Here is a 72,089-nt window from a genome sequence, read left to right on the forward strand (position 1 = left end):
CAATGCAAAATATAATATTTTTTTATCCTTGACATTGGTATCAGATCAATTAAATTGCTTTACCTTGGGTTGTATATTAATTTTAAACAACAAGTAACTGATTAACTAAGGTTTTAAATCATTTTTTTGTTTTTTTTTTACCGTTTCCTAAAGATCAGCAGCAGGATACAGCGCCAGCCACAGTTATTTTCACCTCTGGCAAATGTGTAAAAACCCTAAAATAAATTTTTATTGCAGTGGTATCATCTAACACTGAAATCGTCAGCCTTTAATTTGAGTGATTTTATTCAGTGTGGAGAACAATCCAATTCTAAGACAAATGCTTTAATCAAAATCACCAGTGTTACAAATAGTGGCACTTCAGCAAATTTGTGTAAGTGAAGCATTTTCGCAAGTTATACTACACTTCTAATTAGTAAAATTATTCAAAGTGTCTGTTCAAATCTAATCTATAACATCTTAATTCCCTCGGCTGTGGATATGTCAGAATACAGACCCACTTGTATTAGCAACTCTTCAGAATTCAAAAGACAACAGAACATTTCACTGAAATAAAGCAGATGGTTGTGTATTTTAATCATTTAGGAAATGGTTACAATAATAAATAAAGCATTAATTAAAATGTTTAAACAGCTAGAAATCTGACAAACAAGGCTGGGTGAGGACCCTTTCCACCTGGAACAGTCCTGACATTAACACTGAAGGAGCTGCTGCAGTTTCCAACAGGTTTTCACACATGAGAAAACAATCTCCTGTATTCTCAATATATCTGCAAACATCTAGGCCTGGTAAAATGACCCATACCCCTGTAGAAGAATGTGTGATGGTTCGATGAAACCGAAGATCACTTAAGGAACTCCAAAATTACAGGTCCTTCTCAAAATATTAGCATATTGTGATAAAGTTCATTATTTTCCATAATGTAATGATGAAAATTTAACATTCATATATTTTAGATTCATTGGACACTAACTGAAATATTTCAGGTCTTTTATTGTCTTAATACGGATGATTTTGGCATACAGCTCATGAAAACCCAAAATTCCTATCTCACAAAATTAGCATATCATTAAAAGGGTCTCTAAACGAGCTATGAACCTAATCATCTGAATCAACGAGTTAACTCTAAACACCTGCAAATGATTCCTGAGGCCTTTAAAACTCCCAGCTTGGTTCATCACTCAAAACCCCAATCATGGGTAAGACTGCCGACTTGACTGCTGTCCAGAAGGCCACTATTGACACCCTCAAGCAAGAGGGTAAGACACAGAAAGAAATTTCTGAACGAATAGGCTGTTCCCAGAGTGCTGTATCAAGGCACCTCAGTGGAAAGTCTGTGGGAAGGAAAAAGTGTGGCAGAAAACGCTGCACAACAAGAAGAAGTGACCGGACCCTGAGGAAGATTGTGGAGAAGGGCCGATTCCAGACCTTGGGGGACCTGCGGAAGCAGTGGACTGAGTCTGGAGTAGAAACATCCAGAGCCACCGTGCACAGGCGTGTGCAGGAAATGGGCTACAGGTGCCGCATTCCCCAGGTCAAGCCACTTTTGAACCAGAAACAGCGGCAGAAGCGCCTGACCTGGGCTACAGAGAAGCAGCACTGGACTGTTGCTCAGTTGTCCAAAGTACTTTTTTCAGATGAAAGCAAATTCTGCATGTCATTCGGAAATCAAGGTGCCAGAGTCTGGAGGAAGACTGGGGAGAAGGAAATGCCAAAATGCCAGACGTCCAGTGTCAAGTACCCACAGTCAGTGATGGTCTGGGGTGCCGTGTCAGCTGCTGGTGTTGGTCCACTGTGTTTTATAAAGGGCAGGGTCAATGCAGCTAGCTATCAGGAGATTTTGGAGCACTTCATGCTTCCATCTGCTGAAAAGCTTTATGGAGATGAAGATTTCATTTTTCAGCACGACCTGGCACCTGCTCACAGTGCCAAAACCACTGGTAAATGGTTTACTGACCATGGTATCACTGTGCTCAATTGGCCTGCCAACTCTCCTGACCTGAACCCCATAGAGAATCTGTGGGATATTGTGAAGAGAACGTTGAGAGACTCAAGACCCAACACTCTGGATGAGCTAAAGGCCGCTATCGAAGCATCCTGGGCCTCCATAAGACTTCAGCATTGCCACAGGCTGATTGCCTCCATGCCACGCCGCATTGAAGCAGTCATTTCTGCCAAAGGATTCCCGACCAAGTATTGAGTGCATAACTGTACATGATTATTTGAAGGTTGACGTTTTTTGTATTAAAAACGCTTTTCTTTTATTGGTCGGATGAAATATGCAAATTTTGTGAGATAGGAATTTTGGGTTTTTATGAGCTATATGCCACAATCATCCGTATTAAGACAATAAAAGACCTGAAATATTTCAGTTAGTGTGCAATGAATCTAAAATATATGAATGTTAAATTTCCATCATGACATTATGGAAAATAATGAACTTTATCACAATATGCTAATATTTTGAGAAGGACCTGTATAGTTAAACATGGTGGTGGTAGCATCATGGTCTGGGACTACTTTTCTGGGTTTTTTGTCAGGGTGGATGAAACTCTAAGCAGTTTTTAATTACCAATCTGCTCTAACCTAAAACCTTTAGCCGTCTCCCCGAAAGAGGAGGATGAAGATGGGTTTTTTTATCAGAATGGCTTCATCAAACTAAAATTAAATTTTCGGATGGCCTAACCAGAGTCCAGAACAAAATCACACACAAGATCTGAGTGAAGACTAATAGAGGACCTGTGGATAAGAAATGTTCTGACAGTCCAATAGAACTTTCTCAGTGTAGAGAAATCAAGATGTGGGCGAGCTGCAGTTTTGTGGAGGTGTGATCTACTGTAACCTGAAGCAGCCACCGGGGAGGCAATGATGTGGTCATTGTTTGGATAAAAATAAAATGGATAAATTAAACAACTGGATGATACAAAGAAGTGATGAGGTTTTACTCAGACCGATGTCTGCTGCAGGAATATAGACTACATAAAGCAGCAAGACACACCTCCACTTAAAAATCTAAAAATCAAACTTTTCCGTGAATTCACCAGCTTACTGCGGCTGCAGCCTTGGGGCTTACAGCATAGCAGGCCCAGGAGAGACAGTTGGTGTAAAAGTAGGAGAAATATAACCCAACTTGGTGGGTTAAACTACTTCCAGCTGTGCTTAGTGTGCGTGTATATATATACATACATATATATATATATATATATATATATATATATATATATAATATATACAACAGCTGTTGTGCAAATGGAAAAGACAACAGGGGGAAACCTTTGGCGATTAGCAAGACACACTCAATAAAGGAGTGGTTCTGCAGATGGGGACCACAGACCACTTCTCAGTACCTATGCTTTCTGGCTGATGTTTTGGTCACTTTTGAATGTTGGTGGTGCTTTCACACTTGTGGTAGCATGAGACAGACTCTACAACCCACACAGGTGGCTCAGGTAGTGCAGCTCATCCAGGATGATACATCAATGTGAGCTGTGGCAAGAAGGTTTGCTGTGTCTGTCAGCGTAGTATCCAGAGCCTGGAGGCGCTACCAGGAGACAGGCCAGTACACCAGGAGACGTGGAGGAGGTCGTAGGAGGGCAACAACCCAGCAGCAGGACCGCTACCTCCACCTTTGTGCAAGGAGGAACAGGAGGAGCACTGTCAGAGCCCTGCAAATGACCTCCAGCAGGCCACAATTGTGCATGTGTCTGCACAAACGGTTAGAAACTGACTCCATGAGGATGGTATGAGGCCCCAACGTCCACAAATGGTGGTTGTGCTCACAGCCTAACACCGTGCAGGACACCTGGCATTTGTCAGAGGACAACAGGATTGGCAAATTCGCCACCAGCACACTGTGCTCTTCACAGATGAAAGCAGGTTCACACTGAGCACATTTGACAGATGTGACAGTCTGGAGACACCGTGCAGACCGATCTGCTGCCTGCAACATCCTTCAGCAAGACCGGTTTGGCAGTGGGTCAGTAATGGTGTGGGGTGGCATTTCTTTGGAGGGCTACATGGCCCTCCATGTGCTCGCCAGAAGTAGCCTGACTGCCATTAGGTACCAAGATGAGATCCTCAGACCCCTTGTGAAACAGTATGCTGGTGAGGTTGGCCCTGGGTTCCTCCTAATGCAGGACAATGACAACCTCATGTAGCTGGAGTGTGTCAGCAGTTCCTGCAAGATAAAGACATTGAAGCTATGGACTGGCCCGCCCGTTCCCCAGACCTGAATCCGATTGAGCACATTTGGGACATCATGTCTTGCTCCATCCACCAACGTCACGTTGCACCACAGACTGTCCAGGAGTTGGCGGGTGCTTTAGTCCAGGTCCGGGAGGAGATCCCTCAGGAGACCATCTGCCGTCTCATCAGGAGCATGTCCACGCGTTGTAGGGAGGTCATATAGGCACGTGGAGGCCTTTAATTTTGTGTGTGACTCCAAATCCGGGCCTCCATTGGTTAATAAATTTGTTCATCCGTTCGTCGTCTTCCGCTTATCCGGGACCGGGTCGCGGGGGCAGCACACTCAGCAGAGACGCCCAGACGTCTCTCTCTCCAGACACCTCCTCCAGTTCCTCCAGGGGGAGCCCAAGGCGTTCCCAGGCCAGCCGAGAGACATAGTCCCTCCAGCGTGTCCTGGGCCGTCCCCTGGGCCTCCTCCCTGTGGGACGTGCCTGGAACACCTCCTGAGGAAGGCGTCCAGGAGGCATCCGGTATAGATGCCCGAGCCACCTCGACTGGCTCCTCTCGATGTGGAGGAGCAGCGGCTCTACTCCGAGCTCCTCCCGGATGGCCGAGCTCCTCACCCTATCTCTAAGGGAGTGCTCGGCCACACTACGGAGGAAGCTCATTTCAGCCGCTTGTATCCGTGATCTCGTTCTTTCGGTCATGACCCAAAGTTCATGGCCATAGGTGAGGATAGGAACGTAGACCGACCAGTAAATTGAGAGCTTTGCTTTTCGGCTCAGCTCTCTCTTCACCACAATGGACCGGCACAGCGCCCCCATTACTGTGGCAGCCGCACCGATCCATCTGTCGATCTCCCGCTCCATTCTTCCCTCACTCGTGAACAAGACCCCAAGATACTTAAACTCCTCCACTTGAGGCAGGAACTCCCCTCCAACCTGAAGAGGACAAGCCACCCTTTTCCGGTCGAGTACCATGGCCTCGGACTTGGAGGAGCTGATCCTCATCCCAGCCGCTTCACACTCGGCTGCGAACCGCCACAGCGCATGCTGTAGGTCTTGGCTAGAGGGGGCCAGCAGGACCACGTCATCCGCAAAAAGAAGAGACGAAATCCACTGGTCCCCAAACCAGACCCCCTCCGGCCCTTGGCTGCGTCTAGAAATCCTGTCCATAAAAGTTATGAACAGGACCGGCGACAAAGGGCAGCCCTGCCTGAGTCCAACATGCACTGGGAACAGGTCCGACTTAGTGCCGGCAATGCGGACCAAACTCCTGCTCCGTTCGTACAGGGACCGGATGGCCCCTAATAAAGGGCCCCTGATTCCATACTCCTGGAGCACCCCCCACAGGGCATCACGAGGGACACAGTCGAATGCCTTCTCCAGGTCCACAAAACACATGTGAACCGGTTGGGCAAACTCCCATGAACCCTCGAGCACCCTGTAGAGGGTATAGAGCTGGTCCAGTGTTCCACGGCTGGGACGAAAACCACACTGTTCCTCCTGAAGCCGAGGTTCGACTATCGGTCGGACTCTCCTCTCCAATACCCTGGCGTAGGCCTTACCACGGAGGCTGAGGAGTGTGATCCCCCTGTAGTTGACCACCACCCCAGTCTGCCAGTCTAGAGGCACTGTCCCCGACCGCCACGCAATGTTGAAGAGGCGTGTCAACCATGACAGCCCTACAACATCCAGACACTTGAGGTACTCAGGGCGGATCTCATCCACCCCCGAAGCCTTGCCACCGCGGAGCTTTTTAACCACCTCGGTGACTTCAGCCTGGGTGATGAAAGAGTCCAATCCCGAGTCCCCAGCCTCTGTTTCCACCACGGAATGCGTGATGGCAGGATTGAGGAGATCCTCGAAGTACTCCTTCCACCGCCCGATAATGTCCTCAGTCGAGGTCAGCAGTCTCCTGCCCCCACTATAAACAGTGTTGGCAAAGCACTGCTTCCCCCTCCTGAGGCGCCGGACGGTTTGCCAGAATTGCTTCGAGGCCAACCGGTAGTCCTTCTCCATGGCCTCACCGAACTCTTCCCAGGCCCGAGTTTTTGCCTCTGCCACAGCCCGGGCCGCAGCACGCTTGGCCTCACGGTACCCGTCAGCCGCCTCAGGAGTCCCACAAGCCAACCACAGCCGATAGGACTCCTTCTTCAGCTTAACAGCATCCCTTACTGCCGGTGTCCACCACCGGGTTCTGGGATTGCCGCCACGACAGGCACCGTAGACCTTACGGCCGCAGCTATGGGCAGCAGCATCGACAATAGATGCAGAGAACATGGTCCACTCGGACTCTATGTCTCCAACATCCCCCGGGATCTGGTCGAAGCTCTCCCGGGGGGGTGGGAGTTGAATACATCCCTGGCCGAGGGCTCCGCCAGGCGTTCCCAGCAGACCCTCACTATGCGCTTGGGCCTGCCAAGTCTGTCTGGCTTTCTCCTCCTCCAGCGGATCCAACTCACCACCAGGTGATGATCAGTGGACAGCTCAGCCCCTCTATTCACCCGAGTGTCCAAAACATGCGGCCGAAGGTCTGATGATACGACAACAAAGTCGATCATCGACCTCCTGCCTAGGGTGTCCTGGTGCCAAGTGCACTGATGGACACCCTTATGTTTGAACATGGTGTTCGTTATGGACAATCCGTGACTAGCACAGAAGTCCAATAACAAAACACCACTCGGATTCAGATTGGGGAGGCCATTCCTCCCGATCACGCCTCTCCAGGTGTCACTGTCGTTCCCCACGTGGGCGTTGAAGTCCCCCAGCAGAATAATGGAGTCCCCGGGAGGGGCACTATCCAGCACCCCCGACAGGGACGCCACGAAGGCAGGGTACTCTGCACTACCACTCGGCCCGTAGGCTGAAATGATAGTCAGAGACCTCTCCCCAACCCGAAGGCGCAGGGATACAACCCTCTCATCCACTGGGGTAAACCCCAACACGAGACGGCTGAGCTGGGGGGCAACAAGCAAACCCACACCAGCCCGCCGCCACTCCAGAGTAGAAGAGAGTCCAACCCCTCTCAAGGAGATGGGTTCCAGAGCCAACGCTGTGCGTGGAGGCGAGCCCGATTATTTCTAGTCGATATCTCTCGACCTCCCGCACAAGCTCAGGCTCCTTCCCCCCCAGCGAGGTGACATTCCACGTCCCTAGAGCCAGCCTAAGCATCCGGGGATCGGGCCGCTGAGGTCTCCACCTTCGTCCGCCACCCAATCCTCTTTGCACCGGTCCCTCACGGTTCCCCCTGCAGGTGGTGGGCCCACTGGGGGATGGCCTCGCGTCTCTCGTTCGGGCTTGGCCCGGCCGGGTCCCGCGAGGAGCAACCCGGCCACCAGGCGCTCTCCGACGAGTCCCGACCCCAGGCCTGGCTCCAGGGTGGGACCCCGGCTCCGCCGTACCGGGGGACGTCACGTGCCTCGATATTTTGTTCTTCATGAGGGGTTCTTGAACCATTCTTTGTCTGACCCATCACCTAGAGCCTGTTTGCCATGGGAGACCCTACCAGGGGCATTTAGGCCCCAGACAACATAGCCTCTAGGATCATTTGAGCACTCAAACCCCTCCACCACGTTAAGGTGACGGTTCAAGGAGGGGGCGTTGTAGGGAGGTCATACAGGCACGTGGAGGCCTTTAATTTTGTGTGTGACTCCAAATCCAGGCCTCCATTGGTTAATAAATTTGATTTCCATTAATTATTTTTGTTGTGATTTTGTTGTCAGCACATGCAACTTTGTACAGAACAAAGTATTCAATGAGAATATTTCATTAATTCAGATCTAGGATGTGTTAATTGTGTGTTCCCTATTCTTTTGAGCAGTGTATATATACTATATAGATAGATAGATAGATAGATAGATAGATAGATAGATAGATAGATAGATAGATAGATAGATAGATAGATAGATAGATAGATAGATAGATAGATAGATAGATAGATAGATAGATAGATAGATAGATAGATAGATAGATAGATAGATAGATAGATAGATAGATAGATAGATAGATAGATAGATAGATAGATAGATAGATAGATAGATAGATAGATAGATAGATAGATAGACAGATAGATAGATAGATAGATAGATAGATAGATAGATAGATAGATAGATAGATAGATAGATAGATAGATAGATAGATAGATAGATAGATAGATAGATAGATAGATAGATAGATAGATAGATAGACAGATAGATAGATAGATAGATAGATAGATAGACAGACAGATAGATAGACAGACAGAGGGACAGAGAGACAGAACAGTTCAGTAGATTTTTTTTTCTTCAACCCACTAAATGACAAGCTGCAGCAACAGTTGTGGGAGGGGGCAGCGCTATTTTTTGATCTCTCTAGCACTGTCTCAGGCATCTCAGTAAAAGTAGTTTAAACTGCATTACAGCGTCTCTTTTGAACCTGCAATGGCTATAAAACACCAACCATGTACTTAACAGGTACGGATGTGGCATTTTGCATCTTGTCAAAAGGCCAAAAGCCTTTGCTTCACATGCAAATGCACCAACACACACCTGCTGCCAATGCTTAGCAAGCTCTGCCGTGGTGGCAACAAGGTGATTCTCTATGAGTCATTGGCTGAAAACTCAGTGTAGGGTAGGTAATCATCTAAGGGGGGTTCATCTCCTATGTCCTTGGTTAGACCTTTGTTGAACTTCACATGTTACACATTCTTTACATTTCTCACCATGGCGTCATGGTCAACCAAAGTCCAAAGACAAAATTGAAAAGTCCTTTAGAAAACATAAAGAACAGTTGATCAAGACAACTTAAAGAAATTACAAGTTAATTCAGCTGCTCGGAGGCAAAGTATGAAGCAATTAGGGCTGGTTTATCACTTTTGCACACTACTGTTTTTGAACTGGGGTTATAAAATAGGTCAGTGATGCGAGGTGTTTTTTCTACCAAAGGTTGCTATTCAGTCAAGTTCTAAGACATGTGTTTAAGACTCAATACGAACATTTTATGAAATAAATTAATTCAAATGTCCCTTTGTGTGTAGAGATAATATTCCAGTCAGTTTCGACGTGTATAACCATGGCAACAGTGTAGCTGCTCCTTCCCCCACCACATAACATATCACAGTTTAACTCTGGCAAATGAGGAATGATTGGCACTTTGGTTCAAGTAAAACAGTGAGAGATTTACCAGGCTGTTGTTGCCATCTGAGTTTGGAAGGAAATCACCAGTATAGCACTTTACTGGATTAGTTCCTTTGTGATATAAGGTAGCTGATTATAAGGGACTCTGATGGGTGTGTGTTGGCACTGATATCAAAACTTGGGTTGCGAAGTGAGCTTGTAAAAGCTTCCTTACAGACATGAAGAACGATGTCGCCACTGAAATATGTGCTTTAAAATTGTGCCTTTCTTGCTTCCCCCGTGTCCCAAGACCTTAATTCCATTAGGTAACCTTAGCCTCCCTTCACTTTTTCTCTTTCTATGAGGGAAAAGTCATGGTCAGCACTACCACATTTACCCTTCTGGAGTTGTTTTGTATTCTGCACATGATAATGAAAATATTGATTTACATTTTAGGCCCCAGCCAAGAAGTCGCGGATGGCGATGACAATATTTCTTCAGGCAGTAAGGTGAGGAGATTAAAAAGTGGATTTCAGAGCATGTGGATGAGGATGGGAGGTGATAAAAAAGGTGTCAGTGAGTCACAGTCCACTGTGTGTGGTTCATAACCCCCTGTGGAAGCAGAATAACCCATTAGAGCAATTAAAGACACCTATATTATGATACAGATGTTTTTGAGGTCACTACATGGGATTTTATGTAAATTCATTTTTTCACTATTAATGCAGCTCCAACTCAGTGCAGTCAGTGAATGTGTTTAAATTATCCAGCTATATTGAATGCCATTTTTAATGTATGATACGAATACATTTGGCAGGCAGCTCATATGAGCTAATCTCGTTGACTGAAAGGGGTAATATCCTAGTCCACCCTCTTTCCATTTTCTCTCTTTTGCCAGAGAGAAAGAGAAAAGTCTATACTGCTTTCAGAATCACCTCGAAGACTTCAACTTATTCGTTGTGAATGTTCATCCCTACCAGAGCCTGAAATTTAAAGACCCCCAGTATCAGCATCAGTATTGTCTCTGCACAACAAGCAAAGACCCGTTTAAGGACCAAGGCTCGGTTCGGTTAGCCAGAAACTGAAGAACATGGTGTGCAAATGTGTCTTTAAGCTCAACTAGTTGTAATTGTTTTTAAAACATACAGGGATGTTGGGACAATTTGACAATAAATCTAATAATAAACACCCACTTTGGTTGGATAATAAGTAGACCCCACAAAGAATGTATTGTTCCTAATTTTATTTTAGATAAAGTCAGACAGCATGGGTCCTCTTTCTTCTTGATTTCATTTGTTCTGCCTTTTTCTGCAATATTTTGGTTCAGCTTTGTTGAAAATATTTGGGCCAAAAGTATAGCGACTACAGAGGAAAAGAGGTTTTTCCTGCCCAGTATAGTAGAAGAAATTTCTTTTGGCAAAATCCCAAAACCTCCATGTTTTTCATAATAATGTATAGTTTGTGAGTCGTACGCACATAAATAACCCCATTATTTGTCTGTACAAAATGCATCGGCAAGAGTAGAACCAAATCATGACCAGTAGGTCTGCTGCTGGATTAGAGAGAGGCTAAAGCTAACAGCCAGCCAGAGTTGGGCCTTGTTAAAAAACGTAAATCGTTCAAATGTCACAGCTGTTACATCTTGATCCTTTTTGTCTGTCACTGTAAAACATAAAAGGCCTGGATGTGTTTCATTTGTTCTCTCCATTTATTACCACCAAACTTGTAACCAAGCATGCAGCACTTTTTAAGTCTCTCAACGACCATATTTTTTTACCCTTGATGCCCTGGGCTACCGTTACTATAGCAGCTACAAACAGTCCTAATACATGACAATAGTGATTCATCCGAAAGCTATTTTATAAACCTTGTAGAAACCAAAAATATAATAACAACCAATACTCAATTGCCTGCCAATAACGTAATTATTTTATTTAATAAAGCCAATTAATCAGTTAACTTCCTAATATTATAAGGTTTCTAAAGCAATAAAATAATGTTTTACCAACACTGTGGTCGGTCCTTATGTTAGTGATGTAACATTTGAAAATGTTGTTTAAAACTGTTAAATGTGTATAACACATGTACAGTACAGACCAAAAGTTTGGACACACCTTCTCATTCAAAGAGTTATCTTTATTTTCATGACTATGAATATTGTAGCTTCACACTGAAGACATCAAAACTATGAATTAACACATGTGGAATTATATACTGAACAAAAGTGTGAAACAACTGAAAATATGTCTTATATTCTAGGTTCTTCAAAGTAGCCACCTTTTGCTTTGATTACTGCTACGCACACTCTTGGCATTCTGTTGATGAGCTTCAAGAGGTAGTCACCTGAAATGGTTTTCACTTCACAGGTGTGCCCTGTCAGGTCTAATAAGTGGGATTTCAAGCCTTATAAATGGGGTTGGGACCATACGTTGTGTTGTGCAGGAGGTGGATACAGTACACAGCTGATAGTCCTACTGAATAGACTGTTAGAATATGTATTATGGCAAGAAAAAAGCAGTTAAGTAAAGAAAAAATGTGACCATCGTTACTTTAAGAAATGAAGGTCAGTCAGTCCGAACAATTGGGAAAACTTTGAAAATGTCCCCAGAGATGCTTAGCAGTTGTTGGCCCTTTTGGCTTCACTCTGCGGTCCAGCTCACCTCACACCATCTTGATTGTGTTCAGGTCCGGTGACTGTGGAGGCCAGGTCATCTGGCGCAGCGCCCCATCACTCTCCTTCTTGGTCAAATAGCCCTTATACAGCCTGGAGGTGTGTTTGGGGTCATTGTCTTGTTGAAAAATAAATGATGGTCCAACTAAACGCAAACCGGATGGAATAGCATGCCGCTGCAAGATGTTGTGGTAGCCATGCTGGTTCAGTATGCCTTCAATTTTGAATAAATCCCCAACAGTGTCACCAGCAAAGCACCCCCACACCATCATACCTCCTCCTCCATGCTTCACGGTGGGAACCAGGCATGTAGAGTCCATCCGTTCACCTCTTCTGCGCCGCACAAAGACACGGTGGTTGGAACCAAAGATCTCAAACTTGGACTCATCAGTCAAAGCACAGATTTCCACTGGTCTAATGTCCATTCCTTGTGTTCTTTAGCCCAAACAAGTCTCTTCTGCTTGTTGCCTGTCCTCAGCAGTGGTTTCCTAGCAGCTATTTTACCATGAAGGCCTGATTCACACGGTCTCCTCTTAACATTTGTTCTAGAGATGTGTCTGATGTGATCTAGAACTCTGTGTGGCATTGACCTGTTCTCTAATCTGAGCTGCTGTTAACCTGCGATTTCTGAGGCTGGTGACTTGGATGAACTTATCGTCCACAGCAGAGGTGACTCTTGGTCTTCCTTTCCTGGGGCGGTCCTCATGTGAACCTGTTTCTTTGTAGCGCTTGATGGTTTTTGCCACTGCACTTGGGGACATTTTCAAAGTTTTCCCAATTGTTCGGACTGACTGACCTTCATTTCTTAAAGTAATGATGGTCACATTTTTTCTTTACTTAGCTGCTTTTTTCTTGCCATAATACAAATTCTAACAGTCTATTCAGTAGGACTATCAGCTGTGTACTGTATCCACCTCCTGCACAACACAACTTATGGTCCCAACCCCATTTATAAGGCTTGAAATCCCACTTATTAGACCTGACAGGGCACACCTGTGAAGTGAAAACCATTTCAGGTGACTACCTCTTGAAGCTCATCAACAGAATGCCAAGAGTGTGCGGAGCAGTAATCAAAGCAAAAGGTGGCTACTTTGAAGAACCTAGAATATAAGACATATTTTCAGTTGTTTCACACTTTTTTGTTCAGTATATAATTCCACATGTGTTAATTCATAGTTTTGATGCCTTCAGTGTGAAGCTACAATATTTATAGTCATGAAAATAAAGACAACTCTTTGAATGAGAAGGTGTGTCCAAACCTTTGGTCTGTACTGTAGGTCACATGGCCGTGAGGCCCTCCCCCCTTCATCGTTTTGTTCTTAGAGACTATTAACCTGTTCAGATTTTATAAATACTAAATTTGTACATTAAATTATAAACTGATTTACAAATCTAAGAAAGTAATATTCTAAACAAATGATTTTGCAACACAAATAATTCTCAGATTGGCTCTTAAAACCATAGTAAAATACCAATTGGTCCTAATTTGCTATGTGTTTTAGGAGAAAGTAAGGCAAAGCTTTTTCATCTGTGCAAGAATCAAGACAAAACATTAGGATCTGCTGGCTCCTAATGAGATTCCTAGAACATGAACCGCTAAACAGATGGCAAAAATCCACTTTGGTCTCGGCTGTGCTCAGAATAACCCCTAGCAGCAGGAGATGTGACCTCTGTATGTCCACACTCAAGTGTTTTGAGTAGTTATCTACTCCTGATAACATCCTTGCATTACCCTAAAAAAAGTCCATCATTATTTCTAAATCACGTTTCCTACTCAGTTCAGGCTCGTATAATGCAAAGTAATGTCTAATTTCAGAATTATTATGGCTATCTGCGCCTTTCTCTACTCATTTGTATGCCCAGCTTCAGCGTCTGATTAGGTTTTCAAAGCGGTTCTGAGCACATGTTACAAAGTCTATATTTAATGTGGAAGGCAAAGCATCATAAATCTCTGAAGCGCTCATCAGTTTTCTCCAATGACAATCTAAATCACTCAGAGGATGAAAAAGCTGACACTTCTCCCCGTCTTTGGGTGCAGAATGGGAGCTATCTGGCTTTAGATTCTTCTGACTCCTTTGGCTCATTTATCAAGTGGCAAGTTCTGCTTCAAGACTGTGGGCAAAGGGAGATATTCAGCTGCTCCCTTCCAGTGCACAATGTGTGCATTTTCTTGTGAAGCTCCCGTGTTTGGGTGCACACATCATCTAGTTTATATATCTTCATGACAAATGCATTTATTCCTATTTCAAGATTACACATTGTTAGAATATTTCAACACATTTGAAATGCAAAAAGTAATAAGATACTCAGAGACGCACAGGAGGATTTTTTTGCATAATGATTACTAATAAAATGGCTTCTTTGGCCTGTTTGTTGATGAAGAGGATGATGTTGAAGTCAAATCTGTATAAAAGGGGTACATTTCTTAATGTATAGCTGTGTTAGAGTTGATGCAGGCCTCAGTGCACACAGATACCCATCCGTAATCCATATTCAGAGCTGCTTTCTATTGATTGAGTGTGTTCCAGATAAGAGAGGATGCTGAATCGCACAGAGATAATACATTCTATGGATCACAGGAATGCAAATCAAATCAGATACCCATGCAAATGTGTGCCAAAGTCATTTGATGGCAGATTTTTATTTATTTATTCAAATACAGAATTTCAATTCTGTGTTAACATTTGGAATTATCTTGGAAAATTATTAATTGGCTAATGTATTTCAGGGGGCCAATTACCGATTCGCCTTCTCCAAGTGCCCAGTCAGAAGGCGTGACGCACATTCCCAAACCCGCTGATCACTACTGTCCTCTGTCAGCAGCCTGCTGCTGAATCACTGGCTGCTTTATTCTGTTTTCTCCTCATTCGGCATTTGATTCACAGGCATATTTTTTTCTAACTGAAGCCAGGTGAAGTTATCCAGTGGCATCCTGGACTTTTGTCAGTAATTAGTTTCTTCAGGCTCAGGCTTTAGGTTCTACAGTACCCACTCAGACCTTTATATACAAACACTGGCATGGATGTCATATTTGGGTTTTTAATAATTAATTTGAACTATCTTTTTTTTCCCATAGTAGACTGATGATACAACATAAAACAATTGGGCTCACAAAATTATAAACACAGACTAGAACATATACATACACACCCAATAATATTTGGGTAAGCATCTCTCAACAAATTGCTCCTTCAATGCACATATCAACAAGACTCTGGCATAATTCTGCCTGGATATTTAAACAATATTCTTGGCAAAATAGTAGTTTGTTTAAATTGGTTGGTTTCCCATCCCTGACCCAACGTTTAAGCATAGTCCATCAATTTTGAAAAGCATTAAGGCTGCAGCTCAATCCTGGTGGAGTATTAATGTTAGGCTGCATAATGAATTTAAAAATAGGTTTTGATGTTTATTCTGGATGGTTTTTAAACAACCAGCTCTGTCCAGGTTATAGCCATCTGACTGTCCATTTGATGGCATGTCCTCCTTCATTATTCCATCCACTTTGTGTAATGTACCAACACCACCACTGACTGGGAAACTGCCCCACAGCATCATAGTGCCACCACCGTGCTTGACAGTTGTAGTGTTCTTTGGTTTGACAGCCTTGCCCTGATTCCTCCAAACATACTTGTTGTAATTGTGGAAAAATAGTTCAATCTTTGTTTTAATAGATCAAAAAGCATTTGGCTTGTGTGTGTTGGCAGCTGCAAATTTGAGTAGTTGAAAGTGTCCATCTTGGAGAGGAGGCATCTTCCTTAGTCAGCAGCCTCTCTGGCAATGGTGGCATCTTCCAGTTTATGATAGGCTTAAGCCTTGGTGGTTCTTGGATTGCTTGCGAGCACCCTAACCAATTTCCTTTTGCCTGAGGGTAACAGTTTGGGTCAGATGCTTGGTTGTTGGACACAACTAAGTGTTCCAGTGGTATAATGATCCCAAGAACACTTGAAACTGGTTTTGGAATGGACAAAGAAAGCTAATAATAATGTTCTGGAATAGCCCCAACCTCCCTTTCAATGAAAATGTATAGACCATACTTGAAAGCTGACCAGAAAAACAACCAATTTAAATGAACCCAACCAATTAAACCCATGATGAATGCTTGTAAATCTCTGACCTGAGCTGCAGAAACAGAAAAACACAAGAGAAGACAGGAAAATAGGAGTCATGATTAAAAATCGTTGGACATAACGTTGGATCATTTTAAATGAATGCATAAACACACACCATGGTAAATGTTTCATACCCGAAACAAATGTCCAAACTCTGTTATATTGCTCCTGGTCTGGGCGTATTAGTTATTCGTCCTTGCTCTTTTATTTCTATAACACAGCTGCAATTTGGAACCACTTTCTATCCAGGAAGATATTAAAGCATAATAATATGCAGAGGTCATACACAAAATATGAGTCAAGACTAGAAAATTTCAACTTCAGAAGACATTTTGAAGAATTCATATAACAACCTTCATTGGTTAGTCCCATGAAGAACTTGCAGGATTGATACTGAGCGACATAAGAATCAGAGTAGGTGGTTGCTATGGTGATTCCCGCTCTTTCTGGGCAACATGTAGTGTTGCCACTTATTTCATCCGCAAGAATGTTAGCATCAAACATACAGTGCAAAAAAAAATTGTGTTCTACCAAACAAATTCTTGAAATGTGAGATGGAGGAACCTCTGAAGACCACTCATGTAATTTTTTAAGTGTCTACAGATTTACATGTAGGAGAAATGTGAAAGAGACGCTTTGCTACCAGTTTTGACAAAATATTTAGAGCAGATAACAGGAGTGAATCAGGGTGTAGGTGTGAACAGTGTGCACTCAGAGTCAAGTCAAGTTTATATATATAGTGCTTTTCACCAACAAGGCACTCAAAGCGCTGTACACGAGGAGAAACACCACAATGATACAGAAATCAAACACAGAAAAACAAATCAAATGACATTAATAATCCTTGGGGGTTTACTGGTAAGAGCTGGTTCTAATCCAATCTTTCAAATAGAGGTAATTAGCTAATTAAGTCCTCTGTGGTAAGGAAGTCATCCTGTGAAAGAAGAAAAATGATAATATTAATCCTTGAGGTCACTGGTGTGAGGCAGTTGTGGTCCCATCATTCAAATAGTAACAGTCATGGGCACTCACTGAAGTCTAAGTAGAGAAGCTGGGTCACTGGTAGGTCCAGACCTTTTAAATACTAATAATGTTTGGCTTTCACTGGTATGAAATTGTTGTTATACAATCCTTCTAAGAAATCTAAAAACCTCTGGTCATTGATGTAAAAACAGCTGCAGTAAAATTTTCAAATACTAATAATATTTGGCTTTTGCTGGTAATCCTTCTGAGAAATCTGAAAATGTATGAAAAGTAATGAAATCACACATTTAGGTAAAGTAAGATAGGAGAAAAGAAAATCATATTTCAGACTCTATTCTTAGCAGAATAGAGTCTGAAATAGTACAAAAAACCTCAGCAGAGGTAAGCAACACACACATAAGTAAAGATTTAGCAAGGGTACGGTGGAATCTTGAGGGTGAGAATATACATAAGTCTGAGTTTGTTTGCAAGAATTAGACTGTCAACACTGATAGAAGCGCCATTGTCCTTGAGAAGAGAGGTGGAAGTTTTATCAATCGGCCGCATAGTCCTCTCAGCACACAGCTGGTAGGGGAGTGCTGGGGAAGAGTGTCGTCTTTATACAACATCCAGGAGATATTTTGTCGATGGCCAGTTAGCAGAAGTTGCCAAGGCCACATTGGGGCCACAGATTTAGAAAAACAATAAATGTTGTGGTTCAGTTGTGAATTTCCAACCACCTTAAGAGTTTTACTGGTATGTCTCAATTGCGAATCCAAATAGCCAAATTTCTGGTAATTTCCACAGATCTCAATTGTACAACTTCTCCAAGATTATATCCTTTAACCTCTGAGTCCAACCACTGCCAGGCTGCGATTCTGCTCTCTTAACATTTCAGTCTGAGTGTCAATTGCTCTACAGACTCCATCCAACATCACAGGCAGTTTTCGAATGCTTTGAACAGCCGCCCACGTTTTGCGAATCACTCGATAAGCCAGGTAACCACCAACTCCAAAAACCAGAAATCCTGTTATCAATAGTCCAAATATGCACACATTTTCTACGTCCGCAACCAACATTGTAGTCAGGTACACAGTCTTGGGCTACAGGTGCCGCATTCCCCAGTCCTGGGCTACAGAGAAGCAGCACTGGACTGTTGCTCAGTGGTCCAAAGTACTTTTTTCGGATGAAAGCAAATTCTGCATGTCATTCGGAAATCAAGGTGCCAGAGTCTGGAGGAAGACTGGGGAGAAGGAAATGCCAAAATGCCAAAATGCCAGAAGTCCAGTGTCAAGTACCCACAGTCAGTGATGGTCTGGGGTGCCGTGTCAGCTGCTGGTGTTGGTCCACTGTGTTTTATCAAGGGCAGGGTCAATGCAGCTAGCTATCAGGAGATTTTGGAGCACTTCATGCTTCCATCTGCTGAAAAGCTTTATGCAGATGAAGATTTCATTTTTCAGCACAACCTGGCACCTGCTCACAGTGCCAAAACCACTGGTAAATGGTTTACTGACCATGGTATCACTGTGCTCAATTGGCCTGCCAACTCTCCTGACCTGAACCCCATAGAGAATCTGTGGGATATTGTGAAGAGAACGTTGAGAGACTCAAGACCCAACACTCTGGATGAGCTAAAGGCCGCTATCGAAGCATCCTGGGCCTCCATAAGACCTCAGCAGTGCCACAGGCTGATTGCCTCCATGCCACGCCGCATTGAAGCAGTCATTTGTGCAAAAGGATTCCCGACCAAGTATTGAGTGCATAACTGTACATGATTATTTGAAGGATGACGTTTTTTGTATTAAAAACACTTTTCTTTTATTGGTCGGATGAAATATGCTAATTTTGTGAGATAGGAATTTTGGGTTTTCATGAGCTGTATGCCAAAATCATCCATATTAAGACAATGAAAGACCTGAAATATTCCAGTTAGTGTGCAATGAATCTAAAATATATGAATGTTAAATTTTCATCATGACATTATGGAAAATAATGAACTTTATCACAATATGCTAATTTGTTGAGAAGGACCTGTAGGGTTCTCTTTTACCCTGTCTTCCCGTCGAAAAAAATTTGATCATTTACGTTGAGAGACCAGCTGACCAAATCCATAATTTACAAGTTTGGAGGATATGCAAAGTGAGGCTCTGAGAAAAATACAGACAAAAAGCAGAAGCAGGGATCAGCAGGGAGGGAGGGAGAGAAAACACGTGTGTCTTCCACCGAGAGCAAGAGCATGAGGCTATTTAACAGAAAACCTTTTGTGCTTTAGCAGTGAGTGAAACACTGGGTGAAAGTAGACAAAAAGGCCTTCAGTTTGATGTATAAAACAGAAAGTAGCATAAGTTTCAAAATATTTCCAACTCCAGAGTGTGTGACATCATCCCACTCTTAAGCTGAACTTTCTTTGGTAAAAACATAAAATGTATCAAAACCCCGATTCAGATAGATCACAACTTTCTGTCAGCTGCCAGTTCATTTTGTTTCATTCTATGAAGATTCCTTCTTTGCACAATCCTCTCTAGGGGCTCCAGAGCAGTCCCCAGAACAGAACCAGTCTTTTTTATCAGTTTGTTCACTTTTTTAACCCTACTCTCCACAACAGACCTATAGAAGATTTGTACCATGTTGTTGCAAACACTGAAGGACTGAGACTTCCTCAAAAGGCACAGTCTGCTCTGGCTTGTCTTGTAAAAGCTTTTGAGATGCCTCTTGTAAACATATCTTTCATTTCATTTGGTCATTAATCAAAATAAGTGACTAATAGTACACAAATTAACAGCAGTAATTATTTAAGCCACACATCATCCAAACCAGGATGAAAAAAGTTCTGCCTTTCCTCTAAATTAGGTAACATTTGCAAATCCAGAATTGTCCTCCTCCACATTTATATACACTTTTTTTTGCCTCCACCCCTATTGTGAATTTCCCCAAAACTCATGAATGGGCATTGCCTCCTCTCAAGGCTCCGTTTTCAACAACACCTTTTCCTTCCACACAACTTTCCATTATTATGATGACCTTTTGTGACTTGTGGTGGTTTTCTGCTGGGCAGCTAGTCTTCCCCATGATTGTGTAGGCCAGGGGTCTGCAACCTGTTATTCTTGACATCCTCCACAGTGGCTCTTAATTGTCATACAAAATGTCATAAAAAAGCAATATGGAACTTTGTAGTGTTTCTAAACATAAAGGTATTTAAAAAGTCTGATTTTCACACATTTTCTTTGTGTTTGTTTTCATGAAATATCTGCATAGAGTTGCCCTGCGGACTGCCACTAATGGTTTGAGCTTTGTTTGTTCAGTTTGCTACATTTTCTTCAGGTTAATATGAAAAAATGATGTCCTAATTCAGTTGAGTGTTTTTATTTAATGTTCTTAAATATAAAAATATAACTAAATGTGGTTCTTCAATTAAACCATAAATCTAAACTAGTTTATACATCTTTTTTCAAGTCATGTTGGTTTTGCAGCTCTAAACATACTTTATTTTGTAGGATAAAGGGCAGGTTTGGTTCTTTGGATTGTAAAGGTGGAAGGCTTGTGGTTTAGGTCATAACACATAAACACATTTCTTTATTAAACATCTAGTTTTTTATTGATTCTTATGTTACATATTCTGATGTTTTGTAGAAACCAGATAAGGGCTGGACTCCATAACCATATAAATAAACCTTTAAAATGTGGCACTTTGTGAGTTATGAATCCAAATAATACATGTGTTTCAGTTTTTATGTTAATTTAGTAAAATGAATGAATGTCTGATGATATTCTAATTTACTGAGATGTGCCTGTCCTGTATATGTTTAGGTCTTTTTTTGATCTAATGGTTTCTACTGTAACAAAGAGCCCACCCCCTGTGCGTCACTTGATTTTTATTAATTTGCCTCCTTTCCTAAAATGCTGTTTGGTATGTTAAATAAAATCAGATGACCAATAAGCAAAGCCACTAAAGCGACATACTCATCACTCAGATCACCCGGCGGGCCTCTGAGCTGTCAATTACTTTGCTCCTGCGAGCATGCCTCGCATACTGACGCCAGCAGTGGACCAGACCAGTTCATTAATTGATCTTCGGTATTCCCTGATGAGGTGGTGGCTTTCTTCTACACCTGCTGTAGAATTCAACACTTGTTCATCTCTCTGAGCAGGAAGAAAAGCTGTGCTCAATGGGCGGTCATAATGAGAGGGAAACTGGTCTCTGGATGTGAAAACAAGCTCAGACAAACCCAGCATACCTCAGGCCATAATCCCAGTTTACCTCTGTGTTTCAGCATCATCTAAAACGGGACTGCTGCTTTTTTATTCCATTGTTTCCTGTTAAGTGCAATGCAGCAGCCACCTCGTAGACTCTTTCAGACTTGCTAATGCATTCTGTTAGTCGGGGAACTGGCGTGCCTAGTTCCACTCCACACATCTGCCCATGAAACTTGCAAACCTGCAGGCCTTGAAGCTCCAACTCAGCGACTGTCCAAATTGTTCTCTTCTATACTGCGAGAACAAGCTCGGTGTAATTATTCTGCCCCTCAGATCTTGAGCGCTGGCTACAGTAAAGGAGATCTGTCTTTGTTGAGCACAGTCCAGCGCACTGATAGGCTTGTCTGCAGCCCAAGCTCTCCCGCGAGAAGCAGCCAACAGCGTGGATGTCAAATACGCTGATGAGCAGATATCAGAATAGAGTCGCATTAGGAACAAAAACAGATGGAGTCCACACTTCTGAATGCATTCTTACTTTAAACTGACGGCTCTGATTTTGGTGCAAAGCCACATTTGAAATAATAACTAATACTGTTTGACATTTTCTAAAGAGTAGTTTTTAAAGCACTTGCATCTGGCAGTTTCCTGTAGACGTCTATTGTTTGAGGTGTACAGTGCCTTGTCACATTATGTCACATTATAAACACTAACATGTTTTATTTAGATTTGGTAGATCAATACAGAGTACTACATAATTGTGAAGTGGATGGAAAATGACACAAGGTTTTTAGTATATTGTTTTACAGATAAAATTCTGAAAAGTGTGGAGTGCATTTGTATTTGGTTTACTGGCACATCACCCTGAACATACCGCCATCATGGTGAAGCATGGCACTGGCAGCATGATGCTGTGGGTATGCTCTCTTCTCAACACGGACAGAGAAACTGGTCAGAGTTGATAGGAAGATGGATGGAGATACAGTTGAAACCAGATATTTACATACAGTGCACTATAAAAATCTCAAGGTCCACATCACGTGGAAGTATTGAAGCAACATCTCAGAGCATCAGCCTGGAAGTTAAAGCTTGGATGGGTCTTCATAGTGAACAATGACCATTTGGATGACATTAGTTGCACAGTAGCTTCAGGGCAACAAAGTCAATGTTTTGGACCAACTTTCTCCCAGCCCTGATCTCTGACCCTAAGGAGATTAGTGGGCAGAGCTGAAACTGTGTGCGAGCCTACAAACCTGACTCAGTTACACCAGTTCTATCAGGAGGAATGGGCCAAAGTTCCAGCAAACTCTTGTGAAAAGCTTGTGGAACGATACCATAATAATTTGACCAAATTGTACAGTTTAAAAAGGAATTATAGTGAGGAAATTAATGACAACTTCTAATTTTGGGGAATGTTATGAGTAATGGATAAGGTAGTTTATATACAGTGTTAATGTCTGGCTTCATCAGCAATTACAGGGCAAGGTCCTGTTAGAGGCTGGAGTGGAGGTCCATCTTCCAGCAGGACAAAGGCCCTAAACGTACAGTCAGAGCTGCAATGGAGCGGTTTAGATCCAAGCAAATCAAAAAACAAATAAATAAAACTGAAAAGAGAAATTAATTTTAATGGAATTGAGAGGTTCAAGCATTAAAAATGTCTTTTTATACAGAAACCATTTTTTGGTAATGTCAAACTATTGGTCGTTTGTACTTATTCTGATAAACTGACAAGTTTTTAACAAATCTTCTGTTTTATTCATTTTATTTTATCTTTGCAAACACAAAAAAACCTACAGATAAGAATTTTAAAAAAATAACTTTATCTCGGCTGTTTAGAGATAAAATAATTATCTGGATACCAGCGCATGAATCCTTCTTACAGCTGTGATCAAAACAAGTACAAGAGTAAACTGATGGATCAGAGAGAACTCGTTACAAATAAAATCCAGTTCAGAACTGGGGTGAGGTGACCGTGGAGCAAAAACAAATCAATACACAGAGCAGATGAGTCCAATCCCTGCTCATCAGGAGAATCCCTCAGGATAGGAGAAGGCTCCCTAACGCTGCCCACCCATTACCAACGAATCCTCCTCAAATCCCAACACAAAGCTGCAGCATCAAATAAAGCAACAAAGCCAAAAACAAAGGGCCAGAACTGCAGCTTCCTTCGCACCATGAATGGCAAACAGGATACTGAAACGATCCTCTGATATCTTGTTTTGATGTGAGAGCTTAGTTTTAGTGATGATGAGGATAATGATAAAAGGGAAACGCTGCATCTCTGTTGCTTTGAAGTAGTTTATTAGTGCTATTAGTGTGTGTCATTGTGCTTTCTGCATCCAGCAAGGAATAATTATTGTAATAAAGTCTGGGAGTTACAATCAACAGCAGTGGGAGGGGTCACCTAAATTCATTAAAGGTGCTATGTATTTCACCGGATGTGCTGTTAGAGCATCAGCTGCCGTTGCTCAAAGCACAAGCTGCTTTCATCAGTCTCCAAATCAAATTCAAGCATTTTTCAATCTTTTTCAGTGTGTTTTTTAGAAACAAATTACACTGAAAACAATATGAATATAAAGGTTAAAACAGATGTTTCCATCACTGTATAAACAGTTGCCTAATCTCTATTCCCTTGCTGTCTAACATTAAGAATAAACCTTTTGCTGTTAAATTCTGGAAAGATTCATTTTAAAAAATCAGTTTAAAGTGTGAAAAATTAGAGGACTTTTTTAGAAAATATAATTTTTGTTTCTTTAAATTCAGAAGTTTACAAAAGTTTCCATATGGTCCATCATTGTTCATATAAAACCAGCATTCATGCCCAGGCTTCCCCTTTCTTGGCTCACATCTCGAGATGGTCCTGAACGCAGCGGCACGTCTTGTCTCCACAGGCTACACTGAGCCCCCTGCATCAAATTCAAGTCACTCATTAGCTAACAAATGGCTCCCATCAACTCAAAGGCTCTCACAAAAGGCTACTGTCATGACTCGGTCACCCCCGTCATCAAGGGATAGTCGGCTAGCAAAGCCTACACCACACTCGAGACAATCCAGACTCTTTACATATGTTCCACGATGGTGGAGCAACCTACCGAGCGATACCAGAACAGGGGCGCCCGTCTATCTTCAAGAAACTCTTGAAGACTCTTCAGAGAGCATCACCTACCCTGTACTTCTCTACCCCCTCTACTCCACTGTTGTCACCTCTGAGACAACCTGACTGAAGGCCTTCCATCTAAGTAGCTTAATAGCCTCAAAGGCAGAAGGGGAAAAAGCTAGTTGTCTGTTGTTTATCTTGTTTTGTGAACAAATAGCGGGATATGGGCTTCTCGGTGCAGGTTTGGCCTTTGGTTTCTAATTTCCGCCTCTTGCTGGACTGGAGATGTAGTGCAGTTTTTCCCCAGACGTCATTAAGCAGATTTAAATAACATTTCCGCTGCCTTTCAGAGCAGTGGAAACAGAAAGCACAAAAATTACGTGGGAATCCTTTTATGCAGGTAAACAAATCAGGGGGAAAAGAGGGTATTTTTAGATTTGACTTTAACTGCATTGTACTGTCCTCATTTGTATGTCCCTTTGGATAAAAGCATCTGCCAAATGCATAAACATGTAGCTTTAGTATTTTCACGTGGTGATTTTTCATCATGATGCTATCTATTTCGTGAAATTTACCTGTCTCACATGATGATGATGCCACCTCGGGATGGCACTTCGGGATGTTGATTACAGGGCTGCAAGCTTCCTCATTTTTTCCTCTAAATGTAGCGATGTTCCTTTTGGCCAAACATCAGAATTTTTGTTTCATCAAACCACAGGACATGTCTCCAAAAAAATTAAGGACTTTGTCCCTTTGCACATATGCAAACTGTAATCTGGGGCTTTCTGTTGCTTTGGGACTAATGGCTTCCTTCTTGCCTCGTTTCACTGTGGATAATAACAGTCCCCTACCAGCTTCAGCCAGCATCTTCACAGGGTCTTTATCTTGTTCTGGGGTTCATTTGCACATTTCACACCAGAACGCGTTGATCTCTGGGACACAGAACGCATCTCGTTTCTATACCTCATGATAGTTGGACATTAAGACATTTTTATGAATGTTTGAACAGAGGAACATTGTGCCTTCAGACATCTGGACATTGTACCTAAGGATGAACCAGACTTGTGGAGGTTCTGTGTTCTCCCCTTGCTAGCTTAGCAGATTTCTATTGTTTTTTTATGATGTCACAAGAAGCAGAGTGTTTGAGGGGTTGCCTTAAAATACATGAATTACCTATAGCTCACAAAGCCATTACTTCATCATCTGGTCTTTTCCAAGCTGAATTTTTTACATCGTTGTGCATGAACGCAGGCTTTTTAAGGCCATGCCACAGAATCACGATTGGATTTAACGCCAGGCTTTGACTACACCACCCCAAAATCTTCATTTAGTTTTGAGACATTCAGAGGTGGACTTGTTGGTATGCTTTAGTTCATGCTGTGGCTAATCTTAAGATCAGGAACTGATGGTAAAACCTTTAGAAAGTTATGTTGTGTTGCATATTTTATTTATAGTAACAGTGCTTTCAAGAAAAAAATCTTAATTGGTTGGGAAGCCTCATTATTTCCCACAAGAAATGTATGGGGAAATGCATTTTGTGTTGAGCAGCACAGTTGAGTCTGTGGTTTGCCTGAAAAACTTGCTAAACCCTCTTTGCTAATTCCAAACTCTTTATTCTGCTACTGACTTGTGTTTGGTGCCATTTATTGGACTGAATGAAGTTTGAAGAAATAAGGCATATTTAATCATTTATTCATTAAACTAAGTATTACATCAGAGAACCCTTAAAAAAACACAACTGCCTGCCACCTCCTCCTCATGCTGGTCACCTGCTTGGTCACACACTGCTGTGGGATGCCAGCCCAATCTTCAAAAAGCATTTCTCAACCAGTATGGTTGTTCTGGTGCAAACTGCATGCCCGCTCAATCCCAGAAGTGTTCAGTGTGGTTGAGATCTGGATTCCTGGCGTCTCTGAGAAAGCCCGCTCTGTGGACGTGGGCATTAACATCTTGGAGGATGGAGTTCAGTCCCAAAGAGTGGAGGTACATCTCTCACTGAGTTTCTCTACAATGATGACCAAACTTGTTTCATACCGACCACCCACAGCGCTTTACATTAGAGAGATCCACCTAATCACACACACTAATGCGCACACATTCATACACTGATACTCAGATCAGAAGGCAACTTCAAGCTAGGTGCCTTGCCCAGGAGCACATCAACATGTGGAAGGTGGAAGCTGGAACTGAACCCACATCTTTCATATTGCAAGATCTGAGCCTCAGTTGCCCTTAATAAAACACGGTGATTATAAGCCTTTCATTAGGAATTCTGGTTACAGCAAAGAAATAATCAAACAAACAGAAACTTTAATAAGTTCTGTGATAATTATATAGAGGTAATAGTAAATAGTTTTGTTCAGCTAAACTTAATTAAGAGTAACTTATCATTTCTTTCCACTGATAAAGTAAAGCCAGTGTCTCTGTTCCGTATTGATGTGTTTATAATGAAGGCATCAACGTTTGTAAGGTCAGGCTCTGATTTGCATTTACAAACTGAATGTTATTCCGGTTCTCCTCATTCATGGATCATTGTTTCATTTTTCAGTCCTTTTCAGTTTTGGCCAAAACAAAATAAACAGTTTGCTGCTCAGTTGGTCATATTCTAGTGAAAATATTGATTTGATAAAACTTGCCAAATTTACGAACCTTTAAATAACTGCTGTTTCATATTCAGAATGGGAAACCTAATACTTGGACAGAACGGGAACAGAGTTTGATCAACACCTTGATCCGAACCTTCAGTGCTTGGGCAGAAATCTTCTGGTGAACTATGAACTTAATGCAAACTTTGATAGAGTAAATCTGATATAACAGAGGAAGCCATCATAAAACAGGTTCATTTGTTCATGTTTTAAGAGGAACCTCTTTGACCTTTCAGGATTCAGCATCTGAATCATAAGTGCTTTATACAATGACAAAGGATAAATACTATCAGTGGCTCCTCTATGGACTTATTGTGCTTCACAATAACTGATAGGGTTTGTATTGGGTTTTTCTTTAGATGTATTAAATCTTATCATATGATGTTTGTCACCTTATTTTGGCCCTTGGTATATTTCTGCTGGTCTTGTCTTCTGGCCCTGAGTTCTGTAAGTCCCAGCTGCATCAAGCTGGTCAATACATTGCTCCGTATATTGATATTTGCCGGTCTGCCCGGTCAAAGGTCAACTTATGAGATGCATCAACCAGACTTTTAAAGGAAATTTCTAATAGTTTGCAGACAGCTGAGGGCATTTAAGAAGGAAATTAAAATTTAGGAACATTTGGCAGCTTTTCCTCCTGTATTTATTACATATATGATTTTTTTTTTAAAAACAAACAAATGTAATTTAAAGGGTGATTCCATATTTCTTTGCTGTACTTCATTTAACAATGTGCCAATAATTACAAAAAATTTATTAATATATTTATTTTAGGCTTTTTTGACTAAGAATGTTTAGCTTGGGAATATTATGTTTATTTTAATTCGTTTTTTTTTCAAGAAAACAAATCTAACACCAGAGATGATGAGATCATGTGCCGATCAGGTTTTCACTAGCTAACACCACAGTTTTCTGGGTTAGCTGAGCTGCTGAGTTCAAGTTTGCCTCATAACGATTTTCCAACTCAACAGAAAATGAGCGGATGACAAGGTTAGAGTCATTTATACGTTACAGTGAAGCAGATGTGCCAATAACATTTATCTCATTTTTACTAAACTCAAAACAAACAGCATGAAGGAACATGATGCATGTTGATGCATTTACAGACCAAAAAGCTGTGTTGATTCATTTTATTTTAAAGGGATCAGTTATTATTATTATTATTATTATTATTATTATTAATATAACTGTCCACCCATCCATTGTCTATACCCGCTTGTCCTTATAGGGTCTGCTGTCTATCTCCAGCAGTAATTGGGCGAGAGGCAGGGTAACCCCTGAAACGCCAGTCCATCACAGGGCAACACAGAGACATAGAGGACCAACAACCATGCTCCTAGGGGCAATTTAGAGAGACCAATTAACCTAACAGTCATGTTTCTGAATGGGAGGAAGTTGGAGTACCTGGAGAGAACACGCGCATGCATGAGGAGAACATGCAAACTCTTTGCAGAAAGACCCCAGGCCGGGAATTGGACCCATTTCTTATTAATATTTGTATTATTAGCTTTTTCTACATGCTGATCATTGGTCAGATACAAAAAAAGAGGCAAAAATCTAATGAATTCTTATCACTGGCAAATTGATTGGTGCATCACTACTTAACATCCCTTCTGTTTACTTCAATTTACCCATAAAGGTTCAAGATTACCTTATGAAATAATGTCTTAGGTATTTATTAGCGTTAAATTCTGAATTGCATTATTTCTTTCTACTTACACGATTCTTACGTTTTTACTATTATTTTAATGCATTTTATGTTTTTATTGTAATTCTCTTAATCTGTTTCTTTATTGTCCTCTAAAGTATTTTGTATTTCATTTTGTTTGAATGGTTTTCTGCAGATCAACTTCCCTTGCCTCCTTATTTTCACAATTGGTTTAAAATGTAACTAGAATACTGTAAAAGAAGGAATAAAAAAGGTTCTGACATAAACCCAAACAGAACAGATTTTATTTGCATTACAGAAAAAGCAGCCACTAAAAACAGATCTTTAAGTTGTGGGGACATTGACTCAGTTGTTCTCAGTGCTGATGAATGGGCTGCCACATGCTGTAATGAAGAATGAAACTTGTTCTCATTGACAATGGATTTATAGAGATGGACAGGCCAATATAGTGGATGCTGCTAAACTCAATCAAAGGCCAAATCCTTCACCCACCCTGAGACTTTAGTCTGCACTGATAAACTAGCACAGACGCTGCCAACCACAGTTATTGCCACTCCTAGTGAAGATGTGTAGAAGCCCTAAAATAAATTCATCTTTTAGAGCAGTATCAGAATCTCACATGAAAAATATAGTCTAATCTTTAATTTAAACATATTTATTTAGTGGGGGATATTTTTTGGCACAATAATTGGTTTCCCTAACAATGCCTATAAAATATTTTTAAGTGAAGCAACTTTTAATTCATACTTTGCTTTTATAAGCTGGCCTGAGTGTAGAAACGTCTAATTAGTTTCACTCATGTACGGGTACAACATGAAGGACCCAACTTTATTTCAGCACCACACTTGCCTCTCTTCCACCAAAATAACTTTCGTTTTTGAACCGATTTGGTTCAGGTGCCTTCTATTGAGAACCAACACACGTTTCCACCAGTTTTAGGAGCCCAGCATCTCTGATCGACAGTGGGCGTAACACAGCGTGGAAGGAAAGCCTAGTACGTACTTTGTCTTCACCGCCATACTTGTAGTTTTTATCGTCTCCAGCTTTGACCCACCCACGGGCGCGCAGATAAATTGGTGCCCGTTGCCCGACTTTAACCATTGTTTGTGCTCTGGAACCTCTTTTTTTTTTTGGTCAAAAGAACAGCCCTGGTATGAAAGGACACAGGTGTGACTCTGGACAATCTTGACAGATAGTGCTAAAAAGCATGTTTAAAAATCCCTTTCAATGTTGTGGGAGGGGACTAAATGCTGTGATATTGGCAAAGGAGTTCTGCAGGAGTGTTCAAGAGAGGCTTAACTCAGGGCATGTGATGGTTTTAGCCCATGTTCTGGTCATGTCAGGATGTTGTGGGGGTTCCTAAACTCTGACTCTAGCTGCCAAATCTTGAATGAACTTTGCTTTACAAGGCTGCATTTGCTGCTTTTTCTACCACACTTTTTCCCTCCACTCAACTTTTCATTTTTATTCTTGATATGACATACTGTGAACACGCAGCTTATTCAGCAGTGACCTTTTGTAGCTTATCATCCTAATGGAGGGTGTCAATATCTGTCTGCAGGACAACTCTCAGGTCGGCAGTCTTTCCCATGATTGTGTAGGCCACAACAAAACATAAAAATCCTTTTTTATTGGTCTGAGAAAGTGATTTTTGGGTTTTCATGAAGAGTAAGCTATGTTCACCAAAAATAAAAGCGGTTAATAAGACTTTGACCTTTTAAATGGAAGACCGAGGTACCTGTACACACATACATGTGACATCTACCCAGGTAAAGCCACACAACAGTGCAGGCAGGGGTCGGTTACTTCCTGAAGGACATCATGACTTTGTAGGCTGGCGTGTTTTTAAAGAGAGAACTCATGACCATCTGGTTGCAGGACAATCTCAGAACACCAAAGACTTACGCACCTGCTGTTAGGTAATGAGTCTGTCCACAAGGATTACACAAATACATCCAAAACTTTACTCCAATTGGACATGAGAAGTGGATCTCTGTTTGGCAAGCACTGTGCCGCAGCCTGATACCAGTTCTGCTGATAAACGGCTTCTATTTATACACCATATATATATATATATATATATATATATGTATATATATATATATATATATATATATATATATATATATGTATATATATATATATATATATATGTATATATATATATATATATATATATATATATATATATATATATATTCTTTATGGGTTTTTTCTCTATTTTTGAACAATCATCAACTTTTTTTGTAGTTAACAGAGGTCCAAATTGCAACCTGGCTTTTGGGAAAAGAGTTTGCAGATGACAACAATAACAAATGCAGTGACTAAGCAGGAAAAATCCACATACCATGACTTAATGTATGACTTCTTCACGAGGCTTTGCTTACCTGTACACATTTTTTAATATGATCAGCACTCCTTCTCTGCACAAATCCCAGGACTCAAAGTGTAGGTGGATGTATGAGAGTGCAAACCCACTTCCTGCCTCCTTTCATTGAGGATGAACGAAAAAAATATATATATATTTTTTTCAGTGGAGCACTAATTTATAATCCCTGGTCATTGTAATAATGGTCTGTAAATGAGTTTTTTTCTAATTCTGACTGAGAACCGTTGTGTATATTTGCCAGTGCTATTGATTTCTTTCTTTTTGTTTAAGATTCAATGCGTCGGCGGCAGGATGATCATTTTGATTTAGGCTGGAAGGAGGCTGATTTTCACCCTCTATGTGTTTGCAATGTTGATAAGACTGTGACAGGTATGGGAGGCATAAATAATCCATGAAGTAAAGATGTATACTATGTCGCTTTAACTTGAAAAGCCATTTTTCAAGTTCAGCATTTTTGGTCACAAACCTGATAAATTTTTTTTCTTTTCCGGAATACATTTTTAAAGTCATAATCTGGAATGCATCACATTTATCTGCACCCTGCCACGTCATTTAGCAGCTTTAGATTAAGTGCAACACCTTTATAGCTTTATTTGATGCAAAGTAAAGACCCGGGAGTCTTAAGCAACTGTGTTTGCATTCATGCACATTTAGAAATCCTTTTCAGAATCAGAATCAGAATCAGCTTTATTGCCAAGTTCGTACATACAAACAAGGATTTTGACTCCGGTACACTTTGCTCTTTTGTTCTGTTTTTGCATTACAGAATATACAAATTTACAATTTACAATGTACAATATACACATATCTAATAAAAAAGGTGCATTTGTAATATCTGTATGCTGTTGTTTTGTACTCTATTGAATGTTCATCAGAGAAACAGCCTGGGGGAAGAAACTGTCTCTGTGGCGGCTGGTTTTAATGAACAGTGCTCTGTAGCGGCGGCATGAAGGTAAAGCTCTGAACAGTTTATGTGCAGGGTGTGTGGAGTCTGCAGAGATTTTAGCAGCTCTTTTACTGACCCTAGACCTGTATACGTCCTGGATGGAGGGAAGGTCAGCTCTGATTATTCTCTCCGCAGTCCTGATTATTTGTTGCAGTCTGGACCTGTCCTGTTTTGTGGATGAGCCAAACCACACTGAGATGGATGAAGACAGGACAGACCGAATGATGGCAGTGTAGAAGATGACCAACAGCTCCTGTGGAAGGTTGAACGTCTTGAGTTGCCTCAGGAAGTACAGTCTCTGCTGGGCCTTCTTTCGAACAGTGTCTATGTGTGAAGACCATCTCAGGTCCTCAGAGATGGTGGTTCCTAAGAACCTGAAGTGGTCCACGGCCGATACAGTGTTGTTGAGGATGGTGAGAGGGGTGTATGGGGTGGTGTTCTCTGAAAGTCCACCACCATTTCCACAGTCTTGAGTGGGTTCAGTTCAAGGTAGTTCTGACCGCACCAGTGTACCAGCCGATCCACCTGCTGTCTGTATGCAGACTCATCACTGTCCTGGATCAGTCCAATGACAGTGGTGTCGTCTGCAAACTTAAGGAGTTTCATGGACGAGTCTGATGAGGTGCAGTCATTTGTGTACAGTAAGAAGAGGAGTGGGGATAGAACACACCCCTGGGGGGCACCAGTACTTATTGATCTGGATTGGGAGAAGATGCTCCCCAGTCTCACCTGCTGCTATCGGTCTGTCAGGAAGCTGTTGATCCACTGACAGGTGGAGGCTGGGACGTTGAGCTGTGTGAGCTTCTGGTGGAGGATGTCTGGTATGATAGTGTTGAAGGCCGAGCTGAAGTCTACAAACAGGATCTTGGCGTACGTCTCTGGACGGTGGAGGTGTTGCAGGATGAAGTGTAGACCTAAGTTAACAGCATCATCTGCCGACCTGTTTGCTCGGTAAGCAAATTGCAGGGGGTCCAGCAGGGGGCCTGTGATGTCTTTCAGGTGCTTCAACACCAGCCGCTCAAAGGATTTCATGACCACAGACGTCAGGGCTACAGGCCTGTAGTCATTTAATCCTACTATGGTGGGTTTCTTGGGCACTGGGTTGATGGTGGATCGTTTGAGGCAGGAGGGGACCTCACATTTCTCCAGTGACTTGTTGAATATCCTTGTGAAGATTGGAGCAAGTTGATTTGCACAGGCTTTCAGGCATGATGGGGAGACGTTATCAGGTCCTCCAGCTTTCTTTGTTGTCATGTGCTGAAAGAGCCTGTTTACCTCTTCCTCGAAGATCTTTAGTGCAGGCAGAGGATCTGATGGTGGGGGGTTGGTTGCTTTATGGGAGGAATTTGTTCCTGAATGGGATGTAGAGGGGATGATTTGAGGTGTAAATGGCTTCTTGTCTGCAGTAGAAGCCATTCAGACGGTTGGCCAGGAGACGACTCTGTTCAGGATGGGTGGAGGGGTTCTTGTAGGCAGTCAGGTTTCTCAGACCAGTCCATACAGCTGAAGTGTCACCAGTAGAAAGGCTGTTCTTAAGCTTCTCACTGTAGCTTCTCTTAGCTGCTTTGATCTCCTTTGTTAGTCTGTTCCTGGCCTGCTTGTACCACGCCCAATCTCCACTGCTGTGAGCTTCTTCCTTGTCCTTGCGCAGATTCCTGAGGTGTGGAGTAAACCATGGCTTATTGTTCCCAAAGGTGCAGAAGGTCTTGGTCTTCACACACATGTCCTCACAGAAACTGATGTATGATGTCACCACATCAGTTAGTTGGTTTAAGTCTGTGGCTGAGGTTTCAAAAACAGTCCAGTCTGTGCATTGAAAGCAGGCCTGTAGCATCTGCTTTGATTCCTCAGTCCACTTCTTAACAGTGTGAACCTTGGGTTTGGAAGCTCTTAGTCTCTGTCTGTAGGTTGGGATGAGGTGGATTAGATAATGATCTGAAAAACCCAGAGCAGCCCTGGTACCAGCATGATATGAGTCCTTTAAAGCTGTGTAACAATGGTCCAGTGTGTTTTTGTCTCTGGTGGGACACTTAATATGCTGTCTGTATTTGAGGAGTTCATTTGAGAGGTTTGCGCTGTTAAAATCTCCCAGTATTATGATGAAAGAGTCCGTGTATTTTTTCTCCACGTCTCTAATCAGCTCAGCAAGATGTTTTTCCGCGGCAGAAGTGCAGCCATGCGGTGGAAAATATGAGCCGATTATTATAAACGAGGAAAACTCTCTCGGTGAATAAAACGGCTTACAGATTATGGAAAATGACTCCAGATCCGGGCTACATGTTTTTCCCAGCATTTTTACGTCTCTGCACCAACTTTCATTTATATAAAAGCAGATTCCGCCTCCTCGCCTCTTCCCCGATAGCTCCGCAATGTGATCCGCTCTGAACATCTGGAAGTCTGGCAACAGCAGTGCGCGGTCCAGGATGTTTTCACTCAGCCATGTCTCGGTGAAGCAGAGAATCGCTGATCCGCGGAGGTCTGAGTTTTTACCGGTGAGGAGAAGCAGCTTGTCCATCTTGTTGTTGAGAGAGCGGACATTTGCCAGGTGGATTGAAGGCAGTGGTGTGCGAAGTCCTCTTTTGCTGAGCTTTACCAACGCGCCAGCACGCTTTCCCCTCCGCCGCTTTCGGCACAGGATCCAATATAGAGCCACAGCTCCGCTTGCCAGGAGCTCAGTGAACCTCGGATCGATGAAAGATGGTGAAAAAAACCCAACAGAGGACTCTCTGATGTTGAGAAGTTCCTCTCTACTGAATGAGACCACAGGATTGTGGCCCGACACCACAGAACTGTGGCTCGAAAAACATAAAAACACACAAAATACAAAAACAAAGAGAGCGAAGCTCCGAGGCTGCCATTGTCGGCGCCATCTTGAAACATACCTTGAAAATATGTTCGAGTTTATGTGATTGTGTATAACGTCCATTCCTTGGTAAGGCAGGTTATCAGTAGCTTTATTTCTTTGTGTCCCAACAACCAATGAAGAATATGGGAGTTAACAGGTTTCTCTGAGCAGCAGTTAGTATTTTACACTAGATGTAATGGAACGCACAACTTTCACAAAGGTTCATGTTGTCTCACCAGTTCACAGAATATTTTATCATTGTCTTGGGGGTTTGTAGAGTTGTTTTTTTGCCATAAGTGGGGTCTTTTAGTTCTTTTTGTTTTGTTTTCTCTGTTTGTGGATAAAGGTTGTCACTGTGGTTCTCTGGAGTCACAAACACTTAGAAATGTTTCTGTAACTCTTTCCAGACTGATAGATATCAGTCAGATTTTTATTTGTTTTTGTATTTCCTAAAGTCAATGGAGAATTTGTTGCTTTTTGAGATCTTTTAGTCTACGTCATGTTGCCAGACAGTTTAGATTTAAGTGATATCTTGTTTCTACAATTAAAAAGGTATTCAGGCCTAGGTGTGGCTAGTGAAATGTAATCAAAATATGTGATCAATCACTCTTATAAAACTAGGAAAGGGGTTTACCATTTCCATGGCTATCCTTTTAAAGTCCTTACGTTTGAATTTTCTGTACGTTTTTTTTTTCTGATTGCTCTTCTGATTGTTCTTCTGATTGCTGTTCAGCAACATTTTGATGTTGCCATGCAACTTCATCATTAGTGTTTGCTATGCAGGGTTCTTGTTTAGCCTCTGATGAATACAGGATGAACTGGATATTATGGATATGAGTGCAGAGCATGTCAGTGTGTCTCTCTAAAGAAATATGGGAATGATACCATGGACCGCTCACAGCTAGAGGGATTGGGATGCTCTTTTTCCTCCCTGATTTAATGGAAGCTGAAAAAATTCACTGGGGATAGAATTGTGTGTTTTTTCTGACGAAGCTTTATGCGCAAATGATGACTGGTTTTTGTTCCTGCTCCACAGTTGTGGTTAATATTAATGTGGGTCATCTAATGTAGCAGTAAAATGGCAGAAAGATTTTTTTTTTTTTTTTGATTGAGGGCCTTCAAATTGTTATTTTTGTTGTGCTCATAACAAAAAGCAATTTGATGGTAGAAAACAATCACTACTGATTTTGGGGTTGTTTCACCAACTGAAAGGCATGTTAGGATGAACTTGTTGTACCAGAGCAATCAGTGAAGGTTGTCTCTCGTTTTCCTAGCACAAATTGTGTTTACGCACCAATTTCTCAAGGTTTTAATTTAGGCAAACACAACAGAACAGACCGTCAACTTAACAGAAATGGTGTGACTCCTGTTTCCCAGTAACTGAAAGACAACTTTAACCTTCCAAAGCTGTGCAGATAATCTAGATTATCATTCATGCTTAAACTACTTTATTTTACAGTTCTGTTGATCTTATATTACTTCTCCTATTGCTGCTCATTCTTTTTCAACATTACCTAGAATTCTCGGCTCCATTAGGATACTCCCCTCTGCAGAACCAATGAGTGCTGTCTAACAAGTCTTTTCTGTGCTGGCAAAAAGACACTACCAGCTGTAGTAAATCCTAACCACTAACAAGAGGTTAATAGACCTTAGACTTGTCGAATAGGAAAACATGTCCTTCCTATAGCAGAGGGAAACCCTGAACATCACATGGAACCAGACACCCACACTCCAGGACATCAAGCTTTAAGCTAACATGGAAAACAAAACAAAAATGGTGTGAACAACAGGAAGCTTAACATTTCTCAGACAAACAATAATACAAAGAAACAAATTTTCATCTAAACTCCATTAGACAATTGTTTTCTTTTACACTTAATTACCGCCAGGTGCCTTTTACTTCCTAACTGCCAATATGAACAACCTGGAAAAAGTTAATTCCCAAACGTGTCTTCAAGTAATTTAACATGTTTTGTTTACAAGCACTCCCATAAGTCTTGTTTCTTTTTTTTCTGTTTCCTGTTGAGACTTTTCCACCTGCATCGTGTTTATCCCCTTAGATTCAGTATATTTATTTATTTTTCCCTTATTCCCATCTGTTTGCCACCCAAATAATGCACGGCACCTCCGGGTTGAGGAGAAAAGAAAAAGTCATTTAAGACTAATTTCCATACAGCATATCTGGTGAAGGAGTGATGTAGTATTCATTGTACCAAAGCTGTCAGAAATATTTGTCAATGGCAAAACAATTTCTTGAAAAATATTTCTCAAACATACTAGAAAAAGGGAAGCTGAAGATATTAATAAGACACAATTCAGACGAGGACGTTTTGAATCACACAGCCAGAAAACTGAAAACTGTGTTTGTTCTTTTAGTTAGATCTGTTATGAGATAAATGCAGATTTTAAATCAAAATGCTTTTTATAAAAAGGCCTATGATGGTTTAGGCTTTTCATTTTCTTCATGGAAATTCTGCTTTACAATGTAAATTAGAGAATAAAATATGTGGTTATGTGTAGATAATTACGATTAAAAACCTAAGCTTCTTGTTTTTACACATAACTGTCGTTTTTTTCTCTAAAGTTTCGTTGTCCGATGAGCTAACCCCTCCCTCCTACTTCCCTATGTCTAATGGGATTGCTCAATCCAGCTCTCCATCCAACGGGTCCGGACTTCCCTAAACCTGAAAGATCTTACTAAGCAGGTTTAATGAAAGTTCTGTTTAAGCTGGTGTCGGGAAATGACTCGCCTAGCCTCTGACAGCCTTCATCCAAAAGTCTCGCCCTTCTTCAACTGGAGGTCCGGGCGACCGAGTAGCCTCTCGCAGTCATCAACACCTTCAACAGTCACTTTTGTTCACGGCAGCTCATTCCCTAATTTACAACTGGCTCTTGGTATATGGGCTAGGTTAATTTTAGTAGCTCGGCACGAGCCCCAAGGGCGCTGTTTTAACAAACTTGACTAAGGCAACCTATAAAAACCTCCTAAAATATCTTAGAACCAGGCAACAAGACTTTTTAGCACCAATGAAAAACCAACAACACTCAAATAATTGAATGTCCACGATTTAACTAGAATTTTATATGCTTTCTTTAATTAGTAACGCTTTTGCAGGGCTCAGTAACAGCTTAAATTCGGCAACACAAAATAATTCCAATAACAGAAAATATCAATCAACTCAACCTGTCTTTCCCTGATGCTGAAACTAGTGGGTTTGAAGAGGCTTTGAAGACGGAGGCTCATCCATGCACCTGATGGAGAAGAATTCTTCTGGTAACAACGAGTGATTTCTTGAAGGGAATATGACTTAATCTTCAGTTGCCTTCCTTTAAGTGACAGGCACTGATGCTCAAGGCTTTGATAGTTAAACAGGATCTTTGTTGTTATATGTCTCCAAAGACAGTAGTTTCCAGAGGCTGAAGAGTTGAAGGAAACCCGGAGACATAAATGAAGTTGAATCAGGACTTCCAGAAGCCTGAAACTTAGAGCAATCAGCTGTTCACCGATCAAGTTCACTTCTGTTGTCTGGATAAAAAGGCTTTAGATGAAATCAGATTCTTAATTTTGGGGCACAGTCCTTTCTGGGCTCACGGGTTGATCCTCTTCTTTAATGCAGTCGATCAGTTGGGCTGTGTCTCTGTTCCTTTTCCATCTAAGCTTCTTTTCTCCGTCAGTTCTTGTTCACTGGTCTTCTGCGAGGAAACAACCCCGTTTCTGCTCTCATCGTTGTTTTTATAGTAGTTGATGCTTGCACCGGTCAGGCCCTTATTAGGTTTCTTAGTTATTGCGCACCTATTCAGCTCAGCTTCTTGATTATTGCTCAATACTTTAGTCATGGTCATTGTGACCTACTGATTCTGTTTCTCAGCCTTGGAGATGCCAAAAATAGCCACGCTGGTCTGTAGTCGCATCCTCCCGTTGCTGTCAGCATGCAGCTGGCTCTCGTCACTCCTAGTCATCCTACAGTTCTTTCCCTAATCTGCTCACTTTTAAACTTTACACAGTATTACACATTTCATTCTTCAGCTTTCAGCATTCACTTTAAAACACCGTTGCAAAACCATCACTTCATTCTTTTTATTCATGCTTTACAAATGATTAATGTTATATTTATTTCATATATAGCTGATTGAGAATGTCAAACCTTAATGTTTTTTCCTCTAATTCTCAGTTCTTAACCACATTTCAATCATACATCTTTTAACTTGTTAATCAAAGACTACAAATTTTATTTAATACATGTGAAAGAATATAAAATCATCATACATCATTTCTTTGGATATACTTGTTCATATTTTTGCAAAAGATAAGACAGATAACATGTGGCAGATAATATGTGGCTCCACACAGGCCTCTTCAGTCTCTCAGCTCCAGAATATGAGAACAAGCTTGTTTCACTCCTCACTGCTTCAACTGTGTTTTAATAATTATTGCATGGATTACACATAAGGATATAAGGATATTTATTGTAACTTTTATGGAGTTAACTGTGAGCAGTTACTAAATGTTGCATGGATTACATGGAAAGAGCTCACCTTATTTTGACAAAAGTTATACAAAACACAGCTTTAGCTCATAAGAGAATGAGTAAGAGACTGTTTTGGTGATTGGATTTCACATTTTGAGCCCTTTCATTGTAAAGAATGCTGATTATTCAAAGCGGCTCACGTGAAGCATCAAACACTGAAGAACAAATCCTTGCGAACTGTTGAAATCTCTTGAAAATGAAACTGTGAAATGTGTTGCCTTGCTTCAGCACAGAAGGAAGAAAAAATGATCAAAACAGTAAACGTAAAGAATCTTTTTCCAGGAAATTACTACAGAAACTAAGAGTCCTAGAAATTTATTTTTATGACCAAGCCAGTCATCAGTCAGTAATTTTCTATACCGTTTCTTACATAGTGGGTCCAACAGTCTATGGGCGAGCTTTTTATGACAAAGCCTTCGAGATACAGTTATTGATCTCAAGAAGGATTTGGGTGCCCTTCATCTCTTTCTGTGCCTCTTTGCCTTGTTGGATGCTGCTCTTGTTCTGCACTGGCGACTTTCCTCCTTGTCGGGCACACAACCACTCTGTGGGGTTGAGGTAAAGACTCCAGCAACTTGAAACACTAAGAAACAACTTTGTTAGCAGACAATATGTTTCGGCTTAAGGCCATCATCAGGGCCAGTGGAGGTGCCTGGTGTCTGTCTGACTGGAGCTGATTCAAGAAGACGGGGCTAACTTAATTAATTTAATTATTCATTAATTATAATGAATTAATTAATTAACTACCCCTGCTGTGTTCGGTGATAAGCGCTGTAAGGTTTCTAGCTTTCTCCCCATTCTAACACCTTCGTGACAAATAAGCACACACACCTACTCCACACAGGACATTTCTAGTATAGCCGACACCCCAGGTGTTTGTGGTAAAAGTAAAAATAACATTGGGTGTTAGCAAAAGAACCACACAGTCAGCTTTTTTGCCCCGTCAGCTAAACAACATTTCTTGAGAGAATGAAATAGTTAACCCATGTTCTCACCATACTTTCATGAATTTGTATATACTGATATTTGCAGATGCATCTGTTTTTCAGCTTTAGCCACAGTTTTCTCAGGAGGATGATTTATTTGTTGGACAACTTTTAACAAATTGGAATTAAATGATTAACAGAATTTTACTGTCTTATAATTAGGATTTATCTGGACTACAGTATAATTTGATCTGAAGCTGACAATATACAGGTCCTTCTCAAAAAATTAGCATATTGTGATAAAGTTAATTATTTTCCATAATGTCATGATGAAAATTTAACATTCATATATTTTAGATTCATTGCATACTAACTGAAATATTTCAGGTCTTTCATTGTCTTAATACGGATGATTTTGGCATACAGCTCATGAAAACCCAAAATTCCTATCTCACAAAATTAGCATATCATTAAAAGGGTCTCTAAACGAGCTATGAACCTCATCATCTGAATCAACAAGTTAACTCTAAACACCTGCAAAATATTCCTGAGGCCTTTAAAACTCCCAGCCTGGTTCATCACTCAAAACCCCAATCATGGGTAAGACTGCCGACCTGACTGCTGTCCAGAAGGCCACTATTGACACCCTCAAGCAAGAGGGTAAGACACAGAAATAAATTTCTGAACGAATAGGCTGTTCCCAGAGTGCTGTATCAAGGCACCTCAGTGGGAAGTCTGTGGGAAGGAAAAAATGTGGCAGAAAACGCTGCACAATGAGAAGAGGTGACCGGACCCTGAGGAAGATTGTGGAGAAGGGCCGATTCCAGACCTTGGGGCACCTGCGGAACCAGTGGACTGAGTCTGGAGTAGAAACATCCAGAGCCACCGTGCACAGGCGTGTGCAGGAAATGGGCTACAGGTGCCGCATTCCCCAGTCCTGGGCTACAGAGAAGCAGCACTGGACTGTTGGTCAGTGGTCCAAAGTACTTTTTTCGGATAAAAGCAAATTCTGCATGTCATTCGGAAATCAAGGTGCCAGAGTCTGGAGGAAGACTGGGGAGAAGGAAATGCCAAAATGCCAGAAGTCCAGTGTCAAGTACCCACAGTCAGTGATGGTCTAGGGTGCCGTGTCAGCTGCTGGTGTTGGTCCACTGTGTTTTATCAAGGGCAGGGTCAATGCAGCTGGCTATCAGGAGATTTTGGAGCACTTCATGCTTCCATCTGCTGAAAAGCTTTATGGAGATGAAGATTTCATTTTTCAGCACGACCTGGCACCTGCTCACAGTGCCAAAACCACTGGTAAATGGTTTACTGACCATGGTATCACTGTGCTCAATTGGCCTGCCAACTCCCCTGACCTGAACCCCATAGAGAATATGTGGGATATTGTGAAGAGAACGTTGAGAGACTCAAGACCCAACACTCTGGATGAGCTAAAGGCCGCTATTGAAGCATCCTGGGCCTCCATAAGACCTCAGTGCCACAGGCTGATTGCCTCCATGCCACGCCGCATTGAAGCAGTCATTTCTGCAAAAGGATTCCCGACCAAGTATTGAGTGCATAACTGTACATGATTATTTGAAGGTTGACATTTTTTTGTATTAAAAACACTTTTATTTTATTGGTCGGATGAAATATGCTAATTTTGTGAGATAGGAATTTTGGGTTTTCATGAGCTGTATGCCAAAATCATCCGTATTAAGACAATAAAAGACCTGAAATATTTCAGTTAGTGTGCAATGAATCTAAAATATATGAATGTTAAATTTTCATCATTACATTATAGAAAATAATTAACTTTATCACAATATGCTAATTTTTTGAGAAGGACCTGTATATTATGTTGGAATAAATTGGATTCTTTGTAACTTGATATGAGCTGGATGCCTCAGTATGAGGGATTGCTGCAAAGTCAACGCCAGTGACTGTCCACTGTCTCTACATGCTCATCCAGGAGGAGGGAATGCTGCAAGTCACTGACTGGATGCAATCTGCTGGGTTTCCTTAGATAGAAAAACTTTTTATCCAATTTGAATAAAAAGCTAACTCAGACTGCACTGTTCAATTGTTAGGATTAATTGGAATGTATGAACCTGACTGTTGTGAAGTGCCTTGAGACAACCTGTGTTGTGAATTGGCGCTATATAAATAAAACTGAATTGAAAAAAAAAAAAAAAAACTGAATTGAATTGTTACAAAGCGAACGTAGATGAAAGTTATGAATTGTTACTATGTACAAAAACTGCATTTAATTTAATAAATTACCACGGTATTTTTATTCCATTTTCCTTTAAATGTAATGCTGGACAAAGGAGAGTGGAATCAATATTTTACCTAGCATGAGCCTTAAACCTGATTCATAGTTTTTAAAAATTTATAAACCTTTTAAATAGCTTCAGTCATCTAAACCAGACAGTGTATGTCTAGCTAGCTTGTTAGCTTCCTCTGAATATTTACTTACTTTTTCAACAATCTCTTGGTGATATGATACCTTTCTACTACAGATATGTGAAATATTACCATTAAGTATTTTACAGATGCTCACTTCAAAAAATACAAACTAAACCTGCTTAAAGAATGCTGTGACTAGCTAACCGTTAGCCGCTAACAATGCTATAGTCGGCATTTTTGAAACTTTTTATTGACGCAAAATGAAATGGCTCTTTTCAGTTTCTTTTAGTCTGGACTGCTTTTAATAATAATAATAGATTGATCAAACCCAAAATTTTACACTGAGTATAGATCATTTAAAACATGATGCTAGGTTTTATTAAATGCTCTTTTCTGAGTAGAACCACGTTAGAATGAAACAAGTACATAAACTATAATATAGAGTGGAGAAAGCCGGACTGGATTATTCTACACTGCTTGCAGATTCTTTAAAAAAATAAACAGTATTTGATTTGTAAAAACAAAAACTGTGAATTTTTTTATTTGTTAGGGTTAGGGTTTGTCTAGATCGGGACATGGCGTGTTGCTGTTTGAGATCTGTTAGCCAACTTCATGCTGTCAGACAAGTTATATTTCTGAGATTTAATGATTCTTCAGGTCTAGTAGTAATCAGGCCTGAATGTGGCTAATGACATTAACATAAGATCTGGTTGGTTTGGTTTTTCCTCTAATAAATGAAATAATTTAAAACCATCTTTCATTCACTATGGTGTCCTTTGATTTTAAAATTAGCTCGATGCTGTATTTAAGTGTCACAAAAAAAGCAAAAACAGAATAAATCTTTACGGAAGCAAATACTTTTTTCCAGCACTGAATAGACTCACCTGAATGTGTTCAGAGCATCTTTTTTGCTGTAGTTTTAATGCTGTTCACCATTAAAACTATCCAGTTAAATGCTGTTATTTTGTGTCCATTAGACTCTAAATACCACCCATCTGAAGGTGCTTTTCTTTCATTTTTGCAGCATGGACTACATTAGGAGTCTGTTTTGCCCTATATCTACTCCTCCCTGGTCCATTATCCGACGATATACAGCACAGCTTTACAACCGGCTGTTTCCCCGGTGACCTTCCGCATTGCCGTCCGCTGCCTCTCATTGCCTTTGACCCTGTTTGCCATGCAGACTGTAATTGTCACTCGCTCAAGGCTTTTAAAACCATCAAAAGCTCCTTGGCGCTGGGCGTGTGGCAGTATATCTCAGCTCTCATCAGAACACTGTCCTCCAAGAGCTAATCCAGTGCCCCCTGAGGTGGCTGATCCAAAGCAAACTAATTATTTTGTTTAACCACGGCAGCTGGAAAACAGCCACTGCAGCTTGAAAATGAAGGTCCAGAGTGAAGTGTCCTAACACAATGTAATCTGTGACCTTTTTTCCCCTTTTCCAGCTGATATAAATGTTCTCCAACATTTTTTTATTTTTTATTTTTTATTTTTGTCGCAATAATCTTTTTCTTGAAACTGCAACCATTATTTTCAAAGTTTCTTTTTTTTCCCTGTGTGTGAAGTCGGATGTGCTATATCCGTAATGGAAACCTACCAGCAGCAGGGCGATGTCGAGGAGAATCTTTTTCTCTGCCCCTGAAGTCTGGACCTTCCCCAGGCCAGCAAATATATCAAGCAGCTTTCCAGTTTGTGTTCTGCTCTCAGAGGAAATAGGCTCCCTGAGGCTTTGAGGCCTCCTCTTGATCCCTTGGTGATACCGAGGATTTACGGGGACTCTAGTGATTAGCCGGAGGGGAAATGGGAAAACAGGGGCTATTGCTGCCAGCAGTCCTACATCCAACAAATATAGACAAACACAGACAGTGATGCTACTATGGCAGATACAAAAACATCAGAGAATGCACACACCTTGTAAAAGCATACACACTACTTTAACGTTTCCCCATATTGTCACATTAATGTATGTTATTAGGATTTATTTGATAGATCAACACAAAGTAGTAAATACTTGGGTGTGGAAGAAAAAGGATATTTTTGTACAAATCTAAAAAAGTGTGGCATATATTTGTATTGTATCACCTGTATAAGTATAACTCTTACTGGATGGAGAGCATCTGTGAACTTTGATTTTCATGTCTGGCCACAGATTCTTACTTGGATTTAGGTCTGGACTTTGACTGGGCCATTCTAACAGATGAATGGAATGCTTTGATTTAAACCGTCCCATTGTAGCTCTGGCTGTGTATTTAGCTTTGTTGTCCACCTGGAAGGTGAACATCCTCTCACATATAAAGTGTTCTGGAGCCTCTAACAGGTTTTCCTCCAAGATTTTCTTTTATTTATGTCCATCCATCCTTTCCATGAATTCAGTTTCCTTGTGCTGGCTGAAGAACAGCATCTCCTCTGCACCATGTTTGCTGTGTCGCCAATTAGGCTTGGCACAAACTGCGAATAGGACCCCTTATGGCTTTCTTATTGTATCTCTTCCATAACAGCCAGATTTGTGAAGATCACAACTGGGCGTCACCAGAATGGAAAAAATGAATCTGCCGAATCTTGCAATGATGATTTTGATGATTAGAATTAAAATACATGTTGATTACTCTTTTCTTTTCTGTCACAATGTCTCTGACTCTTAGTGAGCCTTAGCACACCAAATACTTAGCAGTCCTTTGCAATTGGGGTATTGCAAACATTAATATAATTAATTAAACTCACTGTTGATGATTGTGATCTGATTTGTTGTGCAGCTCTAGTCCATAACAGTTCTCCAACAGCTTCTCCCACCTGAGCTATGACTCTGTGCAGCTTCTCCAGAGTTACTATGAGCCCTTTCTCTGAATAATAGACCCCTAGCCCAGCCTGTCAGTTTAGATGGATGGCCTTTTCTTGGTAGGTCTGAATTTGGTCCATCTTCTCTCCATGTTCAGATGATGGATTGAGTTCTGTGATATGTTCAAAGCTTGGGATGTGATTTTAGAACCTAACCCTGTTTTAAACTTCTCCACAACTTGACATGTCTGCTGTGGTCCTTGGTCTTCATCATGTTGTTGGTTCACTAAAGGTCTCTAAGAAACCTCCATGAGACTTTTTTTTATTTTTTATTTAGGGGTACCAGAGTAACAGGGCAAAGTGCTTATAAATATGCAAGACTTGGCATATGTAACCTTTTCCTTCCATTTAACAGGTAAGGATAAAATGTAAAATGTTCAATTGTTATAAATACTTTTGCAATGTACTGTAAAAACAATAAGCAGAAAATGCATTAATATCAAACTATGAGATGTGCTTCTGATGCTGAAAATAGTCCATAACGTTTATGTGATACAATGCCCTGTTTTTCTGCATGTTTTTCTGAACTCAATATATGAATATGCATCTTTTTTTTCCAACCTTGGAAATCAGCATATCTAAACAAATCAGAACTCCTTGATATTGAAAATGGTTGTATCAGCCCCACATGTCCCATCTGGCCTTGAAGATAAAACACTACAGAGACATGATTTGAAAATACAAGCTCTTCCCTTACTATCCAGCTCCAGTATAAGAATATTATTCGTATTTAGAGCTTGTAGTTGTTTAGCACGCTGGCATTCAGTTGATCTTATCCTTTCTGTGTGAGAGATAAGGAAAGGCCAGGATGAAACTGGCTGTTTTAGCTTCATGTTACAAAGGAACGTCCAGCTGTTAGCTGGGGTTGAAACACAAAGTTTAAGATCTGAAAATGATGAGATTGTTGCATTGTTACGGCTCTTTGAAAACTGTAAAGGTTAGCAGTTTAGCTTATAGTGTTAAAAGAGGACCAAACTGATTTTAATGCAGAAATGATAGTAACTCTGTTACAATATCAATAATAGCTTTACCGTGCCCTTTTAATGACTTGGAAAACTTTCCTCGGCCTGTGTCTCCTCATAGCTGCACCTGCCAGTCCTGCTGAATGAAGTAGTCATTAATTAGATTTAAACAGCTGCCTTCCCACACAAATGCCATAATTTATAATAAAGCACCAGAACATGTTGTAGATTTCCTTGGTCACAGGTTAAACATGTAGTTTCCTATCAGGAAGCCTTAGTAAAACGAGAAGGCAAATTCATAAAACTTTAGAGAACAACTGAATTTGCAAAAACAAATGATTATATCATTTTAGACGCTTAAAAAACAATTTCACAATTCAGTTTTTTGTTCTGTTTGGCAGCTGTAAGGGCAAGTGGTGTGAAAAATCAGCTGCAGATGAGGTTGAGTGCCAACACCAATAGACAGAGGTTTCCAATTATCCAGCAGCAGAGGCAGAGGGAATGGAGAAACAGGTGGCGCCTTTAATTGCTTTTTGCAACCCCAGAAGCAAAGCACCAGAGGGAGAGGACATGTTGGAAGTCCACTGGGAGAAGAGATATTCACCATTGTCTTCGTAATTGGTTTTAGGAAAATTGTGGAAATATAATCCTATTGTACATGCTAATGTTTTTATTAAAAGCTCAGGATGATAGGTATTGAGTATGATCTGGCTAGTATTTGAATTTGGAGAATCAGCATCATTTCCATCACAACAGAGAAGGCTGAACTTTGGTGAGGTCTGCTTTGGTTCATTTCTCCTTAACCACAAGCTTATCATTTACAACCAATCATCTTTAGCTTATCTTTTATCAGCAACATACATTTTATATATACTATATAACCATCCTACCAACATTTCCATCCATCCATCCATCCATCCATTCATCCATCGCTGTATCTCCTCCAGACAGGAAACTGATGATGATAGTGATAATAGAATGATGTCTTGCCTCATTGCTTCTGTGTTTTGCTTGTCTTTCCTGGATGGAGCTTTTGACAGAGATGTTGCTAACAATAACTATGTGTTCTCTCTGTGTTTTATTCCCTCCAGAAAGTACTCCTGGTTCAGTGCTTCTTAGTAAAGTTTTGTCTCAGATGGCTGCTTAAATTGATCCCGGTTCTGATTCTGCTGGATGGATGGAAGTAATTCTCTTCCACTGTCGCCACGTTCTTGCTCAGAATGAAGGATCGTTTGAAAGTGAACAGCTCAACGCAATCAGCTGGGCTTCGTTCTTCAGAAAGCACATTACAGGATCGACTGTTTTATAATTAGGGCAGAATGAATTAGATTGATTTGAACTGACTTTGAAACAGATAAGAACATGATGTGTTAGTCTTGGAAAGTAGGCTAGGATGACATTTGTTATAAAATGGCGTTACATTCATTCTCGGTGTAACCCTGGATCAGGTGTCAAGTTCAACACACAGGTCCACAGTGTTTCGCAGAAAAGTTTCCTTCAGTTCTGCCAGGTTGCCAAACTAAAAGCAGTCTTATGACCTGGAGGTTCCCGGTAGATAATAATCTATGCTTTTATCACAACTCTGCTAGCAATGCACTTTATGCTGGGATCAGTCAAGCTTCTCTTTCCCGCCTTCAGCTCCTTCTTAAAGCTGATTCTCATCTTATAACTGGGTCATGCGAACACAAACATTTCTCACCTGTTCTGTTTTCTCTCCACTGGCTGCCTGTGCGCCAAAAATAGAGTTTTAAAATCCTTCTGTTAGCTTTTAAATACTTTAATGATCTTGCTCCTCTGTGCCGCTCTGATCTACTTAAGCCCCATGTTTCACCACAGGCCTTTAGATCATCTGACCAACTTCTGTTGGTTGTACCAAAAACAAGGCTGAAGCTCAGACAAGATGGCGTCTTTTCAGCCGTGGCTCCAAAATTATCGAAAAAGTTGCCATTAAATATTACACAGACTTCTTCCTAAAAAACACACTTATTATTAGTAGCTGTTGTCATAAAGTTGGTTTGTTTTGGTTTTATTTTAATAATATTAGGCTTTGCAGTATGTTTTATTTATGCTTTTAGTGTTTTTCATTGTATTTTATTATTATTTATGTGGTTTTATGGATTTGGATACATACATGAAGTGGATTTTCACGATTACATATGCAAATAACCCAATAACATAACAGAGCAAATCAGCAACTTGCTTCTCAACTTTAGGATGATTGTTAGTTGTTATGATGTGTTGTGAGATCATTATTGATCTCCAACAGCGAACCAAAGCTAAGAATAATCCCCTGTCTGTTCAGCCGGTCACATCTTTGGTTGATTTTACACTATTTGCTGGAGTGCAAATATCAACCGTACTTTAGAACGATCTAATATCGACATGCAGATGTCATGCCTGGCCCTCACTCAGATTGTGTGATTGGGACAGGAAGATGCAGCTCATGCATTGTTTTAAATTGGGCCCGACAGTCTGTAACTTCACGCACGGAGAACTGCAGCTCGATAATTGTAAATGCTAAAGTATGGAATCATTATATGTCTCATAAAGTAGACAGCTGGACTTAAATGAGTCATCTCTTTAATTGGCAGCAGGCACTAATGGAAAAGCAAGGCTTATATATCACTGAGCAGCATAATTTTCTCTATGGTAGCAGCCTTCTCTGACATTACATCCCCTACATGCTGTAAATTATAAAGCTTTGATTGTTACTCACTAAGCAAATACATCCAACCTTGTGCTGCTGAGCTACAAGCAGAATCTGTTTGCTTGATATCACTATGTGCTGGTTGCAGGAGAAGATGAAAATTCAAGGTGAACAATGATGAAATAAAATTTCTTCTTCAGTGCAGTTGTTTAGAAATGGCTCCAGTAGTCTTTCCCAACTTAAATCTACAAATTCTCCTCCTTGAATTTTCATGTGTTTTCTTTGACTTTCTTATCATTGCTCAAGTGGTCGTGAGTCCAAAACAAAGGCTATTTTTGCTGAATAAGGGATTGAAAAGTAATGTGCCTTGGGTCTTTTAAGCTTCAGAACCTTTACCAACACTAAGATCCACAGTGCTGGTTAAAAGTTTACAACACCTATAATGGGCGTGAATGTCATTAATTTTATACTTTTAAGTATTCATTTGGACTTTTCGTTATTAGGATGGAAAATTTGTAGAACAGAAACTTGCAAATTTAAAAAACCACCTGTGTTTTGTAGCTAACAAGGTGGTGGACTCATTCTGGATATTTGACTTCTCTTCTTGGAATAATTGGTAGAGTTCTTTAAATTGGTGGTTTTCTGGCACAGTTTACACATTTTTGTTTGAGGTCGTGTGTTTTGGGAGGTTATTACCCAATTTTTTCATCCCAAAGTGGACATGGATGTTGTTGGGACCCACAGCCATGGATTTCAACATTAAACTCCGGTACAAACTCTTCTGGAACTTTTCAAAATAAAGTGCATTAACATTCTTCCGGCACAGCCAGGAAACGGGATAACTGCGGACTTCCTGTGACGCCACTACCCAAATAAATGCAAAGCTGTTGCTACATCTGCTCTCTTTCCACACGGCCTCTAGTGAGACTGGTCAGGAGAGGACCAGCACGCTAACGTCTTTTGCTGGCAAAAAGACATAAACTCTTCAAACTGGAGTGTCATTAGATCACGCGATCATATGCACAAGTTAAGTATGAGTGAAGCACTGTTTGTGTACCTGGTGATTTCATTCATAAAGAGGGGAAATTAAGGTATAAGCATTGCTGACTTTCTCTCCGAGCCCTGCAGAAGCAAACGGTGTTCGAGAGAAACCCCTGCAAAGATGCGGTCTCCCAGTCTGGAAGGAAGACAGCAGAGACCGCCTCATTGTGTTAACCCGTGTGGTCAGCAGACAGGATGGGCCGCCCAGCTACAGCTCCGGAGCTAACCCTTTTGTTCAAAGAACGAACGCAACTTCAACCCCAAACTTCGCCCCTTGGACAACATTTCCTCACCATGGTCAGAGGTTGGGTTTGGGCAGATTAACAGTTAGGATGAAATGATCTGAACGTTTTCATTCTATGAAGTTTGGTTTTGTTTGTGTGAAACTTGGCTATCTTGGTGCTAGCAGGCTATCTGCAGCACACGTGCTCTGTTTGTGTTCTGTGTTTGCGTGTTTTTAAGTTAAGTCAAACTTTACTTGAAGGGTGATTTTAAACACAGAAGATTGCTCATAACGCGCCGTCCGCGCTTATGCATTTTAAGCCTTTTATTAATCCTGGTATTTTAAAGGTATGTGTTGATTCTGGTGCTAAGCTATTAGCTTCTTTTGTTAGCTCAACTGCTAACCGGTAAGAACACATGCTTGCTACTAAAGAGTATTTAACAGAAAGGTTGTTAGTTTTCAAGCTAGTGAATAATAGTCCCTTAACATAATTTTCTAGATTTGATAACTAAGTAAACACCATTAAGCCCCGTTTCTCCAGAAAGATTTGTCTCTTTTCCAAAATACTCCCTTAATAATATTTCTTTAAATATTATTTTAATAAATAAAAGCAGCTAATGAGACACCATTGAGAAATGGTCATCAGGAAGATTGGTTTTATTCAGCAGATCATTATTTAAAACATTATTTTATTAAAATAATATTTTATCTGATCTTGCATTGTGAGTGGTTGTCGAAACGTTTGCTGATTATTGCCTAAGTTGGTTCCAAGACTAATTTAACTTCATTTCCAGATCCTTCAAGATAATCCTTGGTTCTCAAACATAAACATTGCATGGTAATGTTGCATCACTCTTTTGGTCATGGTTTTCAATCATCTTTAATCAACTTGTATATATTGTACATAGCCCATTAGTCTTCGTTATTCTTTAATTCTGCTTGGTAGTTTAGTTGGATTGTTTTAGCATAGTAAAGAGTTTGTTGATTGAAATACGTTTGACTTTGAGTTGACTTATTTTTTGTTAATAGATTCTTGTATTTTAAGAAATTGTGTGAATTCATTCCATATATGTGCAGAGTTTATGCTGTTCAATAATGTCAGAGCTTGTCTCACACCTTTCTATTTTGTCCTAATACCATCGCCTTACTAGGCTGGTATTCACAGGATAACCTTTACCAGACCGAAATATTATTTGATAAAATATTAAAACATTAATATAAAATAATATTCTCAGATTAATAATTCCAACAATGTGCAGTTGGAAACACTGTCAAACTGGAACACCCCGTTCTATCTTTCAACCATCTTTCTCAGATCATCAGCAGAATCTATTAGGATGTTCAAAGAAAGACAGAAACAACACACTGGAGAACAAGTATCACTTACTGCAGTGAAGTAAGTTTTAGATCATCATGACCTGAGAGGGAGCCTCTGAAGAAATAAGCTCAAGCTTTAAAAAGGAGAGCTTTAAGCTCAACTGAAATTTGCAACGGCCCACATAAAGAAGTAAAATGTCTTCTGGAGAATCAAATTCATGGTAAGGTGAAGGTAACAAAACTGAACCGTAACTCTTCTTTCTAGGAATCTGGCCGAATTTATTAGTTCTCCAAACCTCTGACAACCCAGTGTTCAGACCAGGAAGCAGGTTCGTAGTTTAACACTCCTCTCTGCAGCTTCTGTACTACTACCCACCCATTACCCTATTAAGACAGTGTCTCGCCCACGGTCAAAATTGAATAGATTAAAAAATAATCTAAAATGAGGAAATCAGGAAAATCTAATAAAAATAAACACAACTCAGACTAAAAAGAAAAATAAAAGGACTTTGCTAGTTAGTGACCTGATTTGTGACAATCAGATTGATTTATTTTGCCTCACACAAACCTGGCTGCAGCAAGAGGATTATGTTACTATAAATGAGTCAACTCCCACTAATTGTTTAAATTTTCACATTCCTCGAAATACTGGGCGAGGGGAAGAAGTAGCAACCATCTTTCAGTCCGATTTATTGACTAGTCCCAGACCAATCAATAACTACAACTCTTTTGAACATTTAATCCTTAGTTTTCCTCATCCAAATTGCAAAGCACTAAAACAACTTCTGTTTGTTGTTTTGTACCGTCCACCAGGCCCAGACTCTAAATTTTTAGATCAGTTTTCAGACCTTTTACCTGATTTAGTGTTAAATACAGATAAGGTTATTATAGTGGGGGATTTTAACATTCATGTTGACACTGAAAGTGATAGCTTAAATATAGCCTTTAATGCTATCTTAGACTCAATTGGCTTTGCTCAAAACATTAACAAACCTACCCACCTTTGCCTTCATTCTCTGGACCTTGTGCTGACATATGGCATTGAGTGTAAAGACATAACAATATTTTTTCATAACCCTGTCCTGTCTGACCATTTTTTAATAACCTCTGAGTTTAATTTAGCTGAGTACTCCACACCTGAAAGAAAATGTCATTATAGTAGATCATTATCAGACAATGCTGTAACAACCTTTAAAGAATCTGTTCCACTTTTGATTTCCTCATTATCACAGAAAAACACAGTGGAGGGCAACAATTTTGTTTCTTCCCCTTCACAAATTGATTCTCTTGTTTATAGCGTTACTTCAACATTGCGTGGTGCATTAGACAATGCAACCCCTTTGAAAAAGAAGGTAATTATTCATAGGAGGTTGGCTCCCTGGTTTAATTCAGAGCTGCGTACTTTAAAGCATAATGTTAGAAAATTGGAGAGAAAATGGCGCTCTAAACACCTAGAGGATTCCTACTTAATCTGGAAAAATAGCCTACTGTTGTATAAAAAGACACTTTGCCAAGTCAGATCAGCTTATTTCTCATCATTAATAGAAGAGAACAAGAATAATCCTAGGTTTCTCTTTAGTACAGTTGCTAAACTTACACAGAGTCATAGATCTGTTGAGCCATCCATTCCCTTAGCTCTCAGCAGTCATGACTTTATGGGATTCTTCCTAAATAAAATTGATTCTATTAAAAAGAAAATCTTTGACATACTCCCGAAGATGATTACTTCATCCTCAGCAAGTGAGACAACATTGGAAGTAACTGTAGAACCTGATTTGTGTTTGGACTGCTTTGATCCTGTGGAGCTTCCTGAGTTATCAGAAATATTAGCTTCATCTAAACCTTCAACTTGTATGTTAGACCCAACCCCAACCAAATTATTTAAGGAAGTGTTTCCTCTGATTACCAGCCCCATTTTAGATATGATTAATTTATCCTTAGTAAATGAATATGTACCACAATCTTTTAAGGTAGCTGTAATTAAACCTTTGCTTAAGAAACCTTTGCTTGATCGAGATGACTTAATAAATTACAGACCTATACCCAATCTTCAATTCTTATCTAAAAGTCTTGAGAAAATAGTTGCTAATCAAATGTGTGAGCATTTACACAGCAATGACCTGATTGAAGAGTTTCAGTCAGGCCTCCAAGCTCATCATAGCACTGAAATAGCTCTGCTGGAAGTCACTAATGATATTCTTCTAGCCTCAGATAATGGACTTGTGTCTGTACTTGTCCTCGTAGATGTCATTGCTGCATTTGATACAGTCGATCATAATATTCTCTTAAAAAGGCTGGAATATGCTGTAGGGATCAGGGGAACAGCGCTAGGTTGGTTTAAATCTTATTTGTTTGACAGATTCCTGTTTGTTCATGTAAATGATAAATCATCTTTAAACTCCAGGGTTAATTGTGGAGTACCACAGGGTTCAGTACTTGGGCCAATTTTCGTTACTATATATATATGCTTCCAATAGGTCAAATTATCAGGCAGCATAGAAAACATTTTCACTGTTACACTGATGACACTCAGCTTTACTTATCCATGAATCCTGATGAGCCCAACCAGTTAGATAGACTACAAGCATGTCTTGAAGACATAAAAACTTGGATGACTATACATTTTCTGCTTCTAAATTCAGACAAGACAGAAGTTGCCGTCTTTGGACCGGAGTCTTTAAAAAAGAAACTGCTTAGTCAAGCACTTAACCTGGATGGCATTAAATTGACCACCGATAATAAAGTAAAGAGCCTCAGTGTTATTTTTGACCAGGACATGTCATTTAAATCCCATATTAAACAGGTTTCTAGGATTTCCTTCTTTCACCTCCGGAACATTGCCAAAATTAGAACTATTCTATCCAGGAGTGACGCTGAAAAACTAGTCCATGCATTTGTTACTTCAAGGCTGGACTATTGTAATTCTTTACTATCAGGATGTCCGCAAAATGCAGTTAAAAGCCTTCAGCTGATTCAAAAAGCTGCAGCAAGAGTTCTGATGAAAATTAAAAAGATAGATCATATTTCTCCTATTTTAGCTGCCCTTCATTGGCTCCCTGTTAAATCCAGAATAGAATTTAAAACTCTCCTCCTCACATATAAAGTCCCTAATGATCTAGCGCCATCATACATAAGAGATCTAATTGTTCCATTTGTTCCTAACAGAGCACTTCGTTCTCAGACTACAGGTTTACTGGTGGTTCCTAGAGTCTCTAGAAGTATAATGGGAGGCAGATCCTTTAGTTATCAGGCTCCTCTCCTGTGGAACCAGCTCCCAGTTTTAGTCCGTGAAGCAGACACCCTGTCTACTTTTAAGGCTAGGCTTAAAACTCACCTTTTTGAGAAAGTTTATAGTTAGAGTGGCTTAGGCTATCTTCCTTATTTTTTACCTCCGCCTTCCTCCCTCCCTGTTGGATGGAGTAAGGGGGAGTCAGGTTTAGCCTAAACCGGCTCAGTTATGGTTGAGGTGCAGACACACCCTCAATTTTTGATACCTGAATGACCCCTTCTCTTTTCCAATGGTTATAATCAGTCTGACAGAGAGAGGTATCCCGATCCTTGTAGTTTTTAGTATAACAATGGCCATCAGTGGGCTCTAGATGGACAAACTTTATTATTTTACTTAGTGCCCCTACATGTGGCCCGTTCTGGGGTGGCTGGGCTCTGGCACTCGGTGTTTCTGTCTTGCTTCCCTGGCGGCCCCGCGCCTTTCCGGACCCTTTGTGGGGTGCCTTGAGACGACATTGTTGTAAATAAACACTATGTAAATAAATAAACTGAAACTGAAACTATCTCTGTAGTTATGGTGCTATAGGCTTAGGCTGCTGGAGAACATAATGACCACTTTCACCCTCTTCGCTACATTCTCACACTACTCTCCAATTTTGCATTATTTGCTGTTATTTTAGATTTTAACTTTATTAACTTTTTTTCTCTTTTCTCTTCCTAGAACCTACACCTGGCCTGACTCTGTGTCTACCTGTGACACCTTTCTGGAGATGGACATCGTCCAAGCTTCTGCTGGCAACAACTTAATGCTCACCCTCTACAGATGATCCACATGGCCCTGTCTTTCAGTGTTTAACCCTTTCTCTCTCCTAGACATGGCAATTGACTGAGCTTTTACTGTGACTAACTCTATGTGCTCTCTTTCAGACTCTAACCTTGAAAACTGGCTCAGAGTTTATCTGTTCTTTCTTTCTAGGTGAAACGACTAAAGGAGCTACATCTTCCTATCCATAGAAAGTAGTCCTGGATTAGTGCTTCTGTGTTCTTATTGTGTCTCTGCTCTGTTCTCTCAAACTCCCAGTCGGTTGTGGCAGATGGCCACTCACACTGAGCCTGGTCCTGCTGGAGGTTTCTTCCTGTTAAAAGGGAGTTTTTCCTCTCCACTGTCGCTACATGCATGCTCAGTATGAGGGATTGCTGCAAAGTCAACGCCAGTGACTGTCCACTGTCTCTACATGCTCAACCGGGAAGAGGGAATGCTGCAAGTTACTGACTGGATGCAATCTGCTGGGTTTCCTTAGACAGAAAAACTTTTTATCCAATTTGAACAAATAACCGAATCTGACTGAACTGTTCAATGGTTAAGATTAATTGGAATGTATTTACCTGACTTTTGTGAAGTGCCTTGAGACAACATGTGTTGTGTATTGGCACTATATAAATAAACTGAATTGAATTGAATTGAAATTAATTAACTCAAGGATGGTGGTGGCAGCATCATGCTGAGAGTCTGTTTTTGTTATTGGTTAATTACAAAAGGGAATAACAAAAAATTAAGACCGCCTCCAAATTCTTCAACTTTAGCTGAAATGAAAAACTAGGTTCAAATCTCGATGTTGCAGCTGGACAATTATCTCAAAGACACATTTGAACTTCTTTTTATGGGACAAAGCCTAATATTCAGCTTCTGGACTGGCCCCAACCCCATTGACTGCATCAGTCCCAGGAAATCAACTAATTTAAATGAAGTCTACCAATTCTGCCAGGCAGAGTAGTCAAATATCAAGACAGATTCATACCAGAAACATGTTGATGGCCAGGAAGAGCATGTGGATGATGTGGCGCTTACTAAGAGACAAATATTAATGGAGGTGTATGAATACATTTGAGTCTGTATGCATAAATTTGACCCTGTGACCCTAAAATTGCACTTTTAATTCATTGAAGGTGTTTGTTCCACCCTGATAACACAACGGTTCTGATAAATAGTTAAAAACCGAAAATGAAAGTTTTAAAAAGAAAGGTGGATTGACAGTGCTATCGGTCAGTTACTGGAGCATCCTGCAGTCAGTCAAAACAGTCGGAGAAGGTCAGATGAATCAGAGGTTTCCTCATAGACACATTGGACAACATTAACAGAACCTGACAGCTTGTTATGGATTTCATATTGGGTTTGCCTGAGAATGAATGGTCTTCTGCAATTACTCAGTAAATAGAAAGTACTGGCGCCACAGTGCACCCTTGTTGGAACCCATAGGAACATGAGGGTCGTCCCAGTCTGTGTTAAAAAATAAAACCTGTGTACAAGGAGTTGCATAATACCACCACCAGGCTGCTCGCACAAAGTGACCCTCTAATGAACCCCACCTTGTTGCTTGTTTTTAAATCCCCTCAATACAGAACCTGATACTTTACCACTGCGTTTCCAGTTTAGTTTTTATTCTCTTGTAGTACCTTTTGTCCTGATTCTGCTTCCTTTGAGGAGTTCATGTGATTATTAACCTTTTCACTTTAGGTCTTATTAACATATCTGGTCTTCAGAATGGAAAAAAGGCAAATATTCTGCTTTTACCCCCACCAACGTTGGATTCAAACAACCATGGTACCCGATCAAGCATGAAATTGAGCTCTTACTAAGTTTTCCTGGTGACAGAGAAAAATCACAGTAGAATGTATTTGGCTGTTAGTGCATCTAGAGAATCATATTGTCTGGTCTTTGGATCAGAATGAAATATTCATTGGCCAAAACATATTGGCTTTCTGCATGCAAGGGCTGCTTGGAAAGATGCCACCCCAGAAGCATCTTCCTGCTTCTAATGGCTTGGATGTCCTTGACAATGACAATGTTCTTTAGCACTTTCGTATCATTAGAAGGAAGTGAACAATCAATCATCTACGGTACAGTTCTTCTGCATTGTTCTATAAGTAGGTTTTAATGCGATTCGGCCCACCAGGATGAATAAAATGACACACCAATGTGTGCAAACAATGGACCATCTCAATCTGACTCTTTCCTTTCCCTTTCAACTAAAAATTACTCTCACTGCAGGGAGCTAACTCAGACATTGGCACTATTTCATTTCTCTTTCAAAATATTCTCAGCAGGCCCCCCATATGAATCTAATAGAGCACTGAGGTCCTCCAGGAGTGTGTATGGATAGTGGTTCTCACATGTAATGTACCGCATGTCCCTTTCTCAGGAGGTGCATTGTTGTTACCTGCTTTTCAGATTCGTAACATCCTTTCACAGCGACAAAACACAAAAGGAATTCCAAGACAAACTGCCTCGTTGACAAGAAATGTTCATTTTTTGCATATCTTAATGCCTGACGGATACGTTTCGTTTTAGTTACTTAAATTTAATAAAACAAACATATTTTATTAACATTTTACACATACATACTCAGAATAACTGTGGGGACCGGACTCTGCTTCTGTATGATCTCTGGGGTACAGCAGAGGTTCTGTCTCTACCTTGCTGCTCCCACCTGCTGCTAATCTTAATGACAAAATGTGTTGTGAGGCAGAGGAGAGGGAAAAAAGGCCCTTCTGGTCAAACAAAAGTTTTCTAGGCATCTTAGAACGATGTAGTTTTACAGGTAACTGCAAAAGCTTTCTGCAAATCCTGAAATTTGTTTCTGGCAGAGTTATTTTGGAGCGGGTAAAGTTGCAGTTTGCAGTCTCTAACATCAGATACAGTACCTTGCAAAAGTGTTCTCACCCCGTGAAATTTGTTAAATTTTGGAGCAATGGTGTTCAACTCTCCTGTGTACAGCAGCAACAAACTATATGAGCAGGATCTGAGGACATTGCATGGATTACGGACCAAAATAACCCACATAGAAGTGGCGAGGAGGAGCAGGGCAGACTTATTGCGGCCAAACTTCCACATCAGATAGCTGTTGCAATCTTCATGCCATAAAAGAAAAAAAAAGAAGAAAAAATTGAATTCAGTCCTTATATCCGGTTTATACTTTAAATAGTGCTGCATTAACCGCTGCTATCACTGAGAGGAATTACCAGATAGACAGATTTATAATGGGCTCAATACTACCAGTTAGACCCACCATGCCTGTTATAGTTTCTTTAGACCAGACTTCCTTAACCCTGGTCCTCAGAGCCCACCACTGTTAAGAAAGCTTTATACTACACTGGATTTGTATGCATCAAAGCCAATAATGTAATAATTTCTCAGTAATGTAATTATTGTGTTACTGACAAAGCATTAAAAGCACCCTTTGAAAATGCAATAACTGCTGCAGACAATGGCTTAATGATAGGTAGGACTGCATTTATACGAAATAAAACTTTACTTTTAGTTTTTCTGCATTTTGCTCATCATTAATATTCATTTATCAAGAATATGCACTATACAGCAACTGCTCTCCTTAAATATGTTGTGTTGTGTTGAGTTTCTTTGTGGACCAACGTGCAGAACAAAAGTTGGGAGCAGCATGATGAGTTGCAGAGTTTTATTTTATAATAATAATAATAGAAAGAAGAAGAACAAGGAGGAGAACTTAGGGACTGGGTAACGGACATGGAATGAGTAGAAGCTAGGGTAGTTTACAGGAGGAACCAGTGGAGAACAATGACAACAACATTTTAAATGCTGAGGAAGAGTTGAGAATGAACCAATGAAGCAAGGGAGCTAATCAGAAGGGAATGAGAAGCAGCTGGTGGAAGAGGGACTGAAGGCAGCTGAGGGAGAGGCACTGATTAACACAGAGTGCAGGGAGATAATGGAAAACATCTAAGTGAACAGAAATAAAGCAAGTAAAGAATCATGGCAGTGCAGAGAAAGTAATCAGAACCCCAAACCACAGGCAGATTATGACAAAATATGGTTGTAAGGGCCAGGTTCTGTGCAAAATCTTAATAAGAATATTATTAACTTAAAAATGTGGATTAATACTTTCATGTATGAGGGAATACTTAATTACAGTGAAGTGTATTTGGTAGTTAGGTCATTTAAAATGCACAATAATAAAGGAAAAGACTGGTAATCATTTCAGCTGCATGTGTTACACAGTTATTACATTTTCAAAGGAGTTTTTTAACACTTTCATAAGCAGCAAATAACATAATAAGTTAGATTTAAAATGCCAAAATTATAATGTTACTTTACCTTTTTTTCAGTATTCTACTGATGATGCCTTATAATTGATAGTTTTATAGCACAGACTAAAAAGTTTTAGCAGAAGCTTAAAATAGCCGTCACAATCTGTTAAAACCAGATGTTGATTATTTAAAGTACACTGCTCAAAAAAATAAATGGAACACTTAAACAACACAATAATATCCAAGTAAATCAAACTTCTGTGAAATCAAACTGTCCACTTAGGAAGCAGCACTGATTGAATTTCACATGCTGTTGTGCAAATGGAATAGACAACAGGGGGAAATCTTTGGCGATTAGCAAGACACACTCAATAAAGGAGTGGTTCTGCATGTGGGGACCACAGACCACTTCTCAGTACCTATGCTTTCTGGCTGATGTTTTGGTCTCTTTTGAATGTTGGTGGTGCTTTCACACTCATGGTAGCATGAGACGGACTCTGCAACCCACACAAGTGGCTCAGGTAGTGCAGCTCATCCAGGATGGCACATCAATGCGAGCTGTGGCAAGAAGGTTTGCTGTGTCTGTCAGCGTAGTGTCCAGAGCCTGGAGGCGCTACCAGGAGACAGGCCAGTACACCAGGAGACGTGGAGGAGACTGCAGGAGGGCAACAACCCAGCAGCAGGACCGCTACCTCCGCCTTTGTGCAAGGAGGAACAGGAGGAGCACTGCCAGAGCCCTGCAAAATTACCTCCAGCAGGCCACAAATGTGCATGTGCCTGAACAAATGGTTAGAAACCCACTTCATGAGGATGATATTGTTGGACCATGTTTTGCTCAATATTGGACCATTTGTAAGTTGCTGGACACCAGGATGCCTTCCGGCATCACCGGCCATTTTGTATCCCAGGACAGTCCGCTACTACAAATCCCAGCGGCCACCGCGGATGATAGGAAGGGGGCGTCGCAGCTCTGATGCCACAGTTATCTATATAAAAGAGTATGAGACGGCCCACCATTGCTTTCAGCTTGGAACTGAGACGTGGTTACCACGCAACTGAAGCATCATTCTGGACTTTCATTCATTCTCCCCGTTGGCCAACGAGAAATTAAGTGAATTAAGCTTACAGGAATAAGAAGACTTGTACATTTTCAACTTTACCGATCGAAGACATGGGTTTAATACGTAACCAAAAAAACCACAGAGTTTTCAAGGAGACGCAATTAATTCTCCTTGTTCTTTTTGTTCCAGTCGACTAGTGACGGTCCGTCATATTTTTTTACCTTTCTGCCAAGGAGGTCACAAAGGATGAAAACGGACTGCTTTGCTGAGTATCCACGGACGCGTGGAAACTTTTCAACCCCTTCTTCTCTCTCCCTCTGCTCAGAGGAGACAACATCAAGTAAAATCCATTCTTTTATTTTTATTTCTTTATTAGAAATAGCTTGGGCAGGATAGAGTAGGATTTAGTGCAATTCAGAATCGGCACTTATAGTCTAATGTGTCCTGAATTGTATGTGCATGCCATTGTTTTTTGAAACTTGATTGCTGTTGATTTCTGAGGCCGCTGAGTCTCGCAAGTTGTGTGCGAACACCTGAGTGCAGGTGCGCTGTGGTACTGAAGTGCTATAATAACTTCATGGTGAAAATCAACCATTTTCTTTGTCATCAACTTCATGTTTTATTAGTTGCCGCCAAACGTTTTACAACCCTTTGTGTTGCGCGGACCCCCCCCCCAGCATTGGGGGCTTTCTGGCGGGCCGCTCCCCAAAACTCCGTTCAACTCCATATTCCTCTTGTCATATTATCACTTGTTGCCATAACTGCTGGTTTGATTTAATACACTCCCAATGCTGTTTTGTTTTGTTTTGTTAGTTATTTTACCCCTTTTGTGTAGAACTTTGCATGTTTGATTGGGTGAAGATTATTGAATCGAAGAACGAATTGTATCAGGGCTGTTGATTTAATAAATATTCTCGTAGATAAAGAGAAGGCGTTCTGTGTTTATTTTGTGCAAGAGTGATTTGTCAGTCAAAATAAGGTTAAAGTTCCCCACGTTTTGGCAGAAACGGTTGATTAAACAGTGATATCTAGTAATAGTTATCAACTATTACTGAGAAATTAATAATTGTAATTATCAATGGCTTTGAGCCACAATTACAATCCCAGAGGACATCTCTGATTTTGATTCATAAATAAGGATTTTTGGTTAAGAAATTAATTTTGTCAAATTATGATTTTCAATTATAATTATTGATAAATATTAATTAATCAATAATCATAATCCCAACAGTATGAGGGGCCGACATCCACAAATGGAGGATGTGCTCACAGCCCAACACCGTGCAGGACGCTTGGCATTTGCCAGAGAACATCAGGATTGGCAGATTCGCCACTGGTGGCCTGTGCTCTTCACAGATGAAAGCAGGTTCACACTGAGTACATGTGACAGACGTGACAGAGTCTGGAGACACCGTGGAGAGCGATCTGCTGCCTGCAACATCCTTCAGCATGACTGGTTTGGCAGTGGGTCAGTAATGGTGTGGAGTGGCATTTCTTTGGAGGGCCGCACGGCATGTGCTCACCAGAGGTAGCCTGACTGCCATTAGGTATCGAGATGAGATCCTCAGACCCCTTGTGAGACCATATGCTGGTGCGGTTGGCCCTGGGTTCCTCCTAATGCAGGACAATGCTAGACCTCATGTGGCTGGAGTGTGTCAGAAGTTCCTGCAAGATGAAGACATTGTAGCTATGGACTGGCCCGCCCGTTCCTCAGACCTGAATCCAATTGACCACATCTGAGACATCATGTCTCGCTCCATCCACCAACGTCACGTTGCACCACAGACTGTCCAGGAGTTGGCGGACGCTTTAGTCCAGGTCTGGGAGGAGATCCCTCAGGAGACCATCCGCCGTCTCATCAGGAGCATGCCCAGGCGTTGTAGGGAGGTCATACAGTCACGTAGAGGCCAGACACAATACTGAGCCTCATTTTGACTTATTTTAAGGACATTACATCAAAGCTGGATCAGCCTGTAGTTTGTTTTTCCACTTTAATTTTGTGTGTGACTCCAAATCCAGGCCTCCATTGGTTAATAAATTTAATTTTTATTGATGATTTTTGTGTGATTTTGTTGTCAGCACATTCAACTTTGTACAGAACAAAGTATTCAATGAGAATATTTCATGCATTCAGATCTAGGATGTGTTATTTGAGTGTTCCCTTTATTTTTTTGAGCAGTTTATATTAATGCAAACAATGAACAGAGAATAACAAGAAATGTTTTCCGACAAACATGTTTATTTGACAGCAAACAAGCAGACGTAGAGTAACTACTATTGGTGTGTATATGTACAATGTGAACATACTGCATGTGTTAATGTAGGTATTTAAAGAGACTGTTATGATTTGGATTTGTTTGGTTTTTTGGTTTCAGGTTTTTTCTTTATGTTTTTCACAGTTAAGGTTTTGAATCGTTCTTCTGTTTATTATTATTATTCTTGTTAGATTTTGAATCATGTTTCTCTTTGTTTTTCTGGTCATGCTTTAGTTTTGTCATCTTGTTCAAGTTTTGTCAAGTTTGGTTTTCGGATCTGGTTATGCTTTTGTTTCATGTTTTCTAGTTTCTGTTAGTTTGTGTTCAAGAGTCTCTGTTTTGCTCCAGCCACAATTTGTTCTTCTGTCAATTAAGTTTATTCGGTTCACCTGCACCTATTAATCTGTCTTCTTGTTTCACCTGGTCATGCTCCATAAATACACACCTGTTCAGTTATTCATCGCGGAATCATTTTCAAATCATGCTCATATCTAGTTCTCAGATCATGCTCATTTCTTGTTTTGTGGATCATGCCAAGCCTGTCCTGCCTGTTTGTTTATTGTTTTGTTCCTGCCTCTTCTGAGAATGAGTTTTTGTTTTTTTAATTAAATCGTTTTGCACTTACCGTCATGCTGCCTGCTAGTCTGCATTCTGGGGTCCTCTATTGCGCAAGCCCTAACAGAGACTGATGTGTAATGTGTGTGTGTTGGTGTGTAGTATTTCTCTTTGTGTGGGTCTGTCTGTGTGTGTGTGTGTGTGTGTCTGTGTGACATGTTACACCTCTAGCATGTCTGCTGGCCACTGCTTTAAAGAGAGGGCAGCCATCTTGCTGCTACCTGGCTGAGGTCACATGTGTAGCTTTGTAATTCAAATCCTGTCACAGCGCTAGGTAAGACTTGTCCTTAATTGTGGTCCTGATCAGGGAGTGCAGCAGTTGTCTTTCCTGAGGGACCTGCTTTAGCTGATATCTACGAAAGGTTTGTGAGCATTTAACATCAATAGGAAGAGGCACCTGTGAGGCAAGCAATGGGAAGGAATTATATGCACTCCAACCTTTTCATTGAGCAGAGCAATGACAGCTCCACAATGTTTCATTTTTACTGCAGCTTGACCCGCTCCATAGCCAACCAGAATGCTTGTAGTAACCTGCCACTAGGCATCAGAAATGAATTTTTTCTAATGTAATTCCTGATGTTAGTATTAGTTTTATATATAAATATCTTTCGCATGTGTTACTTCTTGGAAGCCATCTAGTTGTTGTTACCCAAGGTCAGCGCATCTTAGCTGACTAACCCAGCTTAGTAGTTCAGGAGGAGACTCCATCTTTCGGCTGTTAGCTTAGCAAGTCTAAGCTCAGAGTACAGAGTAAAATTTATGAAAACTTTGACTAGCAGTGTGTTATTTTAGGCTTAGAGTTTTATAGGTTGGAGATTAAAAAAAGTAAGAAAGAAGACCACATTTACCAGCAGGTTAGCTTAGCTAGTGCGTCTTATTCTGTGTAGGAAGTGTGATGAGGATAGCAGACTTCACTGGCCATTTTATTAGCTTCTTTAGGATAACTCATCTTTGTATATCTTAGCATAAAGTAACAGCAAATGAAGAAGACGCCATCTAGAAGTTTATTACCTTGGCTTATTTTGCATATCTTACCTAAGTGTATTTAACCTAAGGCTTTTGAATGTGTGTAGAGAACCACTCTGAACTGTGAGATCATTTAAAACTGATGGAACTGATTATCATCACCGCCCTATTCTACCCTATTCATTATACACCAAGTTTGAAAACTTTGATAGGAATTAATTCATAAAGCACTGCCTCTGTTGGACACAGCTGGATTGACGTCCTCCCTCCTCGACTTTCTTGCTCCTGTCATGCCAACATCTGTTGCATTGCCAGCAGGGTATGACAGCCACTGAGTGTAAATTACCTTTTGTTTTTGTGCTTGTTTAGTATTCCTCCTGCACTGAAACCTCATCCCGAGCACACGCTGATGCTGCTTGAATATGATGTCTGTCCTGGACAGAAAGAAGGGTCCAAGCTGCTTTTTTTTCTTTTTAACCCTTTTTGAATTGTCCAAGAAGCATCTCGCATGTCAAAGTTTTTATGTTTGCTAATATAGGATCATGATCCATTAATTTGTTTATAATGTGTGTATACACCTTTTTTTGCCCGTCACTCTCGAGATGTATTTACCATCAGTCACTGGTGACAAAACATTTTTTCACCTTGTGAGGTTTAAACTCAATATTTAAATCACAAGAAAACTAGCAGAGAGAGAGAGGTTTCTGGATCTCCACCATCAAATTCAGCCTTACTATGGAGGGGCAAACACCATCATGATTTTCTTCAGCATATGAACAGCAAATAATATTACTAAGTGTTTAATTACAGTCTTGTGTACTACCACAGCATCTAGGATACGTCGCCAGGTGCAGTCAAAAGAATTCATAATCATTCCCTGATCATAGATAAGATTATTGTCCCTCAGTGGGGAAATTAGAAGGATGCAGATTCACACAAATTATGAGCCAATCCGACTAAAGTTGTTTTTTTTTTAAATAGGGTTATCTTATTACTGTGCATATGAGCTGCCACAAGTGCCTTTTTTTCTTCAACAGTCAAACAGTTTCATTTTTACATTTAAATTGCCACCTGAGAAATGTACAACCTCCTATCGTCTCCTGCATAGCTGATCCTGGATGCAGTTTGAAGGTCTGTGCTCTTCTCCAGAGCTAGAAGCCCTCCAGCAGAGTATACTGATTCATTTGTACTAGGGTTCTGAGGGTGGTGCAACATCTATTGGCACAAAAAGTGAAATGTTCTCATAGATTCTTGGTAAGATCCTTTTGGTTGAAGCCAGACAAGATTACAATAACTTAGTTTGAGAGCGGTAGGCCACTGCCACCACCGTATCCGATGGTCCACCTAGTACCCATAACTGCAGCCACAGCAACATGAGCTACCTATTGCAGTTTTTTGCATGCTCAAAGTAGTCAGGGAATTTTCCTGACTCCTTTTGACTCCTAATGGGGATCATGGTGCAATCCATAAGACCTAGCCAAGACCCTGCAAAGATCGCTTGTAGTTTGGATGATTCTTAGCACTACAGCACTGTTTATATTGTGTCCCAATGCCAAATGTTAGGGTTTCTTTCAGGTTTTACTTTGTTCTGCTTCCTTCTCCTCATAATGCTGCCTCACCATCATTATACATAAAACATACTATTTTCTACAGACTTCACTCAAGTAATTATCCAAAGTTCTGTCATTCAATTTATTAAAGTTTTATTATGCTTGCACCTTAAAGGAGCGAGCAAGTTGGGCCTTCCACCGGGCAGCATAGCAGTTACCTAAGCAGCATGTTTTGGTTTGAAGGCAAGATCATACTGTGGGGATGGCTTTCCTCAGCAGAGACAGGAAAGCTGCTCAGAATTGACTAAACAATAACCAATCCTGGAGAAAAGGCTTGACTGGTCCGGATGTTCACCATCCAGCAGGAGAACAATACTAAACATACAGCCAGAGCTGCAGTGGAATGGACTGCTGTTCTTAGATACCTGGTATAACTCAATGTAACTGTATAACTGCCCAACCATTTTTCACCAGCTGTAAATGCAAATTTTAATCTTGTGGATCAGTGCTTAGGAGTTTTAGCCCATATAACTCTTTTATGAATCACCATCAGGGTTCATAAAACAAGAATTATAACTCACAATCGTTGTCCTGCTGACACTGCCCATGCTTTTACTTTCTGCGATTACATCACTGTTTCTGTGACCCAACTCCCTGCTGCTTGTAGCTCTCAGACCCGGTTGCATTTGTCTCTTTCATGCAAGACCGTCGCCCAGTCATGACACAAGATGCCAGGTAAAGAAGCAGGATTTACATTCAGGTTTCCGCGGTCATGACTCTGACACTGTAACAGAATCACTATGGAGACCTTTTCAAAGCCCGTTGACATCACGTCCGCCTCCTCATTAGCACATTGTAAAGGTGGTAATATTGTTCTCAAGCCATCTGTTTTGACCACCTTTCAGCACCCATCATTAAGCAGTGGCTGTGTGGCCGTGTATCTGACAGTTGCACACTGCGGACTGAAAAAAGGCATTAGCCAGGGTGAACCGCAGGCTTCTCTTTGATCCACACTGGAGTCAATGCTGCTATGAATTCATTATAAATATCAGAAGAAGAGAAAAAAAATAATTCTGCTTGCTAAAACAATAGGTCACCGAGAGCATTACCCAGGCTTTATTTAATCATTGTCTGACTTGACAAGCCTTCTGAACCTCTGAAAAATATTGATCCAAATGGGATGATGCAGACATACAGATAGTCCCCATAAGAACCATACATTTTTGTCATATTCTTTGCAGTTGTTTGAAATTAAAACGTCTCTCCAGAATTTTTGTTTCTGTTTGCTTTGAAGTTCCTGTTACCAAAGCTCTTTAAGGTTCCACTTGATAAAAACTATTTAAAATGCATGCATGTACAAAGACTGGAATTTCTTTGCATGCCTGTTGATGTGCTGTGTATCTGTGTGCACCCTTCTGATGTGCTTGTGTTTCTCTGCCGGGCTCCCCGCTCTGCAACCATCTAATTATGCGCAGAACAAAGAGACTACTAGACTATGTAGTCCTTTGTAGTAATTGATCCTTCCACCTGAGGGCAGTACTTTCTAAAGTCATTTCAGATAAATTTGTTTCATCTTCAATTAAACTGTTATATTGAATGAATTGGGTGAGCTCAGGTGGAGCCCCCTTAGTTCACTTCATGACGAGCATAAAAAAAAAAAAATGCATGAAAGCTTGCAGTACCATCTTTCTCCAGCAGGATAAAATAGAAAAATGCTCAAGCATTGCATAAAATAAAATAAAAGGAAATATTACTTATTCTGAATAATGAATTATGATTAGAATGTTCTATATTTTCTTTAGTCAGTTAAAACAGCACATTACAAACAGGTTTTTAAAAAAATGAACAATAAAAAGAGTATGACCAATACCAAAATCATATATCCAAATGTTCTGTGCATTTACAGTATTTAAAAATACTTTAAATTAGAAATTTCTTCTTTCAACTATGACATTTTTTTTATTCCAGTTCTGCAGTTATTTTCTAACATACTTTTTAAAATGAATCTTTATCCTATTTTGAGGGGCATTGTTTTTCTTAGATTTTTACACTTACTGTGCTCTGTTGTATTGCATTTCTTCTTGTATTTTTTTTTTTTTAATTAAGCTTTCAACCATTTATTTAGCTATTATATATATATATTTAACTTATATTTTTTAAAGATGAGCCATTGTTTTTTAACCTGATTTTTAGGGGTATGATTTATTTATTTTAAATAATACAAATGAATTATTCAATTTTTTTCTTTTTCTTTTTTACAGAATTTTATATATTTATTATTTTGCTTTAATATTTATTTTAAAGCATGCAGGTAACTGTAATATTCTAGGGTATTTTTAGCAGTATTTTACCCTGATGCTATTATTATCAATTATTTTCACCATTCAGAAACTCATGCCAGAGGCTTCGCTCATCCTCATTTTACTCATTCAAAAACAATGTCTGAGCTGATTACATACACAGTCACCTATTACCACACAGGGTAGAAAAACTGTTTTCTTCACGAATGAAAAACAATAATTTTGATGTCTTATGCTGGAGTGACAATTTAATTTAGTCTGTGGTGTGAAATGTATGCTCAGAAGTGATATACTGTAGTGCCAAGCTAAATCTTCTCTGCTTTGACCCAGAGGCTTGAAAATAAAGAGAGAAAAGAATTGATGCAATTCTTCAAATTAATCTGTCTCTGCCGCTCTCTGCTGATAGATCACAAATTGTTCCTTGAAATGGCATTTTCGAGCAGTACACACAACCTCCAGGTTAAATCAAACATAAAATGTTGCTTTAGTGCCAACCCAGAATACTTCAATAAAAAAACAATATTATCAGTCAAACTAAAAAATACATTAAAATAAAAATGATCCGACTATATATTGTCTATGGTTACAGCTCTATAAAATAGAAGAAGCAGTATAGAATACCGACTACAGCCTCCACTGAACCAATGCACAGTTTGTTTGTTCTCCCAATAAATTTGTGAGACATAATTTATACACACAGCCTCAAATATCTTTATACATTCACCTAAATCTCTTAAAACGTGATGCCAAATGATCTAAAAAGTACTTTATTCAGCCTTGATTAACTTATTATGTATGCAGATGTATTGAAACACGTGTCTTACGTGGCTCTAAACACAAGGACATGAAGATAATTTTGTCGAACATTAACTCCTGTAAAATGTTTGGTGTATGTGTGTCTCCTTTGATGTGCGCCTGGTTCGAATAGTGTAAATGTACTCGTATAAATGGAGAGGAATTCATAAAGTTCTGCTGAGTCAGAACTGGGAATGTTACTTTTGCCACAATGTCTGCAATGTCTGTTTTTTTTTTTCTTTAACATATTTAACAATTAACTGCGAGAATAACATGTAAATGCCCAATTAGTGCCCCCAAGTGGTCAGATCATTATTTGCAGAATTAATCAGAAAGTGACTGATGAAGTCAGAATAAATGTCTGCATCAAGCATGCAGCGTCCTGAGGCGAGATAATATTTAGTGCAGACAGTGTCTGCATTGTGTTGTATGAAATCAGGTAATATTATTAGGTATTTGTTAAGATACTGGAGTTGCAGCAGTGGTGCCAGTGAGTTATACATGTGAGAACTGTGGCACTCCTATTGCCAAAAGATTCATGGCATCCTGCAATAGCTGGTCATTACATTACATGTGCTAAAATGTCTATTGTATATAAATGTAATGTTGGTCATTTACCAATGTCCTTGTATCTTCTTATGCCTTTGAAACACAAAGCATTTCTAAACAATTGCCAAGGTCCTTAGTTTAAACACATTTAGCCAAACAGAGCTAATTCAGATTGATGACCACTTTGCCATGGTCTGGTTAGAAGACCAAGAAACACTAAGTCTTCCATGTACTGTAAATCGCTAGAACATTACTGCCATTGTTCACAGTGAAGATAATTTTACATCAACATGGACTGAGAAGATGTCGAACAAGAAAGAAACTCCTACTACAAAACTGAAACCTTTAACCTTGTCTGATCCTCAAGCAAAGAATTCCCAGGAAGCTCTCAGGTGATGTCCCTTTAACTTGGACTGGAGGAATGCTGTAAGGATCAGGGTGACAGTTAAATCTTAGGTATGGTTGAAGTTCAAAGGTGAAATGAGAAGAATTTCAAATGATCATACTGTTAGTAGGGTGAAGATCTGACCAGGAGGTGAGTAATCAAGGTCTTGGAGTTCTTGGTCCGTGTGGTGACTCTAAATCATCCGAGGTGTGCGATCCAAGAGCAGTTCCTACTGAGCGTTGGAGGGCAGAAAGGCTGGCGATTGAAAGGATGCTGCTGGTTGTGGAGGTAAGAAATCCAAGGAGTAACAGCAACATTGGGTCTCAGGAGCTTTTCAAAGCAGATCCCCCAAAAGGAATTGCCAGGGGATCAACAGGTTAAACATATGAGGAGACAGAAAGAACCCTGGCTAAGTATAGCTGGGAAATATCAAAGCATGAGAAAAGAACAAAGAGCTAGAGGTTAACCTATAGGTTGACCTTAAGGTTAAGAATGATCGTCAGGCAGCTCCTAATATCCGAAGCCTGATAAGGTCTTATAAGACGTATGTGCACCAGGCGCCCTTTGCTCAACCCCACCATCCAGAGGATGAACCCACCAGAGGACATCACCACACAGACGAAACAACAACCCAGAACCCTGACAGTATGGATGTATTAGGGGCAGTGGTAGACTGGGTATAATAGAGAAGGAATTATGTAATTTTACTTTAAATAAACAGCTACAGTGTTTTTAAACTTTCACACAACTGGGTGTTCTAATAGGATGCTGATCCTAAATATAAATCAGAACTGGCCTTAGAATAGACAAACTGTGTAAACCTAAGTAATTATCTTTTTAAAGAAAACAGACTCTCTCCTTTATCCTTGTTCAGACTTTTTTAACTTGTTCTGTCATAAATGTTAAGATCTATCATCATAACTGAGGTAAAGTCTGGGATGGAGCTGTTGCTTTTTTTTGTTTTGTTTTTTGCAATTTTGCTGAGCATCTCATTGTCTGACCTTGGGGCGAATTTGCTTGGATGTCTGCACCAGGAAAGCTTGGGAGCACTCTGAAAGGTTTCCTCATTGTTAATAGTCTTTCTGTCTGTACAGTTTTAAACTTCAAACTCACTGTTCAAAAAAATTAAAGGAACACTTTTTAATCAGGGAATAACATCGAGACAGTTAAAGCTCTGGAATATTAATCTGGTCAGTTAAGTTGTAGAGATGGTTGTTAATCAATGTCAGCTGTTTTATTGTTAAGGAAATTAACAACAGATGCACTAAAATGGCAACAATGAGATGACCCCAAAACAGGAATGGTTTTACTGGTGAAGGCCACAGACATGTCTTTCCTTGTAATTTTTTGACTGCTTATCAGTAGTTTTACATTTGGCCAGGGTTAGTGTCTCTACTGGTAGCACGAGGCGATACCTGGACTCTACAGAGGTTACACAACCTTTCCAGCTCCACCAGGATGGCACATCAATGTGTACCATCGCCCAAAGGTTTGGTGTGTCTCCCAGCACAGTTTCAAGAGCATAAAGGAGATTACAGGAGACAGACAGTTACTCTAGGGGAGCTGGACAGGGCTGTCGGAGGTCCTTGACCCACCAGCATGACTAGTATCTGCTCCTTTGTTCAAGGAGGAACAAGATGAGTAC

Source organism: Girardinichthys multiradiatus, chromosome 21 (assembly GCF_021462225.1).
Source record: "Girardinichthys multiradiatus isolate DD_20200921_A chromosome 21, DD_fGirMul_XY1, whole genome shotgun sequence".
In the NCBI taxonomy this organism is placed as follows: Eukaryota; Metazoa; Chordata; class Actinopteri; order Cyprinodontiformes; family Goodeidae; genus Girardinichthys; species Girardinichthys multiradiatus.